Raw genomic sequence first — 72,089 nt, forward strand, 5'->3', positions numbered from 1 at the left:
TTAAAAACAAAATAAAGATTGATTCGAGTGTCTGTGCTATTATATGGCCATGTTTGAGTCTGTCTTTGTATCTGATTGTCTACCAGCAGCAGTCTATCTCTGCTTTCCCGCCGATCAGCTAGTCCCTGTCTGTTTCTGACAGTCACTCTATTTGATTGTACTTGTGAGAGTGTAGGTGTCGAAGAATTTCAGGTTCGTAGTTTTGGGTCGACGAGAGTTGAAGCACGTGCTTACGGTCCCCTTAATGCATTCCTGAAAGCTTGCCAACACGCATTGTTCATTGTTCATGTCACACGTGCCACTTAAAGAAGCAGTGTAACAATTTAACTACCAAATGACAAGTCAAGTCGTTTCGTTTTGTTTCAAAATTATCAACCTGTACTCCTCCTGATTATGAATAACTAATTACTGCGGCTGAAATATACATGCATTTTTGTGCTTTTTTCTAATTAAATCACGTTCGTTATGTGCAATATATATATAGACGTAATAATCATTAAATTACATTATGGCTTTTTTACAATGACATTTACGACACTCAACTTCATCAGCTTATGACTGGTGGCCTCGAGTCGTCAAACGGTTTGTTTGAAGTTGGAATAACTGTATGCAATTAAAATGAAGGTAACTATTTATATATCCGGCTGTAAAGTATTAAAGAACAAAGTCCAAACTTTCTTGAGAGGGGCTATACGTCAGCATGTAACGTGCTTTTCACATTTAGACAATGCTGTCGTTGTACACGAGTTACAACTTTTCAGTAGACTACCTGCTAGACTTTCGGACTTTCTTCCGTAACTACAAGCGACCGAAGGTTGCTTTGCACCTCAAGTTGCTATCGAGGGCTGTCGATTGCATCTTTCTGGTGCAAAGCGACTATAACCTGATAACGTGTTGTGTCGGAAGAAAGCCCGAAGGTGTAACTTTTCAGTAGATAGTGAAGTATATAGATTGAATGACATAAAGGTAGTCTTTACTTACCAACACTGAAGGTGACATTGTCGTAATACATGTTATAATTGCAACGATAATGATAGTCCACGACACCATGGCTGCTTAACGCCTATCTACAGAAATGATGTACACTCACTATGTTCAATACACTGTATGAATAGGATTGTCAGATTGAGTGTAGGATTGTAATTTATGTAGCGTCGGGTCTTGACAAACTTCAGTAACGTATGAGCATGAAGTACTCTCGACTGGGCGTTTCTAGACCTAATACCTGCAAGGAGAGTGTGCTCACTTTTGAAAAAGGTCGGAAATGGGGCCACTGACATGACTGAGGGGAGGCAATGGTGGCATGTGATGATATATTGACTAATATGTTAAAGAATCATATTGTAACACTCAAGAACGTTATAAAACCTGGTTAGATTTCATGCAATCTTGCAAACCAGATTATATTTTTTCAGCCGAGTCGGACGCAAAGTGTTTTTTTACGATGACGCATTTCTGTTATCTGTACTCCCACATCAAGATAGTAAGTCTTTACAATGGTTTGTCCACAGTCATAGAGGGACTGTGGTTTGTACTGCACACGTCACCTGTACACACACTTTTAATTTTAGATGCCATGGTTTTGTCCCACATACGATATTTCATGATACCTTTATTCCAACATCACATTCACAAGGTACATTCTTCACCATGGTTTGTCCTACATACAGCACGATATTCCAATTTATCTGTACCTCCCACATTCAGATGGCACTTTACCATGGCATGCATACCCGTATGCACGTACCTCATCTGTAGTTCACCTGACCAAACAAACTTTGCAACGTGACCCCCCCCACGTCGCTTACTATACATATTCATACGGCGCAACTACGAAATAACTGTTGAGTATGAATGGCATCGAACCAAATCAACATTTACTTTTCATTTTCAATTAAATTAAATGACAAAAGAATCCCCAGATTTTATACGGTGCCTGAAATTAAAAATTCATTACGTTTTTAATACAGCAAAAAAGTCGACAAATAAGTTGCACATCATATAAGGCTGTATCTTAAGAATGCAAACTTCAAATTCCATATAATTAAGTCATATCTTAAGAATGCAAGCTTCAAATTTCATATAATTTGCTACATATATCAATCATAACAATGTTCACATGTCCTATGAAGATTGTCGACACAACTATTCGTTTTAATGAGATATTTGCATAATTAATTATTTTCAGTAATTATGCTTAAGAATGCCCGCCCACGTGGGGGGGGGGGGGGACTAAAAATGAAAAATAATTAAAAGTATCCTATTTCAAAATGGTCAAGTGAAAAAAGTGTGAATGCTTGTTTTTCCAATAATGTCTCTCCAATGTCTACCAAAAATGTATGGTCTAAAAATGAGGCACATTTTGGTCAAAATAGGTCTAAAAGCTAAACATGTGTTTGTACCAATGAACTGTACAACATACAACATCAAAATAGACAATAAAGTTTAAATACACAGTTGTATATCATATATCTTTATTTTCACACAGAACAAGCCTTAACAGAAGACACAACCCCCCTGAAATACTTTACTTCTATATGTGACTGAATGGAGAAATGATTAAAAAGAAATGGCAACAACTAAATACTACAAAGTGTCTGCTAATGAAGGAAATTGCTGAATTTCGATAACTGAACCAGAAGATCAGAGTCAAGGCCAAAGGTCAATGTCTCAAAAGAAAGTTTAAACCTGGCAATATGGGGGTAGACACTTGAATGGAGTCTTTATGTATTAACGTTTTTGAGTTATGTGGTAACATGACTGTTCACTACAAATATGGCTGCCATTGAGTAAAAATTGAAAATAATGCTCATGTATGTTTATGTGGTTCTGCATTATCTATATACATGATCTAAAAGACATTAACCACATATAATTGCTACAAAGTGCCTGCAATATTAATACAAGAAAGATTGCATGTGATTATATGGGGTTAAACACTTAAATAGAATTTATGTATTGAAGTTTTTGAGTTATGTAATTTTTAACTACAAATATGGCTGACATTAAATAAGTGGTATGAGCACCAAATATAATGCTTGTGTATAGTTTTTTCTTTAATATTACTTGTAAATGCAAAATGTAAATACTACAATTATGTGTCTGTGATAGGCAGGAATACATCAAACAATACAAAGTGCTCATGTCCTATAATATTTGTATATTCTGTAGCTTTTAGTTTTAATGAGTATATTACATGTTTTTAGCTCAGAATTTTGCATTACGACAACTTCGTGTAGGAGCAAAATTTTAAAGGCTTTGCCGTTTAATATGAAAGGCATTCAGTTTACATCTAGTTGTTATTAGTTTATGTTGCATCACTTAAGATATTCTTTGGTTCTTTCAGCAGCTGCCATCATCGTAGAAAACGTTGAATTGTGATTGGCAAGTAGAACAGATGGTTTATCAAACTCTACCACCTGCAATGCAAATACGATAAAAAACTTTTATGTTTGATGTCTATTAAATGATTCATAAGGATTATAATTTGAACTTTTTGTTACTAAACTACAGTATTTCTTTTGCAGTTGTGCCAGTATCTCTTTGAGCATATAAATGACTGTGTTTCTACGTGTAAAGGTTGTATATCTGATTATTCATACTAGCCATTCCAACATTCTAGATACAATTCTTATGTATTGCAGATCAGATGACTTTACCTACAGTACCATTCACAGTCACTGAGTACCCACAGATCAGATGACTTTACCTACAGTACCATACACAGTCACTGAGTACCCACAGATCAGATGACTTTACCTACAGTACCATACACACACAGTCACTGAGTACCCACAGATCAGATGACTTTACCTACAGTACCATACACAGTCACTGAGTACCCACAGATCAGATGACTTTACCTACAGTACCATACACAGTCACTGAGTACCCACAGATCAGATGACTTTACCTACAGTACCATACACAGTCACTGAGTACCCACAGATCAGATGACTTTACCTACAGTACCATACACAGTCACTGAGTACCCACAGATCAGATGACTTTACCTACAGTACCATACACAGTCACTGAGTACCCACAGATCAGATGATTTTACCTACAGTACCATACACACACTGTCACTGAGTACCCACAGATCAGATGACTTTACCAACAGTACCATACACACACTGTCACAAAGTACCCACAGATCAGATGACTTTACCTACAGTACCATACACAGTCACTGTCACTGAGTACCCACAGATCAGATGACTTTACCTACAGTACCATACACAGTCACTGAGTACCCACAGATCAGATGACTTTACCTACAGTACCATACATACATTGTCACTGAGTACCCACAGATCAGATGACTTTATCTACAGTACCATACACAGTCACTGAGTACCCACAGATCAGATGACTTTACCTACAGTACCATACACACACTGTCACTGAGTACCCACAGATCAGATGACTTCACATACAGTACCATATACAGTCACTGAGTACCCACAGATCAGATGACTTTACCTACAGTACCATACATACATTGTCACTGAGTACCCACAGATCAGATGACTTTACCTACAGTACCATACATACACTGTCACCAAGTACCCACAGATCAGATGACTTTACCTGCAGTACCATACAGTCACTGAGTACCCACAGATCAGGTGGCTTTACCTACAGTACCATACATACATTGTCACTGAGTACCCACAGATCAGATGACTTTATCTACAGTACCATACACAGTCACTGAGTACCCACAGATCAGATGACTTTACCTACAGTACCATACACACACTGTCACTGAGTACCCACAGATCAGATGACTTTACCTACAGTACCATACACAGTCACTGAGTACCCACAGATCAGGTGGCTTTACCTACAGTACCATACATACATTGTCACTGAGTACCCACAGATCAGATGACTTTACCTACAGTACCATACACACACTGTCACTGAGTACCCACAGATCAGATGACTTTACATACAGTACCATACACACACTGTCACTGAGTACCCTTGCATTTAAAGTCCCAGTTTGGATTAAGGTATTAAAAATGCAGGCATAAAACACAATTGTCTGGTAGTCATAGATGGTCCAGAACAAAAATCTTTACAAACTAATCCATGATTATCCTTTACCTTTCCACTATCCATGACTAGTATCTTATCACAATTAAGAACAGTGTTGAGTCTGTGTGCAATAATCAACATAGTGCAGTCTTTGAAAGCATCTCTGATTGTCTGTTGAATTAGACTGTCTGTTTTGGTATCTATTGAAGCTGTAGCCTCATCCAACATCAGAATCTAACAGAAAATAAAAAGTTGAATTTTTGCATTATGAACTCAAAGTAATTTTATTTCGAATACAACCCCAGTCATGGATTACAGGCATCAGTTGGGTGCAAATCCATGGATTGAAGTTATAAAACAATTTTTTGCATGATAATCTGCTAATTTGGTGTAAATATTACAATATCATATCTTTCTGAGTGAGCACTGTGCACAAACCATTGTCTGGAAAAACAAATTACTAAATTTTAGCTAATGAAATATAAATGCTAATTTATATAAAGTTATAAAGTTTATGCTAATTTATGCAAAGTTCTAGCAAGAGTCCATCATGTGATATGTGATGCAAATGGTTATTAAGCAAGTCACAATATAAATTGTTGTCAATCTATTAAACAATACCTCTCAAAATTTTGATTTCTGTGACACAAACACTGATTTTATCACCTTCTCTGGTTCTCACAACCTGAAATATCCTGTTCTAACCCAAGAAAATTGTCCGTATTAGACTTAGAAATTGTTTTCTTTCAAAATGTTGATATTGACTGTAAGCCTACAACACTATTGTTAAAAAAACATTGACAATGTGAATAAAAATCCATATCATATTTCTTATTCAAGTTGTTTCTAACACCCACCCACCCACGCACCCACCAACCCCCACCCATGCGCGCGCGCTCACACACACACACACACACACACACACACACACACACACACACACGCACGCACGCACGCACGCACATTTAAATAAGTATTTTCATAGCAAATGGTCACAAACTACCTTGCTGTTCCTCAAGAGAGCTCTGGCCATACAAATTAATTGTCTTTCACCCACTGAAAAGTTTTCTCCATTCTCCACTACAGGGGCAGCAAGTCTACCATCCAGCTGTGTAACCTTGGGAACAGTGAAAGTTGGTGACAGAAAGTGTACAGAGGTTCTGTGTTAGCAAGTCAGATTAGTAACTACAATTGGTTATATTTCAAAAGCTGTATGGAATGTTATTGAATGAATGAATTAAATAAAACTTTGAGCTTTCAATTGCTTGATAGAATAACTTGGTGTTCTATTAGTCTAGACTCCAGTATCACATTTGTAAATATATGCATGAAACATACTCTCAAGAGTGTAAAAATAGTGCTGGAAACCCAGCATCGGTGGTTAATCATTCATTCTGTAATGAATGCTGTACATGTTCCATTAATCTCATTGGGTTTTCTTCAAATTCCAACAGACAGTTTGGTTATTGATGCTAAAATGCAAAGTACAAATTCCTTTATAGAGATCATCAAAACTTACCATGTCTTTCAAGTAGCATTTTTCTAAAGCATCCCAAATTATATCATCACTGTAGTGATCAAAAGGATCCAAGTTATACCTGCAAGAGAGACAATATATAGTTACATGGTCATGGTCATGGTTTGATAAGAAGACAAATCATCTTCCATAATTGTGCCTCGGAATAACTTTTGTTTCTACATGTACTCTGTTCAAACCTGCACTTGGAGAAATGATGGTACTATTTTTTTGATCAATTAACAATATAGTCATGAAAAATTGTTAATATACCAATAATTAGACATTGTACATGTCAAATAGGGTTTTATATTAAAAATTAGTATTCAGTGAGTAAGTGTGATTCATTGGGGTGCTGATTTTTGGGTACGGACCCAATAATAAATTTGATTGGATTTATCGTATCATATTATTGCACAGCTACAGCAATATGTTTACCCATTTACTCATTACTGTGCTGGGTGTACAATATTATGAGTAAATCCTTAATGCTAACAAAATCATTTCAAAACACATTCCAGTCACAGTTAGTTCAGCTACTCCAATCCTTTCTCAATTATTTTCTGTCTGTCAGTTGTTTACCTGATTGTTCCTACAAATAGTACTGGATCTTGTGGGATTATAGATAATCTTGATCTTAAATCTTCTAATCCAATAGTACTGATATCAATATCATCTATCCATATTGTCCCAGATGCTGCTTCCATCAGACGGAATATACTCAGGCAAAGTGATGACTTTCCTGGTAAAAACAATGCACACATTTAGATTTATTGATTTGGTGATCAGAAATATAATGAACCCTCAGAAGCTTACATGTTGTCACTAACAACATTGCCTTTTTTTGAATCTTAATTTGCATCCAACATTTCAATTTGACATATATGTACCTTTGGTTTAGTCTATTCAGAGTTGTTCACACAGATAAATGATCGCAGCATTTTCTATTACAAGTGGATCATGTGATGTATGTTTTCGGTTGCATATCTCATTTGAACTCCTCCACACATGGCAACATACTGATTTTAATGACCCAGCCAAACTGATGAAGCTTAATTCTGATATTAATATTTGAATGCAACATGTAGGATAGACACTTAGTCTCTCATACCTGCACCGGTTCTACCCACAATGCCAATCTTCTCCATAGGCTTCACATTGAAGGTGACACCTTTCAAAGCTAAGGGAAGTTTTTCACGGTAACAGATCTTCAACCTCTCCACTTGGACTTTGCCATGTTTTGGCCATTCATCAGGTGGCCTGTGCCCCTTTAAAATGCGTGGTGCTTCTGAAGATAAATTCTATGGGGTGGTCAAAAGTAACAACATTGTCAGTAATGCTCTTGTAATAATAATGACAATACAGTACAATGTTTGCATTTGCATTTGCATAAACCAAAGATTGTCAAAGGAAGTAAAATTGTTAACATAATATTCAAAATTCATGAAATAACAAGATGTCTGTACCATTATATAGTAGTACAACCTCTCCACAGATGTGAATCTTGCCTCCACTTCTGACGCCAATCTGACAGAAAGTTGAAATATTCCACTCATCTGATGAGGGAAACAAATATAAATTACATGTATATCACACACAATAGTTATAATGCAAGTTGATAACTCTGTTTTGTGTCACATTTCTTTGCAACTGCCAACTGTTACATAATTGAGTTTTTATGCCCTCTCAGAAACTGAACTGGAACACTGACATATATATAATGCTTTACTACCAAACCAAAAAAACTATAGAGTCTCAATTAGGCAGCATGATGTTGTTGTTTACATCTTATTCAATGTTCTTTGTTACAAATTAAACAAACAAAATAGAGGCACTGATTGCGCAGACATAAACGACATGTACTAACATTTATATCACTGTGAACATAAATAAGTAGTTCTGTGTTTGCATCTTCATCATTTCACTGACAGTGGTATTTCTTTGTGTTCATTTGCAGTGAAATAAAATGTATAATGTATAATGCTTCTGTGCTATGTGTCTGTATTTTATGTAACTTGTAACAGAAAAGATTGTGTGAGGTATAACAAATATCATGCCACCTAGCTGAAACTCTATAGTCACTCTAGTTTGGTAGCAAGCGTCACTTTTCACATAGTGAAATTACACACAAGTGAGCAGAATGGATGAAAACCTTTCACTCATTGCATGTTGGCAAAAGAGTTGGAAAGTATCTCATTTGACAAGGACATCTAAAAGAAATGGAGAAATTCAAAATACACAATTGAATATTCAGTTACTACAGAAGTTGAGGCCATTTCGCAGGTATCACATACAGCAATGAGCACACTAGATTTGAAAAAGCGAGGGCTAAAAATTGTCATCATGTCCACTGATAGTATGGCATGCACCTGGAGCATTAAGGTAGTGGTTAGGCATGTTTAGATTAGTGGTAGTTACTGAAACAAACAGTTCAATGAGAACAACATAGAAAATGAGTTGTAACTTAATTTGTTTCTCATGACTTTATGCTCCTGTTAGCTAACACTAATATTCCAACACTTCTGCCCCAAAAGCGGCCGGCTGTGAACAGCACTCCTAGTAGCCAAACCATGATATTATGTTTCCTTCTGACAACCAGAAAATAGGTGTATTAGCTGAATTTGAATGAAAGAAACAATACTACTAGTATCCAAAATGTATTTCAGGAAGACTTAATCTCATTACCAGCATGGCAGAAGTCATTGCTACTCCAGAGTATGATGGACTGATCTTTCCATGTGTTAATACAGCAAACAATGCTGTACAGAATGTGGTGAGCGTTGATATAAGATTCAGACGGACAGCATTCCAGCGGATAATAATGTTAAACAGATAGTTGGCAACAGCATTGACATCAACCTGCTCTGTAAATCTGTAACAAATGTCAGCGATAACAAAAAAGTGGTAGAAAGATAACACGTTCTGTTAAATTTGCTTACACTAGTACATTTACTGACAATCTCCCTGTGTAGGAATTTTCAATATTTCAATTTACATGGATCTGAACTTTTGTTAACATTATGCGATTACATGTAAGTGGTGTACTTTTTTTTCACATTTTTACTTTAAAAAGTCAGAATGAACATTTTGACAAATTTTATATCATATCACCATGTGGCAAAGAAGGTCATAGTTCAACTCTTGAGATTTCTGTCAACTTTCTCACGAATAAATTCAGGCAAGTGTGGAAGGATTGTACCTTGGGGACAAATGCATCTTAGCAAAATCAAATATCTCTCCAAGCTTTGTGCATGAAAGTTTGTTTTTGGTCCTTTAGAAATATTGAAAGAAATTTTGGTGTTCACACCTTGTCGTCAAGGAAACCGATGACAACAATCTTGTATTTTTCATATTTGACAAAAAACTGAATTCTAAAATGAAACTTGCTACAGTAACACATCTTCCATACACTAATTATATATCATATATCAACCATAGCAATGCACACATATCCTATAAAGCCAGTTGGCGTAGTTTTTAGTTTTAATGGGTAATTTGCATAAATAACCATTCTTGATAATTAGGCAATGTCTTTAAAATGCAAACACTTAATTTCCGATTATTTAGTGTATGTACTGATGGTAAAGAAGTGGACATCATGATGTGTCCATTAAAGCTAGTTCATTAATTTGCATAATTAATGATTTTCAATAATTGGGCCATATATTAACTATGCAAGCTTCAAATTTCATATAGTTTCATACAATTAACTTACCAATTAAGGGTTACATCATGTATAATACCTGTAGCTCAGAATTTTGCATTCTAACAATGTGTTAGACTAAAAATCTGTCGTTTTGCCTTTGCATTCAGTTTAAATCTGGTATTGTTTATTTCCCAGGTGCAGACTTGATAAATATGATTTTTATGAATGATAGCCACTCTATACTCACAATTTAAAACACTCCTCCTTCTTGTTGTAAGCATGTATTGTAGGCAAACCCTGGACTGTTGCTGTGATTTGTGAAAACCATGGCGACCGACTGACACTCTCTAAACGTTTCATATCACGAAGTGCATGACGAAAGTACTTGCCAGTAAGCACGAAAATAAAACCAAATGGTATAAATGCCACCAAAATCCATGGAAACACAATTATTATGGAAATTGCATAAAACAGTATAGCAATACTTCGGTTGAGTAATAAATCCAAACTTGATGGAAGCTGTACATCAACTGTATTAAGAAAGAAAACAAAAAAATGTGGGTTTTTTTCAAAAAACATCTTGTATTCATTCTTTGTGCTTGTATCACCAAAACATTTTTTAAAACCATAACGAATTAACTGATATATTTAGCAAAACCTACTGAGAACAAAAACGATGATACTTGCAATTATACTAGCAATACCTACAACTTGGATGATGTAATGAAGTAAGTCGTTTTACAGCTTTCCTCACCTTCATCTTGATCTCTTGAAAATCTGTTGAGAATTCGTCCCGATGGAGTCGTATCAAAGAAACTCATTGGACTCTTGAAGACTTGTACAAACACTTTGTCATGCAAATTACTTGCTGCCTTTTGAGTCACCTGAAAAAACGTATACAGTAATTGTATGTTGACCACACATTACATGTAATAATTAAAATATGTACTAAATGCTCCTAGGATTGCAATTGGAGTAAATGTACATTAAAATAAATGTACTTGGCCTAAAAATTTAAAAAAAGATAACGTTTCAGTCATGCTAGTCAGCTCTCTTGTAATCAGTTATTATCAGGTACGGAACCAACAAAATATCACATCACAGACAAGGGATAAGACTACTTTTCCTTTTCACTGTTTTTTGATCATACTGATAAGCAAAGTACTTTCTCACTTTAAGATAATTATGTGCCTTGAAAACTAAAGTCTTAAAACTTATGCTGTAATTTTGTTCAAAGAAAACTCATTCTCATTCCACGTTTAAAATCATATACATCAAGGAAAATGTATTAGTATTGCTGTTGAGAGGGCAAACATTGTGCAAATATTTGACTCCCTATTTCTACCTATCTGAGTAACCAATGTCACTATATTGCATATCTCAAATATTACCTTCCCATCCCGATGCACTATAATAAACATTTTTTTAAATTAAGATAATGACAAATCATCTTATCTTCAGATTTTTGAAATCTTAAAAAAAAGTATGATTTCTTTATTCCGTTTTCTGAGAATTTGTTGTATTATTACTGTTTTAACAGTTGTTAGTGTTCTCATTGTTGTTTGTACCATAATACTGAATGGATGAGAGTTATGTAATAAATAAAAATTGTACACTACTTTTATTTGTAAGTCATTCTGTTGCAGTCTACATAGTACATACATGTGAACATGTCAGATTCTCACCTTCACATACATCAAGCATTTCAAAAACATGAATATGACCATGGCCACCAACAAAATGATAAATGCCATCACAAAATAAGATGCCTCTGTATGTTCAAGTAAATTGACAGTGGCTACTGCATCAGTTGTGTTTGTTCCATTGGTAACTATCTGTAGTAGACAAAATAAATGTTTTGATTTTTTAATAGTGGTACTATTTAAAAGTAACTTTTCTGAATTATATGTGAGGGCAAACTGGTTGGCTCATAGTCTTGGTTATCAGGACTCTCACTGCTGGGGGCTCAGCTACTACAAGACCAACCAGACAAAAGTATGGGGGAAAACATAACCCAAAGTTGTCTGCAGTGGATTTTTCTCCCACAGCTATGCATTCTGGGAATACTTCACAGCCAACATTTCACATTGAACGATTCGGGCTCCTTTGCAACAGGTTTGTATGTTTCAAGCGACCAATTCTTCGTATTCACGTGACGTCACCAATAGATCTTAATTATGAAGAATTGGCCTTGTACACCAATGTGCTGCATGACTTCCGGTGCAGATGATTTTGGATTACATTTCCACAGATTCTTGTCTAGGTGGTCTAGTAGTAGAGCCCTCAGTGGTAGGTCTGGGTAATCGAAAATACTTGCCTCAAAAAATTTAATTCTAACAGGTCCCTAATACATAATGGAGACTTGAATAAATCAAATAACTTAACATTTAACAGCAAACGAATTTATCTCAAATATGACTTTCAGAATGAAGTAGAATTTACCTGGGTTCCTTTGGTGATCCAGTAGCCTAACCACCACATAGAAACAGAATTACTACCAATGGAAAGTAGGAACAGTAGGAGCATGACAAGGGATACCAGATAGCCACCAGCTTGTTGTACATAGCAATGGTATGTTTTCCAACTCACTTCTGTTTCATTCATTTCTTCTGCAGACATTAATTTATCTTTAAAAAGTGAGAAATGTAAGTAAATTGTAACATTAACACGGAAGTAGCAAAGTTTGCTTGTGTGATACTGTAACAGTACAAATTGGTACAAAGTTACATACTTTTAACATAAACATGGTATGAATGTGCATAAATTGGTACAAATTTACATAACTGAGACTTGGCATGAATGTGCATCAGTTTATAGTTAGTACAAATTTACATAATTCAAACATGGTATGAATGTGCATAAATTGGTACAAATTTACATAACTGAGACTTGGTGTGAATGTACATAAGTTTAAGTTAGTACAAATTTACATGATTCAAACAAGGTGTGAATGTGCATAAAAAATTGGTATAAATTTACATAATTCAAACTTGGTGTGAATGTGTATATATTAGTACAAATTTACATAATTCAAACATGGTGTGAATGTGCATAAATTGGCACAAATTAGTCTAGTTCCTATATGTTATCATTACGATTTACACCTCCACGCATAGTATTGTCAAAGTCATTGCTCTAGAAGTCCTGAGATGCATGAGATGCAATTTAAAATTCATCCACAGCCATTAACACCATGTCTTTGTTAATCAGTCACAAAATTCAAACTAATAACACAGTCCCTCATAAAGTTCATGTTTATTGGAGCACTGATGTAATGTCCAAATATGGTATATTTGTCTGATTGAACTACTTATACACTGTTTACGTCACTGGGTTCACTGATTGAATGAACAACTTTTTGTGCTGAATTTGACCAGACGTGGTTTAGTTAGAGACCACATTGGCATCCAGACTAGACAAATTTACATAATTCAAACATGGTATGAATGTGCATAAATTGGTACAAATTTACAAAATGTAAATATGGTATGAATGTACATAGATTTTCATAATTGAAACAAGGTATGAATGTGCATGAATTGGTACAAATGTACATAAAATATATTACACAAATGCACATAAAATTGGGATAAGCTGCGATAGTGTAGTATTATGCAATTCCATACAATTGGTACAAAGTTACATATTATGTAAACATGTTATGAATGTATATAACAACTGGTACATATTGAAACATATACTGCCCACAATCATGGGGTTACAAGTGTAAGCTGTTGAAACACACTACATTACAGGATATCTAAATGTTTTCACTTACCACTAAACAGTTCTGTGTCATTAGTTTCATCACTGGCAATGGTGCACGTTGACAATTGGCTTAATTGTCTTTCGATTGTCTTTGAAACATCACAAGGGTAGTTTATATTACAAGAACTGGCAGCAAGGCAGTTGACCTTGTCTTGCTTTGCCTGATAACCAGTTCCATGAAAAGAGTGGCTTCGAAAACGGAAGTCTGAAGAATTACTCAACATGTGCAACACATTTGCACTGGATTGCTTGGAGTCATCTACTTCACAATGAAAAGTATCCATAACAGAAGCGTACTGGCCTCCTTTCGTCATCAACTGGTCATGAGTTCCATGTTCCCTGATCCTGCCATCACTCATCACAAGGATATAGTCACAACCACTCAAATACTAATGATACAGCAGATACAATGTCATGATTGTTGTAGAAATGTCCATATATAGTATATCTTACTGTACAAATGCACTTTGAATAATTTGTTTAACATTTTGTCATGCTAATACTATTCCTACTTTGCATACGGAGTGCCCACAGAGGTCTGTGTTCAAACTATTTTATATACCGACCTTGACCTTCACTTTCAAGGTCAAAAGTCAATACTATGTTTTTTTCCTATTAAACACAAATGCTTTATGTAAATAAAGATTATTCAATCTGGCTCATGTCCTTTACAAACAATTCAAACATGATACAAAGACAATATGTCAATCATTACTATAAATATTTGGTACTGAATTTTGAAAGTAAAGTGACTGTCCTGGTTAGATATGTGTCTTCTTAAGTTCAATTTTTTAACCTTATAAGACATGAGGATATCAGTATCAATGTTAACAAAATCTGTTTCTCGCTCACCTGTAACTGGTGTGTCACAAAAATGACTGTCTTTTCTTGAAGTGCACCCTTGATATAGTGATTAAATATATGTTTTCCAACTTTTACATCGACAGCACTAAGGGGATCATCCAGGAGATAAATATCACGACTTGCATAGAGGGCCCTAGCTAGACTCACTCTTTGTTTCTGACCACCACTCAAGTTGATACCTCTTTCTCCAATCTGGAATATATTTAGATTATACTCCATATTTTTCAGCAGTCAGCCAAGGAAAATATGAAGGACCTAAGGGGTCTTGTCACTTTGTGCTGAAAGATGAGTAGTGACAAGACCCCTTAGGTCACAAATGCTTTCCCAGGATGGCTGAATGAAGAAAAATTATGGCAATACAATCAGACCTATCTAAGCATAATTTATGAAAAATTAGGAAAAATAATGGCAATTTTGAACAATTTGTGGTGTATACTTGTGCACGATAGAATCAAAGGCACAGACATACGATGTTTTGACAAAGAATGAGTATAATCCCATATTTTTTGTCTAAATGTGATAAACTTGGCTTACATGTACTGTTTTACGTTAGAAGGAAAAGACATTGTAAAGGATTTCTGAATTTGTAAATTAGGACTGGACAACCTGAAATTTACAAGGGGAAATGGGGAAACACAATAAATTACTTTTTCTAAGTTATTTTTTATTCCTAACATTATTTGTTGAATTGTTAATGCAAATTGTGTGTTAGAAATATGGAACTTCAATGTCTTGGTAAAATCTAACTACAAAACACATAACACAACGCATATTTGGCTATCGTGGGGTTACTCAGTACTACTGGCACCTGGGGAGATCACTAGCAGGTGTAAGGAGTATATAGGCTAACTGTGTAAGACAGGTGCTATGTGTGCTCCTGAATGCATAGCATTAGAAAGTAGTCAGAAAAGAGCACCTGGGGAGGTGAGACTGACAGGTGTCTAATTCTCGTCACATACTCACCTCTGTTTCATCACCACTTGGTAAATTGTGTATATCTTCATTCAGACATGCAGCAGACACGACAGTTTCATAAAACTTTTGATCAAAAGTATGTCCAAACAGTATGTTTTCTTTTAGTGTAGCATTGAAAATCCATGCTTGCTGTGAAACATATGCAATAGATCCATCAATAGCCACTTGACCAGATATTAACTGCATTTGTGCCAATATGGCTGAAATCAGTGATGATTTACCACTACCAACACTACCACAAACTCCTACTAGTTGGCCCTGCAAAAAGAAAACAACAGCTAAGTATCGTCAAAGTAGGGATTCCATTGGCAGGCATTAAACCAGACATCAACTGCATTTGTGACAATATGGCTGAAATCAGTGAAGCATTTTCTACCAAGAATCATGTTTTTGACACACATCTTTGGTGTCATCATTTTCATTTGAACAAACTTCTACTACTGGTTTTGAAGAGGAAGGAAAAAACAACTCATCTGTGCAATACAAAGTTGTGGTTATCATGCTTGACTTTTACCCGGTATTATAGCTTAGATTTTACCCAGTATTATAGCTCAGATTTTTCTCGGTATTATAGCTCAGATTTACAATGAGTAACACTGAAGTGAAGCACTTTCTCTATATGCTACACTTGTTTATAGCATTCATATCAAGTGTAAAAGTATACTCTTTCAGTTGGTTTATTTACAAGCCTAGCATATGGCCCTTCTAATGTGGTCAATTAGTAAATGAAAGTATACTTTTACACTTGATATGGATGTTATAAAAGATTGTGGTAAATACAGAAAATGTTTTACTTTGGTGTTATGGATTCTAAAAGTATCAGTTGTCACTTACAATCAATTCAATTCAAAAATGTTATTCAAATTATTGTCTGCATATGACACCACAGAAAATTGTCTTCAGCTTCGTCAACAAACAAGATGAAAATACACTTGACATAACTGATATACATGAAAAACAAAGACAGCACAGTAGTAGGATGGTGACATAAACAAACATTACAATTATAAAATAGCTGTATTCATTCAGAATAGCTACTGCTGATGGCAGGAATGATTTTTTAAACACATTCTTCTTTGCAAATTGAACCCTACAATGATGTCTAGAGGGAAGCTTGTGGAAATGAGTGTGTAATGGATGAGTTTGGCCGTTTACTATGCTTATTTATTTCTTTTTACTGCCAACTGATATAATACAATCATTATCATTCAAATTCAGTGCGTGTGGCCACCCACCACTAAGCTTACATGTAAATCATCACGCAAATTGGACAATTTTGATACAATAGCCCGATCCATATCTGATCAGATCCAGTCTGAATTAAACTGATCCAAATCACTTTAATCTGCATCGAATCCACTTTCTATCTACAATATAAAATTGAACGATGGATTCGATTTGAATTGCATTAGCGTACATGTCCACACACTACCAGCTTCGATGCGGATTACTTATTATCAAAGTAATTCACTTGAGTACACATCTGTCCACCCCAGACCTAACTGATCGCGATCTGATTCGAATTACTTTTTACTTTACTATTTTATGGATTTGTCGAACATATGCTTGGAATTCTGCCCAAACTGGGATTTTCAGGTCCATCTTAACTTTATAAATATACTTCTTAAATAAAAGGGTAATGAAATTACATAAAATTGAAAGATTGCTGTCGCCAAGAATAATATATGTTATATGTTTCAAAAGAGAAGTGTTCATGTGCATGTGCAGCATCATTTCAAACTGCAAATTAACTTCTGAAATAAATCATCATACGCACCTTTTTGAGATTAAAATCAATATTATATAGAGTTTTAACAAAATTTGCACTCTCAGTATTTTCTTCAAAGTCCTGTTCTTTTTTTGACATCAATTCTCTTTCTTCCAGCTTTTCAACATTTGCTATATCCATTCCATCTTGTTCTTGCTTATCCCAAGCAAAACTTGCCATGGATATCTCTATGGCAACATTTTGATCTATTGGTTTCTTTTTGTAAGCCTGGAGTTCTTCCATCAGTAAGAATTTCTGTATATTCAGAAAAGAAAATCTAATACATAATTGAAACACACTAAAAGATTTACGTAAACGACTTATATGAGTCACTGTCTGATGTCTTAACATACATTTATATCAAATACCGGTACACAACTGTAGTTGGCTGTTGCTATGAGCATGGTCTTGTTGCTAGGCATATTTGCATACATTTTTGGAATCTTTATTAATTTGCCAACCCTATCCAGTTTTCATCTTTGCAATATAAACCATCATTTAGCTGTTGCTATGAGCGTGATCCTGTTGCTAGGTATATTTGCATACATTTTTATATATTTATTCAATTACCTACCCATCCCTGTTGTTATCTTTGCAATATACATCATTTCACTGTTGCTAAGGACGTGGTCATGGTTGCTAGGACCAATTGTGTTGAAACGTTTTCAACAATAACTGCAGAATAACACCCCCAGAAGCAACCCATCAAATTTCAACCCCATCCACCATGCAGTTTCAAGATATAAGTGTTTGACCAAAATTGAGATTTTTAGACCTAATTTGCATATCGCTGATCCGATCATCACATTGTGAATCCAGCTTCATCTACACATCCCCAGATGCATCCCTATCAATTTAATTTGCCCAGTCTGCCCAATAGTTTTGAAATTATAGATTGGTGACCAAAAAGACACATTTTTAGACCTAATTGTGCATATCACTTATGGGATCATCATGTTATGCACACCTCTTAATCTAAACATCATTAAGAATGTTCCCATCAAATTTCAACCCAATCTGCTCACTAATTTTTTACTTATAGATTTTTGACGAATAGGACACATTTTGGCCCTAATTTGCATATCACTGATAGGATCATCATGTCGGGAACAATTCTTAATCTTAACACCCATAAGAATCTTCCCACCAAATTTCAGACCAATCTGCCCAGCAGTTTTAGAGTTTAAGATTTTTGGCCAAAAATCACATTTTTTTACCCATGTCACATACCGGTGGTAAGATCATTTTGATTTGAACAATTTCCCAACTAGACACCCAAGGTAATACACCCACCAAATATCATAGCAATCGGTCCTGCAGTTTTTGACTTTAAGTTGTTTACACACATCCACACACATCGAGACATCCAGACAGACAGACACTTTGCCATGCATATACACTACTGAACCTTATCAGTTCAGTTGTGCTAACTAGTATTATGTGATATTAATTAAAATATTATCATATCAATTTTAAATCACTCAGTAAAGTTTCAAAGGTATAGCAGTATACAAGATAAACAGTTGTTAAATTACCAAAAAATCCCAAACAAACCAATTTTTACCATTAATGAATATTGAATTCATTGCATCATACCGTTGAACCATAGATGTTGGCGAGAGATCTCTCTCTGACGTCTATGATTGAACATTCAACAATAGCGCCAATGGCATTGTAGCACAACTGTAATGGCTCATTTACTTTGTATTACTATTTGTATTACCATTACATCAACTTTTGATGAAATCAATCTATTAATATAGTGATATTTGAATCAACTTGCAAGGTGTCAAATAAAGGAGAAAATAAAATGATTTTCAAACTCACTTTTATTCTATGAATACCAACAAAGCACTCAGCAACAGCCTTCAAAGCTCTTGGTCCAGTTTGCAAGGTAAATCTGGCTTGAGAAAACATTGCCACCACAGCATAAGCCTGTGAGTTGGATAGAGTCAGTATTACTTCTTTACACTTAGACGTTATTCCTTATTATATTATAGCATTACCAATTCCAGTGAATTTTGTGACGTCATCGCTGTACATTATTACTGATAATGTACTCCGTTATTGGGCATCGTGGCCCCGGAACGAGCATAACAATACAAGCTTATTTGTTCTGTTTCTTCATACGCCTAGGTATTTTTTCGAAATGCATGATGTTACTTATGATTGTCATTTCAACTGATTAAAAATACAACGCATTCATGAAACAAATTTGTGTTCACAGAAGTTCATTGGAGTGTATGTGTGTGTGTACGTGTACGTACGTGTGTTGCTATGATTAGTATTCAGCTTCCGGGCCGAACATGGCAGACGATGTTCAGTGCTGTGTATATTATACGTTGTTTTGCATTTCTCGGTCTACAAATTCACTGGAATTGGCAAAACTATAAAATAATAACAATAATGTACGTCCTCCCAGTCCATAATGGACTCAAGCAAACTTTGCACTCCATAATGGGCTCGGCTGTCGCCTCGCCCATTATGTCGTTCAAAGTTTGCTTTCGTCCATTATGGGCTGGGAGGGCGTACATTACTGTATAAATATATTTTGTTGTTCAGCCAAGGAAAATACGAGTGACCTATTAAGGGTACAATGTCACTACGAGTCTAGCGACTCGAGTCACTAGATAAGTCACAAGTATTTCCGGCTGAATGAAGAAAAATATTGGAGGATAACATAATTATACCAGCACCAGAACATATGAAAGATCAGTGAAAGTAATGGTAATTTTGAATGTTTTGACAGTTTTGACTGTTTTGACAACACATGTTGTCGTGACAAAGATGTGCATTGTCGTGATGTAGAATGACCAGACTATATATTCCATATTTTTTGTTCAACTTGGCTTGTGCATGTTAGTCTGTAGACTTGCATATTCAGTTGTACACATACAGACACAAGACACATGTACTTATTAGAAGTCTTGTAAACTAAAGTGATCATGTGACATACAGATATGTTGGTATAGGTTAAACCATTACACAGCAGGTGGTATACATGGTAAAAGTGCCTGGTATGACATATGTAATAGCCTACCAGTAGACTTGAAAGACTAAATGCTACTGTACACTATTTCCACTATCCTAACTAACAATCATGCATTTAAAATTTAGAAAAGTGCTAATTTACATAAATTTGCATGTAATTTACATAATATATATTTTAGCATACGCAATACGGCGTATTCCGGTTATCGAACTTCCGGTTGTTTCGCAGGAAAGTATCGTGAGAGGGCGCACCATATCTGACAAAGTGAGGGCCAGAATTTTCGTCATGGCATCTAATAGTATGGCGATGTATGAAGCTGTCAACAAAATGGGCGTAAAAGAACTCCGTGCATTCATAAAAGAGTGGAAAATTACTACTTCTAAATCTACTAGATATCGCCAGAAATGCTGTCAACCTTGGTCTTGAAACACTAGAAAATGATAAATTTCTGAGAGAACGGAAGAGGAGACGAATAGTGGATGTACGTCAAGCATCAAAAGATAGAACTAATCGACAGCGGAAACATTGAAAGTTGGACGGAGGACCTTCGAAATATACCCGATGTAGACATGATAAACATATTTCTTTACCTTACTGGTGTCTGTTGCTTGACAAAAGAACGATTAGAAAATTACAAATCTGACAACAGCTTCCAATCTGATTAAAATCCGATGTAGATGTTGGCTGATCGTTCATTGCTATTTTACCTTCGTTATTTTGCCTGAATTGACCTTCTTGGTACATGTTTACATTTTTTAGCTTGCCTGATCGCCTCCTCTACGATCAGGCTAAAAAATGTAAACATGTACCAAGAAAAATAATATCAGGCAAAATAACGAAGGTAAAATAGCAATGAACGATTAGCCGACATCTACATCGGGTTTTAATCAGATTGAACAGCTTCCAGCTACAGTCATTGCAATATTGAGAGTTCGGTCGACAATTACCAAGCCACATGTTTATATTGTAACTGATGTCGCCGCATACTTAGGCCTTTCTTGTTTATTAGAACAGTGGTGTAGCACCACGGGTGAAATCATAAAACTTTGTCCGGAAAAAAAACATTTCATGTACTGGTTATAAGCTTAAGTTGGCATAAACATATTTGTATTGATATACTCATCTTCACTATCACACTTTTTTTAGCTTGCTATTCTTCATTCAGGACCATCAGTGTATAAAAAACCCCATTGAAGTCGGCAACGAATCATAAATATTGTTATTGATGTACCACACCGCCCACCCCTTCAATGAATCGGCCTTCCATGTAACGTTTACGTGGTTCACTCATCATACCATGTCTTATACCGATCTGATTAAACTCCGATGTAGATGTCGGCTGATCGTTCATTGCTATTTTACCTTCGTTATTTTGCCTGAATTGACCTTCGTGGTACATGTTTACGTTTTTTTGTCCTGATCGGTAGAGGAGGCGATCAAACATGTACCACGAAGGTCAATTCAGGCACAATAACGAAAGTAAAATAGCAATGAACGATTAGCCGACATCTACATCGGATTTTAATCAGATTGGTTTTATACAAGCTGCAATAACTGTAGCGTATATTGTGATTTTGAGGGTTCTTTCCTCTGTTTTTGTACCTTTTTCCGTTCCGATGTTTGACTGGAAGCAATCGCTACAATTTCTCCAACGGTAACGCAAATGGACGAGGTCACACTGAAAACGTGAGTGAGATGTCAGTGTACTACCCGTTTCAAAATGTTGCTACTTTTGGGTTTTCCTCACGGTCGAATTGCAGAGCCAAACTTACGCAAAATATTAGGAGAACAAGAGGTTAATTTGCTATTTCGTTATTTGATGGGCGATAATGCAATATTATAGCGTAAAGTTACGGGGAATGACAGAAAATCTTTAGTCAGTGGTTACGATGCCTATAGACTCTATGCTTTGCAACAATGCTCTACAATTCTGGCCCTCACTTCCGGTTCTAAAACAGCGCCCCTAGTGGCCAAACAATCATATCTTTTATCTTTTCGGGGCTTCTTCGATAACCGGAATACGGCGTATTAAATATCATATGTAAGGTCAGAAAAAAAAATAAAAAAATATGCTGGTCAACGGGTAACCTAACCTATCACATTGGGTAAGTAGGTCAATTTCATTTTTTCACAGTGCTTGACAAGGATAAAACAAACCATATATAATGATATTTCAGGTCAAGTTTAGATAGAACTTATTCAGTCATCTTGATATTATCTCATGCAATTTGTCTGCATAGCTACATTTAGGAGATGTACACAATTTATGGTTAAACAAATGGTGTTACACTAGTAGTTCACTACAGTAGTTCCTCTCACCCTCTCTTCTCAAAAAATGTGAAGCCCTGCCAATTGAAACTCAAGCATTATTTAGCCAACCCTTAGTTAAAGTGAATTTTTTTTGTAAATAAGACAGTGTAGGAGGCCATTTAGAAGCATAAAATATCAAACCATAGACATAATAAAATACCAGAATTGAAACAATTATGCTATGCATTACATATTATCTGGAAGTGTATTTTGTTGTGGCAAAGCTGAAAGATATTATGCAGATGTGCGCATGGTAAATGATTTCTCCTGAAGTTTAATTTGGTTCCAAAAAATCCTGAATAAAGAGCAAAACATTTCAAGACTTTCAGACTTTTGATGGCCCAATGGTCGTAAACTTTTGTTCAATTCTTTTTAGTGCACATTGAATATTTAATCTCAATTCATGCTTGTATGCAACATCAGAGCCAAGTAAACCACTGTATAAGATACTAGTATTATATAATTTGGAATAGACTCAAATGTATATTGTTACATGTACTATTCAGAAAATATAAAGAAATATCCTTAATTTTGAAAAAAAATGTGAAGCCTGTATGAGGATATATTGCCCATCACCAGAAAAAAAAAATATGGGTTAGGTTGAACAGCCTTTTCAATTTTTTCTGGCTTAATGTCGTATCTTTCAAAGTAGTTGCCGAAATGATGTCACATTAAAAGTAAAAAAAATGGATGGTGCTTTCTCAAATAAGTAACACAACAAAATAATCATTTTCTTTACCCAACTCCCAAAACTGTTATGGCCTCGTTTATGTCGGAACCCAAGGTGAACTCAGTGAATTCTCCTTGTCATTATCGTTATAATGGAAATTGAAGTTTGGATTTTGATGTCGAAGGTTCAGCTCTGTTTAAAATTCAGGGCCATTCTTTCCATAGCAAATTGTCGCTTCAAAATGAATTGCGGAATAAGGCTAGTGGGATAATTATATCAAACAACATTTTAACCAAAGACAATGTCGAACACAATTTATTGAGAGTGGATCTTCAAAGAGTGGATCTTAAACTGGGTACCTAGTTTAATAGTTTTTCAGGGCCACCAAATATTCCAAAAAGAGATCTGCCGTTTTATCAGTATAAAATGTTTTAATGTAAGGAACAAGGTGTAAATGAGATCGAGCGCATCTTCGGAGTCACTGCATGCTGCATAGCAGGCGACCTCAAGTTGAATGACTTTTTCCGTCATTTTTTTTTTAGTTTCACTCACTGACATTATAATTGCGACTTGCTATCTTCAAATGAAAGAGACTTTCAAGACTCCTGTTACTCGTGGAAAATGCACAGTGCATGTGCGCACTTCTTTTGTACTTTCCTGCACAAAGAATTCTTAATTTGCTGCAAAAAGTTACAATTTTTAACTGGACACATTTTTATTCAAAGCTAGGCCAGTGTACAATAGCGATATAAGATACATATTAGCCAGGATTCAGTGTACAGTCACTTTAGTGAATTCGAACTATCCATTTAAATCGCGCATACTAGGAATCGTCATGTAAATAACGATTTTAATAGCATCGCTATGTATTCAAAAAGTAGCTTTGTTTCTTTCTTTTTTCCAAAATCTCAGGGGAGGCAGCGGCAGGGGGGGGGGGGGGGGTACTGCATATGTTATGTGTGGCGATGTATGGCATAATACCAGCAGATCTAAGGACTGTTTGTATAAGATAAGATGAGATGGACATGCCAAAATTCAAAAAAATCAAAATGTCAGTTATGGAAGTTAACTCTTTGATAGGTTTTTTAGGATCAATTTGCTCCTGAATCACAATGCTCCTAAAATGTTTCACTTTAAGAGCAAAATGCTCTTAAAACATAAAACTTAGGAGCAAAGTAAAATAATATATATCAAACTTTAATTCTTATCAACATTCATTGTCACAATGCAACATGTACTGTGAAAGTTAAATATCTTACCATAGCTGGTGTGAGTTCACATCCCAAGGCAACATGTACTGTGAAAGTTAAAATTTCTTACCATAGCTGGCGTGAGTTCATATCCCACTGCAACATGCACTGTGAAAGTTAAAATAACAGATAAAACTTGTACCACAGGATTTATAGACTGACTCAATCCTTGCACAAAACCAGTTCTCTGCAAGACTTTCTTCTCACTATTTCTGATATCTAGAAACAATGAACATTGTAAAAGTGATAACTTTTGACAAAAACAGAAATGTATTAGAACAGCAATATCAGGCTGAAAAAAAGATACATTATCATTACTACTTCAAGAGGGTCGGGTCAGATCTGAATGTGTACATGTAAAAATTGCATTTGGTATCTTTAATTGAAACATATGCCATCACTTGTAACTTTGAGAATTGTTACACAGCCTAGGAAGTTTACTCTTTGATAGATTTTTTAGGATCAATTTGCTCCTGAATCACAATGCTCCTAAAATGTTTCACTTTAAGAGCAAAATGCTCTTAAAACATAAAACTTAGGAGCAAAGTAAAATAATATATATCAAACTTTAATTCTTATCAACATTCATTGTCACAAATGCCATGTTTATCTGTTGAGTAAAGATATTCATCAATATTGTTGAATGACAATGTTCACATTAATGCAAATAAAATTATTCCCAGTTTCATGAAAATAGCAAAGTGGGCTTTAATAATTGTTAATTATGACACATAGCCGCTTCAAAAACTAGATTCCAATAAGGTAACTGTACTATACTTCACATTGTTCACATTTTCATACCAAATATTAATATCGAACTGCAACACTTCGAAGTAAAGGTGTCATCTCATTTTGTTTTTGTGGAAATTATACACACACCAAACAGTCTTTAATTTTGACTTGGAGCTTGGCTCTCAAAAAAGTATCAAAAATTCAGACATGCACAGACTTGATAAGAAATTAATAAACAGTGAAATGACCATCAGTGTCTTGAAAATCATCTCTGACATTTGTACAATTATTTAACTGCCAAGTTGGCAATGTATGTATACTTTATTTCAGTGTTGAAATTGTGTTTTAAAGGTAGATATTACGAAAATCAGTTATACATCCAAAGTTTCTTCCTTCACTTACCAGCAACTTTTTCAGCAAATGGTCTTTCCCATGCATACATTTTGATAAGTTTGATACTTGTGATCATTTCATTGATCATACGCACCCTCCTGTCTGTTATTTTGATGGCTTTTACTCTAAATGTGGCTACAGCTTTAGATGCAAGGATCTGGAGAAAGGGAACCAAATAGACTGTTTTTGTTAAGCACTGTACACACAGTATTATTGACAAAATTAATTTCTTATCATGGTATATCTTCCAATCTAAGAGTGAATAACATACTGTACACTTGAAAATGTTTGTTAAAGACTTATTTTCGCTAATTTCGCTGGAAAACAAAAATGCCATCTTGTACATGAACACAACGTACCAGTCTGCTAATTACTATTAATTAGTCTTAGAGAACTAGCTGAAGACTGTAAATATTGCAAAATTTTGTAGGAGTGAAAATATCTAGGTTTACAGTATATAGGGGCAATTTACAGTTCAGGGACGGATGGTATACTACTATAATTTTCATTGCTATCACGATCCTAAGTGGTCTTAAATTACGCATTAAGTAAGTATCTTACAAGGAGCCAGATGTAAACTTAATTCCTCCGATATGATCAAATCAACAGTTGGTTACAAGGAAACAACTATGATTGGACAAACACACAGACACACTAATAAGATTTTTATCAAGTATTACAAATGTACAAACATTGCAAATTAACACCTATATCCACCCCCCCCCCCCCAAAAAAAAAAAAAAAAAAATAGAAAAATTATTTAGAGTAATTTATAATATCAATTCATAATTCAATAGTGTAGATAAGAGCAATTTAAATTTGTAATGCAATCAAAACAAAAAGAGATTATAATGGCTCTTTGTATGTATCTAAAATCATGTAATAATATTTAATCAAGAAAATTGTTTACCTTTTATACTTTAGCCTATTTTACTGTTAATAGTAATATGTAGTCTTCTTGAATAACTTTATTACACTTATGTACCAAAATAGAATTGTCAATTTTCTATATGGTTGTAATAAAGTTAAATCTTATCTTATGTTATCTTATCATATATCATATATACAGCATAAGAACTGTATGTTATGTAAATACAGCTATGAGCTGATAACAAATAGGAAGGGTGATAAGTACTATACCTGCAATGGATAGGCAAGGACAAACAACAAACTGCCAAGCAATGCAGTTGGTCCAAGTATGTATGTTGTGTAAATGATACAAATAAGCACAACTAAAGGACCACCAATCAAAAAGGCTGCATTTGCAGCTGCATCAAAGATTCTCTGTCCATCATTTGTACACAGATTAATAATCTGCAATTCAATTCAAAAACAATAGTTTTAGATCATTCTCATTAAAGCAGTGGGGTTTAAGACATAATTCAAGAAATAAAAAATGTGTAGATTATTGAAAAAACTTATCGTAATTTTATTTACAAGAATGTGTCATGAGTATTTTTGTTGAATTATATATTGCGGAATATACTATTTTCAAGAGATTTATTTTCACCAAAAAGATAAATTAAATCTTTCTTTTTTGGTCTGCACTGTATACTGTTCTCGCACATATATATACCACTTTTATCATCCAAACCTAGTCATCTGTTCCATAGTCTGATTTTATAAATTTTGTAGTGATAACACTTTTTCTGTACTGAAAACTGTTCTGTACACAGGGGATGATCGCACAATGTCACACAAGCTCTGAACTCAATAAACGAACTTAATTCATAGGGGGGGGGGGGGATCAATGTGAATTGCTGAACTTCATTTTTGCACTTTCACAAAATTTCGAAAGCTTGCACACCTTTGATGATAACAGTTTCTGTATTTACTACTAACATTGATAAGTTGATTAAAATTACTGCTAATATGATATACAGAGCTGGATTTCAGGTTGTATTTTAATGTGAAATACCATCATGTTTTTACATTGCACCAATCGTAATGGTGTGACTGCTACAATTTTCATCATGGGCAATTTTCGCATGATGGGTTACATCATATTTAAACATGTTGATGCTGTACTTGTGAACATTCATTTAGGGGGAAGAGGAGGAAGTTTTGTCTGTAAACCAAAAAGTTCATTTATTGATCTTGTGTGACAGTGTCCCTAAGTGCTACAGTACTACTTTCATCACCCTAACTCACCTGTCCCACAGTTTGATCTTGTAAATTCCGTAATGCTAACACTTTTTTGTAAATGGTGGCAAGAACAGCACTGCGAAGTTTCATTCCTACGTGAAACCCAAAAGTCCATTGGCAAGATATTGACAGGCTTTTTATAGTTTGTGTCATCAGAGTGAGGAAGGCGAGTATCAATGCATAGAGTAGGTTAGATTCCGTTCCTTGTATATATTGTAATAGGTCATGGACGATCAACTATACGAGAAAAGGAGTAAGTCATTAGATATATCTAAATTACAGGAAATATTAATTAATATTAATCTATTTTGGATTCTTAATTCTCAGTACCTGCAGAAGAATTCTACCAAAAGGTGTGTCATAAAAATAATGACTATTTGGTTTCTTAGTAGACACCATAACTTCCACTCCATGTGCTACACATACAGTACTATAAACATGCATGAGAATAAGTCGACCTTTCTGTTCTATTTTGAGCCTCTAGCATGAGGTGAAATGTTATTGCAGGTACTGAGAAAAATTCAGCATTCTTGTTCTATTTATTTTGATGTTCTAGCATGACGTAAAATACTATTGTGGGAACTGTGAATTAAAGGGAACAATTTTACTTTCTTTTCCTACTTGGAAAAAACAAAGTGAAACAACATACACAAAGACTAAGGTTGAAAGTAAGACTCACCATTAATCAGCTGTAATCACATGTAAATACAGCCCATAGAAAGCAGTGTTAGTATAATCAAGAAATATAGGATCATAGATTTTTATCAGACCTTGACCATAGGACTGTAAATATTGAGTTATTTATGTTTTCCTTTTTAGCCTGTAATTTGTGTCTTCATTTTTATCACTGTTATTGTAGGTTTTTATCAGTTATTTATTGTAGATTTTTCACAGCAGGCGTTATAATGACCCTTTTAGGGATTTCATAAAGTATAATCTTATCTTATGCTATCTTATCTAAACAAATAAATAGGGCCACCCAAAGCACGATAAAACAAGTGATTGATATTAATAAAATGGCTATAGGTAACTAAAAACAGAAATTCATAGTTTCTGACTCTCTGAGACTAAAAGAAGGTAATTGGGTACTTGCCAATCTGAGTGAATGCATTTATATAAAAGTACTTACTACGTCAAAGAAAGATGCAAAGGCAAAGATAACTTGACTAATAATAGAAAGAGTTAATTCTTTCCAAGAAAATCTCCAAAATACAGCTCTCAAAGAAGCTTTCTCTTCTCCTTGATTCCCAATCTCTTCCTTCCAGAGTTTCTGGAGTCTAGAGAAAATAAAAAATTCAACATTATAAACAGACAGTCAGTTTCTTTCAGGTTTCATGCACAGGAACAAATTGTATTGGAATGACCCAAAGTCCCTACAGAAAGCATGATGTATGAATACCCTTATGACCAGTCAACATATTACTTAACTAAAGATAATAAGTTGCCCTTGCTAGCATGTGTTATTATATTAGAAGTGGGTATGGAGATCAGGGTATGTCAACTTGTCTAACTTAGGAAAGACCAGACATCATCAATATATTGAAACTTCTTTACTGTAGCTACTTTTATTTTATTTTGATGTGTCTTTTAGAATTATACAACTGATGAAGAGCCTGTCTTGGCTTGAACTGTAGTCGAATAAAGAAGTTTTAGTAAAGTGATGATGTCTGGTCTCTAAAATTTATTATATTAGATACTGCTAGTAGCATACTAACCTTATTGAATTAAATTCTGCTGAATCTCTTTCAGGACACAACCACATATCATCCATGGTTAAACCCTCTTTACAAGCTTTTTTCAGTAATGGTGTCAGCCAAGTATACCAAAGGAATGACCATAATCCAACATCTTCCACTGGCAGGTATTTACTTCTGTATGATTTGAAAACAGAAAAGCAAGACAATTACAATGTAAATACACTTAAAAGTGGCAGTTTAAAACTATTTGTTGAATCCCAGAGTTTTGGATTACTTCCAGTGAAGTCACAGGATCAGGACCGGGACCAGGACCAGGACCAGCCTTATATACCTCTACCAGACAACTATTTTCATACCTAAATTTTAATGCTTTTCAGGCATGTGTGGACACTGAACGAACCAAATTCAATCTCTCTTTAGTGATCTGAGATTAAACCTAAATCTGCTGTTGGCTGTTTTAATATATGGCACAACCTCTGTTATTTTTTAAAAATCAACTTAGAGTTTCTTATTTAGATTTAAATTTCATTGCATAGGATTGTGAAAACATATTTAATCTTTTAGAGTTTAAATTTTGTCTTCTTACTTGAATACAAATGTGAGAAAATTTAGCAAAACAGCATCAAAAGGTTACAAAAAGGGCTCTCTTTACATGTAATTATTTCCAAAGTTTAAGAGATTATCTCAAGAAATGTCTTCTTTTAGTTTTATAAAATAAAGAATTTAGAAATATAGGACATGGTAAAAAAATCAGTTAATCAATACCTTTTCTTCCTGCGAATTGGTTTTAGTGTTTTCCATGCATGGTATCTTGTCTTTCTTGCTGGTATTGGCATTTGTAGATTGTATTCTTTCGGTCTAGCTTGAGCTGACATGTCAAAGTCATGACACTGGAGTGCCTCAGCATATGAATATGGCCGGTGGTATAATCCAGTGTATTCCTTGCTCTCATGTTTAGGAATGATTTTATCTTCTTCAGTTTCCTGCTGTATCTCCAAATCATCATTACTTACTCTTAAACGGGTATATTTATCATCAGTTCTTTGATCAATGCCCTTATATTCTGTCATGGTGTTTTTCTGAAATTAAAGAATTTGTATTTACCAATTTATATGATGCAATCACAGCTCCAGGGAACTCTGGCTCAGTTAGTTTTGTTTACGAAAGCAAACAAACAAACCCATAAATAAATAAATAAATAAATAAATAAATAAATAAATAAATAAATAAATAAATAAATAAATAAATAAATACTGACAAACATCAACAATAGAGTAATCACAAATCAGTATCAACAATAATGAATGTTTGACAGTATCAAGAATTAGTATATGTATTATCCTATATGCAAAATACTTGGAATTGTGACTATTCTGCATATAGGAAGACATACACTCACTAATTGATACTGTAAAACATTCATTATTGTTGATACTGATTTGTGATTACTCTATTGTTGATGTTTGTCAATATTCATTTATTAATCTATTTATTCATTTGTTTGTTTGTTTGTTTGTTTGTTTGTTTTCATAAACAAAACTAACTGAGCCTGAAGGCCCTGTGATGCAATGAGTACAAAAAAGCTAAATTGGTGTTAACAATTTTCATCACAGGAAAACAAGTTTTAGTTAGCAGTGCTGTAAATGTTTTGTATATATATATTGGCAATGCACATGATAAACTTCCACTTGTAAAATTCCTTTCTGATAGATGTACATCAAGACACTGACTCTTCAGTAGCTACAATGCCGACACATTATGTGTTGTAAATTTTAATGCTGTCACAGTTTGTCTTTCCATGGCACTGATGTATAAAGGTAATGAATTCTGATGATTCATGAAGTTAGTACAGTGCCCCGTAGCGTATACCTCCAGAGCTAGGGATCACTGGCCCATATTGCATCATGTATGTACAAATTTTATTATTTGTTTATTCAAAGGGTTATTTTCGGCTGCATGAATTGTTAACGATGGCATAAATAATCAGCACGTAAAGGTGTAAGTTTAATCATGGAAGTATTCCATGGTTTAATGATTGTTTTTGTGGCATAAGTAGTGCGATGGAAATATGAGGAACAAGAAATTGAGCAGTGTATGCTGATACCTTGTAATCTTAGAGGACTCGGAGACCTCTCGAATGCGTGAAGAAACTTATACAATATGCCAGTTACTCACCTAAATACGTCGTCTGCTAATGATATTACTCTTGACTATAGACTTTGGTACGGCTACTGACTGATTGCCAACATTATGCTCTGTACTGTTTCTTGTAAATTTGGTTTCCTAAGGCTAAAGTAAATGCTTAGTTAGTATAGCAGACGACTGCAACCCGATCACTTCAAATCATAATCTTGTTGTGGAAATAACTTGTCAAAGGTGACGTGACCCCGGGACGTAACGTACTACAGTACAATGAAGTTGGCTGACCTCAACTTTTCGGACGTGCTGCGGTTGGGTGGAAACGAATAGTGAACTGCAAAAGTCAGTCCTCAAGAATTTTTCCTATGGATTTTTCTGTTTTGCTACTCTGCAACCAACCTAGGGATATAGTACGTAACGAAAGTTGCCAATATTCCCATGAACCTTCACGCGAGTCTGGGGGAAACTCAAACTCGCAGGAAGTAGCTTCTAGAGCAGTGCATGCTGGACTCGAGAATACTTCACCAACATCGGTACGAATACAATGTTCATGCATCCATAGGCTCTGACTGTAGACTAAACGATTTAGGTACTTTCGTGACAAGTTATCACGTCTAAATTACAACAAACATGCCTCGTAAGCCAATGGAAGATATGAATTGTGTGACTCCCGGCTTTGGGTAGTTGAAACGTGGTTTTCCCCATACTGTCGTCTATGTGTCTCATAGAAGAACCCCAGCGGTATAAGAGTCTGGGTAACCGAGACTAGTCAGTCACAGAAAAATAAATCTGAAACATGATACGATCTGCTCTTTCTTAGCAATTGAAATATTAGGCAGTACATGTATGGTATTTTTCAGGTCTCACGTTTTTGTTACATAGTCTGTAAGGTACGCCGTGACGGGGCGCCCTCACACATCGGCCAACCCCTAGCAATATATCAATAAAGTCACACACTTGTTATAGACCTGGAGGGTCTATGCTTAAGGCCAATAATTAATTAATTACTTAATGAATTGATATATTGAGAGGAGGCCGGTGAGGGCGAAACGTCACAACGTATCTTACAGTCTATTTTGTTACAAAGCACATAAAATAAAATCGAGACACTGATAACGCCTAAGTATAGAACATGATGTATTTTATATCACTGTGAACACAAATCAACATCACTGTCAAATGAAACAATGGACATTCAAACACAAAACTGTGTTCAGTGAGACAAAACATAAAATGTAACATTTTGTGTGTGTGTTCTATCAGTGCCTATGTTTTTTTTTTATGTAATTCATACAAAAAAACCCAAACAACAACGTGCTGCCTAATTGAAACAGTATAGTCTCTTTCGTTTGGTTGTAACTGGGAATTGTTTGGAGGGAAAATTTTTGTAATTAGCCATTGGGGATAACCATTTGATTTCAGAGGGAAGGGTTGTGACTGGGGGATAGTCAAAAACAAATATTATTGATGCCCCCCCCCCCCCAATAAAATGAACTGATCTCACTGTATTGAAATCCAATAAGTTATTAGTAGACCTTTTCTTCTTTTTCTTCACATTCTGCTTCAGTACATAAAAGTAAAAATGGGAAAAGTACCCCTTTTCAACTTAATGCTTACTTCAAAATGGTCACGTGAAAAAAAAAATTTGTATACTCTTATTTCCAAATTGTCTCTCCAATGTCTACCAAAAATGTAAGGCCTTAAAAATGAGGTACATCGTTTTAGTCAAGAAAGGTCTAAATATGTGTTTGTACAATGAACAGTGCAACCTACACTATCCAAATAGACAATAAAGTTGAAATATGCAGTTGTTATATCTCATATATCTTTATTTTCACACAGAATAAACATCATATAGATGATACATTATCAAACACATATACAGAATTATGAAATTTACAATACATAGAAATATCGTACTCTGTAAAGAAGTTTCAAAATGTTGAAAAACCCTTTCACTCAATGAATTCAAGCAAGTCAATTAGTAAGTATTTCATAACTGTATCCATGTAAATTTTGTCTTTTTCATTCCATGCTTGGTGCGAATATTATCTTTATCTACAAATGTCAAATTGAACATCAAAATATATTTCCATGGTATTTCCTTTTCAAGATTTAAGACTAATAGTATAAATGTAACTTTGGAATAGTTTAATCTACTGAAATTCAAACTATTTTCTATTGATAGACACATTCAATGAGTAAGTACATTGGACTTAAGTAATAACAAGTGTGTGTCTTTATAGTTGTTGACAATTTACAGTTGATATATTTTACACTTGCAACTGATTTTTTTAAATACAAGCTGGGAAAAAACACCAGTGCATTTGCTTGAATGAAGTGAGGTATTAATGAAAGATTTAATGCACGGACAAAATTAGTCAAAATACAACAATACAATTGACACCAAATCAACAGAGGGTGTCTCTGACGTAGATTCAGGTGGTGTTGTTATCAGTTTGCTTATACCTGTGAAAATTATAATGTGTAATGTATTATCGATATCAGTCATGGGATCCAGGGACTCCTGTGGTGTTTATGCTTTGATAAGGTACCAACACATGTCTTTGCATGCTTACCATGAACAAGCAAAATACACTGGTGTTTTTTCATGGGTTGTATTAGTGAATGACATTCTTCATTTAATAGTGTGGCACAGTTTGTAAATGAGGCCTGTACAGGCTGCAAACAAAATACACACTTTAACTTGCTTAGGACCAAAGCGTCTTCACACACATACATGTATGCACAAACAGGAATGGTAAACTACGACTGCAGTGCACTTAGAATTTTGAAAACATCATACCATATAATGTCATATATGTATTATCTGAAATCACGATATTGCTCAATATTTTTTCAATGAAGTTGGAATAACATAAGGGTATTTACAAAACAAAAGTAATAGTCACCAAGAACTTTGACATTACAGACTATGCCCTCTTTAATAAACTAATGTATTGAGACTTTTTTTGGCTGAAGTACGTTCACACAGAGGGTGAAAATTATTTGTACTCTGCGTAGAATAGACAGTATAAAGATGGACGGCATACTATAAGAGTGACAAAAAAACACACTGTAGAGAGAGACTGACATCTCCAAGGCCAATTACTGACTCTTTAAGAATAGAGCTGCACCAGTTTGCACCCATTGGTTCTTATTACCACCACTGGGTAAATTGAGATGGGTGACTATCTTATCTCTGTCGGCACTGTAGTAGATAGGTAGAGATATACATTCATCTAGTGGGTATGGATCAGGCATATCCTGTTAACACAAAACAAAATATCACATTGTTTAAAACCACCTGAAATACTTCTTTGTTTTTTTGAGAACTTTCCAAACTATTTTGTAGGCTACTAGATTTAAAAAGAAGGTCATGAGTTATTGGCAATACAGTTCATGTCATAAAAGCTTAGCATCTGGGTGTTTGAGGCACACACAATCCTTGTTAAAAAGGCTTAGCATTTGATGGTTTTCTGCAACAATTTACTAAAACAGAACACATCAAACGATGCATCAGTATGAGGTGACAAATGTTTCAAACACCAACTTCTTGAAACCATCCCACTTCCACAATGTTACAATTTTGTGATGTGTTTGAGACCACATAAACTTCAGGTCTGTGGACCCACGTGGACGCATCCTTAGTCTCTTATCACAAGGATTGTGTGTGTGTCAAACAAGCATTGTGTGTGTCTCAAACACCCAAATGCTAAGCCTTTATGACATGGAGTGTAAATATCATAAAAATAACAAATGAACTTGGCCTGGTATTCCTTGGCTAAAATAATAATTACATTATGCATAAAACTAAAATAAACAAGTGGGGAAAATACACTGTAATTCAATGTTACCAGACAAACATTTGACTAATGTGTGAGACGTAAATATTGTGTTAAAATAAACAGAAGAACAGAAAATGTTTAAATCATAGTGGACACTATCACACGGTTATTTCCATACCAAAGTGTGTAATGAATATCACACATGACTACCTATGTCTTCACTTTTAATGCCATGTGAAAATAATTAAGTTGCATAAAAAAAACAGAGCACTGGAATGATTCATGCCACTTTAGAATTCAGATCCTGAAAGTATCCACACTATAAACAGAATCTTTATGTATCTATCTAGATGTAACTGTTGGTCATACCTTCATAATCCATGACACTGTACATGTAGGAATAGCAGACACACTGGATGAGTCCCGTTGGTTCTCAGAGAGATGTCTACCATCAAAAGTGCAACCTTCTAGCTGTAAACCACCGATCTAAAGACATACAACCAAGAAACATGGTATAAATTCGAATCTATAGCCTGTGTGATGTCATTCTTTGTCTCCAGGATTTTGTCTAGTAGTCCACTGAGACTAATGGGTTCAGATACAAAAACAATAATAATAATGTTTACGTAACTCTACAAGTTACTATAGTTACTTCTGAGTATCCCTTTAATGACACTTATTTGTATAAAGAGTTTACATGAACCATGCAATCAAAACAAATTATACTTGTCAACAGACTATTTATTTAGGTCAGATTTGGCAAAAAAAAAATTGTTTCTGGTCAGGACATTTTGTCTAAAGTGGTGCGACGATCCATATTTAAAAAAACAACTTTTATTCTCAACACACCTGTCACTCAATCTACTATTTATGGCAGTTACTGTTTTTTTAATTTAGTACTTTAGAGCAAGTATGTATGTGGGGCAGATGTCATTTGCTTGTTCATGACTGGCTCTGCAGTTGTCTTCACTGAAGTAGAGAGGGTTATTTTTGTGTTTCCCCACAGATCTGCAGACTGCATGGGATGGACAAACACACAAAAAAGACTGACACAAAGGTATTTAAGTGATGCGCATGCTGACCAGAAACAATTCCGTTTATTTTTGCCTGGGAGAACACAATATATTGTGAGTGTAGAGAAACAACTATGAGTTTATCAAGCATCATTATCAGAACTAAAATAGTTTTAACAGTCTTCCTATGCAACTTTCAATATCTTCCCCCTTTCCGCTGTCTAATATTAGACTAAATTACAACCACACACTTAGCAGCCCTTACAGATCATGCATTTGCGTCTATCTAGACAACACTTTACTAGTAGAGGGCTGGGCCTTCCAAATATTCTTTATACTGTGGATGTAATGTTTGGCTGTTTGAGGCACATTTAGTCTGCACATTTGAGGTACATTTAGTCTCCATATTTGACGCACATTTCGTCTATATATTTGAGGTACATTGCATCTGCATATTTGAGGCACATTTCGTCTGAATATTTGACGCACATTGCATCTGCATATTTGAGGCACATTTCGTCTGTATATTTGACGCACATTGCATCTGCATATTTGAGGCACATTTCGTCTGTATATTTGAGGTACATAAGGTTTTATATCTGACAAAACAGCTTGGATAACATATGTGGTTTGTGTTACCTTGACTTGGTATCTGGCACCAGATATACTTCCTTGCCATGTACACGCAAATTTCAAATTATCCATTGAAGTTTGGGTTTCCCTGCAACAGGAGAGAGGAACAACATAGGCAGTATTAACATAAGGTTAGGGGTTAACATGAGGTTAGGGGGGGGCTAACATGAAGTTAGGGGGTTAACATGAGGTTAAGGGGGCTAACAATCTTCATTTGAGTCAATACTGCTTTTTTTTCATAAACAGGAATTTTTTGGTGTTTAAAATCTATTCCATTTCATTCTTGCATCAGAATTGAATGTAATAGAGTTCTCCCCTGTACCAGAGAAGTACTTGCTAGTCACTAATATTCATCAAAATCGACATCAAAAGATACGTCCATTGCAAGTCACAATCAAGTCCATAATATTTACGTATCTGATTTGAAGAATATTGTTGCAGTTATGTATGATGACTGCTTGTTGGTATGACCTGTACCTGTTTTCCAGTACCACCTTATCCTGGGCCGGAAGAACCCCTCATAGAATAGCAAAGTTATGAAGATATAGATAATGAAGGACGATGAATGCAAAGACACCTACCTGGCTGTTTGTTGTCTGAGTGCATTCAGGAAAGTGTCTGGATGGAACAACTCAGACAAATCTAAAGTATCTGATAATATAGTTCTATGTTCAGCTTTCTCTACCCAGTTTTGTATAGCCATGGTTCTAGCCACTAGAGCTCTCAGATATTGAATGGGGTCTTCAGGACCGTCCCATCGACTCAGCCATGACATTGGTGTCTGTCAACAAACAATGATACCACATTAGATTTTCATGATGTGCTGGGTTTTTTTTCATTGTCAAGGAGCCATACTTGATTTACATGTCAAAACTAAATCAACTTCAACTAAAGCTAGTGAGATACTGTTCTAAAATATCAATCAGTACACTAATACATTGGATTAATGGCAACATGCAAACGGACGTGCAAACTTGGCAAAATCAGTATGCACAAATTTACAAGCAAAAATATTCAGATCTCTGTATTCTTTCTCTCATATTAAAATATAGACAAACTTGTTGATATCATGACCATATTATTCACATTACTTCCTAAATAATATTACACAATTTCATCTTCTGAAAAAAAAAACTTTTACAAACTTTTTAAAAAGTCATCTACAATTTTAACAATGTGTTTTGTGCATGACTGTTCAATTGCTCGTTTTGGTACAAACCTTATTTTCAGTTTACATGTAATATATATCCCATACTTGATCTCATCAACTTTTGAATCAACAGATCAAGATTCAGACTTTGTGTTCCAGTTTTGTAGATTACTTACCTCCTGTTTAAGTAAAGATGTTGCCATACCCTGCACATCAGAGTTTAGAAGCATAGTTCCACGGATGACTTTACTCAAGGCAGCTAATGTAGAGTGTACAAACTGGACTAGTTTGACTGCATTGTACTTTTCTAGTAATATAAATGATGTAATAGGTCCTTGGGAGACTGATTTATCACTGGGTGCTTCTACTTTCATCTGTATGATCTGAGATCCCTGTAGTAGAATGTAACATAACAATATTTGTGTTATTGATTTGGGTATAATGCTGATGTATGATATATTTAAAGATTTCACAACTGTGGACACAGTCAAAAATTCAAATTTATTTTGACTGAGCCACACAACAGACGTAGACAGATAGTCACAGAGACTTGTATATGGTTAACAGATAGACAGGCAGAGACAGCTGGATAGACAGACATACAAACAGAAAGAAACAGACAGACAGACAGACAGACAGACAGACAGACAGACAGACAGACAGACGGCTAGGCAGAAATGACAAGCAGGCAGTCAGCCAACCAGCCAGACAGCCAGAGAGAGATATTATATATATACAAGCCAGACAGCCAGAGAGATATTATAAATACAGAGACAGAAAGTCCAACAGACAGACAGACTGACAGAGATAGACAGACAGACAGACAGACAGACAGACAGACAGACAGACAAACAGACAGTGAGAGATCTTGTATATACCGAGAGATAGAAAGTCATACAGACAGACAGAGAGACCAACTGGCAGAGAGATAGAGGCAGACAGCAAGCCAGCCAGAAAGACAAACAGACAGAGATTGATGACCAACCAGACAGCCAGCAAGCAAGCAAGCAAGCCAGACAGACAGACAGACAGACAGACAGACAGACAGACAGACAGACTGATAGGCAACCAGTCAGTCAGCCAGCCAGCCAGCCAGTCAGATGGAATGAAATTCAAACTTTACCTGGTTGAGCTTCTTCCATAGATTCAGTATAGGACTTAGCTCAGCAGCCCACTTCTCTTTATCAAATTTACCCTCTGCTGCATCAGATCTCATCAACACCTTCAACTGGGAGATAACTTGTAAACTGACAGTACGCTGTGCTGATCTCTCAATGTTGGCTGGTAAACCAAAATATTGGGGTTTGTCTTCCTCAGGTAATGACTCAATCAGATCTACAAAATCCTAATATGTGAATGGAAAGAGATCTTTTTAATCAAATTCTATTTCAACATTCTTGGATATGGGGAGATTTTGGGACGACACTGACAGAAATACATGAATCAATTCACATGTTGATATCAACTTGGATATGAGCAATGTTACATCAGGACCAGTTTGTGTTCTACATCACACATTATTGAAGTAAATGATGACAGTGTCATTTTGCACAATTTTCTGACATTCTATTGTTACAGTCAGGAAAACTGTCGGTACTACTCACCCTGTGATGGCTACTGCCAGGAAGTGTGATATTGGACACCAATTTTTTACCACGTCCACGGGATCCGCTACCACTTAGTACATCATCATTGAAATATTGCTCTAAGTAGGATTTCAACACTCTCACATCAAAAACATTATCAACTCTTCCACCATAGATGGCGCTCTCATATAAACCATGTACAAACTTCCAAGGATCTTCCTTGCCTGTTGAGTATAACAGTGAGAACAATTTCAATGGCAGTCTAGGTAAAAGATGATAATTAGTAGATCTGGTCTAAACTGGAGGATCAAATACTTGCTATATGACTATGAGGCCAACGTATAGGTTTCTATAGGCCAGCCTATAGGTTTCTATAGGCCAGCCTATAGGTTTCTAGAGGCCAGCCTATAGGTTTCTATAGGCCAGCCTATAGGTTTCTATAGGCCAACATATAGGTTTCTATAGGCCAGCCTATAGGTTTCTATAGGCCAGCCTATAGGTTTCTATAGGCCAACCTATAGGTTTCTATATGCCAGCCTATAGGTTTCTATAGGCCAACCTTCCAGCCTATAGATCTCTGTAAGCCAGCCTATAGATGCCGATAATGATAAACTTCACCTTGCAAATTCCTTTCTGATAATTGTAAATCACAATACATCTATTCAGTAGCCACAGGTAGTGTGTTGTTATATTTTGTCTATGTATTTACTATACCATGCTTCCATAAAATTTTGTAAAGTGATAAAAGAGTATTATTATTTCTCCCAGGTAAGACATTCCAGTGTCTACAATCACAACAAACTTACCCAGAGTTCTTCCCAATCTATCGATGATATCAGCTCCAGCACGTAGATCAGAGGTGGCAAATTCATAGAATTTAGTCCAACCCTGTGGGATATAGTTTCTTCTTTCTTGTAGGACAGCATGAAACCATGCCAACGCAAACAATGCCTGTGATCTGACTGCATTGTTACCCTTGGCAACAAATTCGGGTGACCATGATTCATAGGTTCTAAGTAAATTCTTCTTGACTCCAGGAGGTGCCTACAAATCAAAACATAATTTATATCATGAGAACCAGAGAATTATATCATGCACAAGCCAAGTTGAACATGGTCAAACTGAAAATACAGAATTTATACCCTGGTTGTTCTATTTGTGGCATGATAGTTTTGTCACTATAAGTTGAACAAGGCCCCTTATGTTATTCATACTTTCCTCGGCCGAACTAAGAAAAATAGAGGAATAATATATAGTACCTGATCAGATAATGCACAACAGTGACAATATGATAACAAATGATAAGACAGCATACCTCATAGGTGACCTTCAAACTTGACTGTAGTAGTATGGTAGGGAACTTGGGATGAACTTCTGCTGTTAACCATAGACGGAATTCTTCATGTGGTTCCAATGAATTTAATTCCTGAAATATAACAAATCACAGACTTTGTCAATGTTGTTTTCTTTTGGATGGTCAATTTTATATGAGTTGGTTTTATAAATAAAAATAGACAGACAAGGTTACACATTGGGTCAAAGATCAAAATAGAAACAGACAGACAAACAGAGTGAGAGAGAATCTGAGATAGAGAGGGAGATAGACAGACAGACAGACAGACAGACAGACAGACAGACAGACAGACAGACAGAGAAGTGAGTGAGTGAGTGAGTGAGTGAGTGAGCGAGCGAGCGAGAGTGAATAATCTTACCTTTTCTAGAGCTGGTAACCAAGCAGTCACCAAATGTAAATTCTTCAAACATAACCAGTCACCATTGCGGGAACATTCATGCAGTAACTGCATGGCAATGTCAGCTTGACCTTGACCCATAGCAACCTGAAGACAAAAGATAACATCATCAGCAAAAAATAACAGACATATACCATGGAATTTGTCACCCAAAAATTATTGGCACCCATTTTTTTCGACCAAAAACACCTTCAAAGGGGAAAAACTGAATACAAATGTATATTGGTAGTATAGGAAATGGTTATGCTTGACAATATACCAACATTAACTTGTCCCCCCCACTCCCCCCAAAAAAAATGTTGACAGATACAGAATGCCTATAAAGTGATAATTTTCCAATGAATTCTATACAACACTCAACAATCATTCATCCCTGAATTATGTATAAATGCCATGATTTGCTCTTTTGAGTATTCAATTCTGACTCACAGTGTGCCCTCTAATGATAACCAAATTTTGTTGTTGTGAGTCAAAATGAGAAAAACTGGGATTTCTTGTGAGTCACCACATAGTAAGAGATAGGGGACAACAAATTTTGATACGTCCCTAGAAATCGTGTGCGTCAGTGGTGCATCAAATTGGCTTAGAGGGCACACTGGTCACCACATAGTAAGAGATAGGGGACACCAGATTTTGATGTGTCACTAGAAATCGTGTGCGTCCGTGGTGCGTCAAATTTGCTTAGAGGGCACACTACTTCTGAGCAGCTTTTCACACTTTACTCCTAAAAATACATTTGATTTGATTGGTCATCATACCTGGTGATACCGTTCAGGTCCAACCTTCTCACTAGCTAAATCTTGTAACTCCTGTGATGGATCAGCACCTGGTGATATGACTATTAAGACAGGTTCAGTGCCAACTGTCTCTTTTAGTAACCGCTTCAAGTTCAAGGTTGGTGGTGACAATTCTTTCATTCCTGTCGATGTAAAAATAATCATGAATTAGGCTTTATCTGGGATCATAACTGATGTAGTTTTAGTGGGGGACTTTTTTTTTTAATGTTATTAGGTCAATATAGAAAGTCCAAAAACTGGCAACTGTCGCTTTCAATAATCTCTTCATGTTGAAGGTGGGTGGTGAGTCATGGTGACAATTTTTTTCATTCCTGTCAAAATACTTAAATTATCACCGAGTGCAGGGCTCAAAGTTAGCAGTTACTGTAGGCCACTACTGCTAAATATCGTATCTCAACTACCAAACTTATAAGGTGTTTGGAAATCATAGAAGATCATCAGTGAAACTATTCACTATCTGACTACCAAGCATAGATGTTAAATTCAAGCCCTGGGGTTAGGCTATAGCTGTGACCATGGCTGATGCACTATCTCTGTTTTTGTGTGGGTATATTATTAGGTCTTTTGAAAAAGTTTGTTAAAGAATGTGGTTTCTATTTATTTACACGGCTCTAGTAGTGTTACTTTGCTGATTTCAACCTTTTTAAATACTTTGAGAAAAATATTATGAAAATGGCATGAAACTAAAACTAAAAATATCTCACCAAGTGCTCTAGATGCAAACAAAGTCATTGCACTTTGAAGTCTGTCTGGACGGATTGCTTGTACAACCAAAACCTGTAACAACATAGAAGAAGCAAAGGAAATTAATATTCTTCAAAGGCGATTTTTATTTTACTGTATGTCAAAATTCAAAGCTATATGAAAATAATCGATCTGAATGAAATTTGACATCTTCCATCTTCTAAGACAGAATGATATATTATTAAGGTGTACTATTTGACTCTCTAGCATAAGGTAAAATGTTATTGCAGGTACTGAGAATAAGTCAACCTTCTTGTTCTATTTTGACTCTCTAGCATGAGGTAAAATGGTGAACAGTTACTGAGATTTGTGGATTCTGCAGTTGTCAATTTAGTCCAACTAAAAGTGGAGGGCGTCTGATCCTATGGTAAGACTAGATGATAGAGGGCGCACTTACCTGTTGGAATTGTGAAACCTTCTTCAACAATGGAGATGGGAAATCTTGTTCACAATGAGAACTTCTAGAGAACGATAACCACATATCACTATCTTCCAGGCACAGTGTTTGATAGAAATTGGGGAATGTGCTCTGATAAAAAAGAAAATGCAATTTAAAATTGTTAAACATCAAAATTTCACTTCTTGAGCTTACAGAATATTTTAAGACCTTCAGTTATCAGATTTTGAAATACAACATCAATATATATTGTGAAATACTAGATAAAACACTTTGATGGTAACAATGGAATACAAGTAGTTCTGATCATACCACTATTTATCTTGTCATACAGACTACACATTAGAGAATGCTATATTACCTTGAGAAGTGAGACAGCAGCATGCCTCTCTTGGTCAATCCAAGATGGTATATCTCTGGAATGCTTGCCAGAATCAGTTTTCACATCCGATACTATCAACCCTAGCAATGCTTCCCATTCCTACAAAACAAAACAACGTCATCCATGTTTAAATTCCACACAGAAATATAAAATCTGATCATTTGAAAGTTAGTGAATGTTTGGACTATATGCACTACTAACATTTGATCTCAAAACAAACATTGTGTATCAATGAATTCAATTTTATACATATACTGAAAATGAAAGAAAAATCTTCATCATGTATGACTCTAATATGAGTCAAATGAGATATAGTTTGTTTTGCAGTTACCAAAGTTGGGCATTCTCAACAAGTCCAAAAAATTCTTCTGATATTGTTTCAGAACACATATTTAAGGAATGGACAGAGTTCTTTAGACACATTTTGTATGTACTGTACTGTACTGTACTGTACTGTACTGTACTGTACTGTACTGTACTGTACTGCACTGTACTGTACTGTACTGTACTGTACTGTACTGTACTGTACTGTACTGCACTGCACTGCACTGTACTGCCATGTGATTTTAGCCCTCATTTTTCCATATATGAGATACTTTCTTATGACATATCTTTCCAAAAACAACTGAAGAGTGGGTAATTGGAATATGGTATATTCATTATATATACTTACATTATCTTCAAACATCTTAGGATGTGTACCATGTACTAGATGCAAAGCAAACATAAGTCTATCAGCTTTAAAGAGAGATCTACACACATACTCATAGACTAGATTCTGTAGTGAACTAATTAATGTCTTGATTCTCATCTCTGTACTGCTACCTTCCTGTAGAACAAACCAAATAACACAGTATTATGTTCATGTCTTGCTAACTGAACAAGTACTGGTACATTATATAGGGCATTTAGGGGAGTCAAATCATATATATCTCAATTGTCTTATGCTAAACGTTGCCAGCCATCAATGTGTGATATTAATCTTATGCTAAAAGTAAAGTTACCAGCCATCAATGTGTGATGCCAGTATTAAAATCAAGTGATGCAAAACAACATGGAACTGACAAATCTATGTCAGTTGAGGATCAAGAGTTGAACTTAGAAGCACAGATAAGAGGTTGTGTTCAGCAATAACATATAAGGTATCATTATAGGCATTAAAAGATAATAACGTTATTGACATTGTCATGCTGTACACCACCATGATTAAAGTACATGTATACACTACCTGTACCTTCAAATAAATGTTTTGTTATGAAATGAGATGGAAGACACTATACATGTACAACAATGCAAGAGTTTACATACACACAAGCACGCACATGCATGCACATACACACACACACACACATATAGACACACAACATAAAAGTATATTATCCTGGTAAATACACATGCCTGCCTCAGTTTCAGCATATTATTGCTTCATGGCATGTAAACTATATTTTTTTTGTCAATTTTTAACCTACAGATGAATTGCTATCAGTAACATCAAATTGCTAGTCATAAAAAACTATATCCACTTTTGTATTAATTATATTTTTGATTTCAATTTATGTTCGTTTTGATAAGTTCAGGTAATTGTGTACTTACTGTTTTGTTCTGTAGTGCTCTCTGGAAGAGTCTTAAGAAAGCTCCAAGACTAAACCTGTACATGTTATTAAGTTTAGTAAGATCACTAATCACAAAGAACAGAGTACTGCCACTCTCTGCTAGTGGAAGGTATGTGTTTCTTTCCTGAAATGAAAAGTGACAGAAAAAAAACATGATTTCTGCTCATTCAAAACATTTATGTATGAGTGTGGAAGCTGTAATTTCATACTCAAATAGAGTGAAAAGAAGTTAGTTCAAAACGAGAAAAGATTTGGGCCTAAATGTAAGCGTTCTTAAAATCTGTATTTGGACCGTGAGTTTTAAAAGGCTTTGTTTCAATCCCAGGTCATCGCATTTATTTTCCGCACCAACTTTTTCTATAGCTCTTACCTGATCTAAAGAAGACTGTAGTCGTACCGACTCTGTTAAGGATTCAGCAATTGTCATACTACTGGCTTTTGTCTTGTTAAGTGATTCTATCAAATCTTTATTGGCCAGAATGTTACCCTCAGCTTGAGCTAGTTCCTAGAAAAAAATAAAAAGACACATAAAATTGAACTTCTGCTAACTCCACAGAAATATAAACATAAACATGAAATGTAATATTGTCAACATAATCGATCAGAAGATGTCTTGAGTTTGTTTTGGTGAATATTTTTATACATTGTTTTTGTCCTTTCAAATTTATACTTTCAAGACCTTTTTGAAACAATCTTTATTTTTTTGAGCTGTCACAATATGAATCAGAAAATACAATGATCCATAAGGGACAATATTGGAGATTTTGAATGATGTGCTCATTTGCATATCTGTTGGCATATTAATTCTTACCTCCAGTAATGACTCTTCAAGCTGAGCTAACTGAATCTTGAGTTCTTCTTCTTGTCTCAGTAACTCTGTCTTTCGTACTTCTAATTCAGGTTTCTCATGTTGGATGGTGGTAGCTAAAAGCTGCATCACAGAAAATATGAAAAAAAAGAATGTATCACTATATTGACTTTCTCAGTGCAAAAGGAATCCAATACTTTGGTGTGTCATATCATAAGGGTTCTATTATGCGTACTAGGTACATACAAATTGTTATTTGCATACTCCTGCTACTTCCTAGCGAGTAAAATTGTAATTTCAGATAAGGAGAATTCTGATGTCTCTATAAAATTCTTGACTCCTTGGAAAACTGCTGAAGGTAAATCAAATATAGACTAAGTCTTTGTCAGCCATTGTTGATGAGGATAAGGGTTGTTATCACCTGTCCAGTAAGACCAGCTCTGGTTGTTGTAAAGTTGACTTCTGTTACGATAGAGCCAGCATCTGGTGGTATTTCTGGACTTGGATTACGTGTTGTCATAAAGAGTCTGAAATCTTCATTGTAATCGATCACTTTTTCACCGATCTGAACCACAAATCTAGGACCTAATAAAAAAATTCCATCATGAGTGACAATGTTTTTGACTATTTTTTAAAAATTATTTAGCAACTTGCTAAAGTGTGAAAGTTTTGAATTGAAACAAAACAATTAAAGTTAACACATAAATACATGAAGTAAATTTTTGATTGGAGAATTGTATACATGTAATATCGTAACTTGTAAATGCAGATATTTCAATTTGGAAAGTCGCAATATCTGCACTTGGTGTGCCAATCTGGTTAGTCCTGTTTTTCCCAACGTGTAGTTTTTAGTGTACAAACAAATACCCTGGTAGAAAGAGGAGGTTTAATTCACTGTATTTCATGTCTGCTGTACATGTACTTGTTCTTAATGTTCTCATTTGCTTATCTGTCTGGTGACCACTTCCATGACATAACTGCATAGTTTATGAAAATACCTTTATTTTCCTGGAGTGGCGTTCCCCTTTAAAATTCAGTTATTAATATGAGTTTACCTTGGCTGACTAGATCACCTCTGAGTATAGGGTAAAGTATGGGCTCAATACCATCCATTTCTTGTACTATCAAAGTTTTACCAAACCTTACTGCTAATTCTAATGAAGTGGTGAAGTTGGAATCCTGTAACAAAGCAATATTTCTATTACTATACATAGGAGAAAGTCTTACTAACTGAATTAATGTAAACATAACTTTCTCCTCACAAGTGATGTGTTCAGTAGTAAAGAATGCTGTTATCTAGCAAGTGAAACAATACCCTTAACTTGCTGGACCAGAAATGTTGGTGTCATTCAAGTTATGTGTAAGAAGTCATCTAAGGTTTGAACAGCTGAATGAACTGTTTCAGTGATTTACAATATTTTGGGGGGAATATCAACATCGAAACTAAATGTGCCTGCATCCGAAAACTAAAAAACTTCTAGTACTGTTACATAGACTGCTGGAAGATTGGCCACTGAGGGCAGTCTTCTCATCCCTTCCGATATAAAGGATGCTATAGACCTTGTGATGTGTTTCAAAGTCTAACTATTACAGTGCATAGGATTATGTGAGTGAATGAACATTAAAATGTGTTCTTGGAAAGGTTAAAGTTCACATCCTGACCTGTTGGTTGACGACCTCTAGCCTGGATTCTCTGAGATGTGCTTTCAGCCATTCAGTTGCCCTTGACGATGGATCAATGAGGAACGGTCGTAGCGAACTCTGAAATAGATAAAAGTCTACAATTCATGCATATTCTTTGAAATCAATTATTAATAGAGGAACATAAACATATACCGGGTAGATACAGCGGAGTGGAAGACATAAACATTAATTGACAAGTATTAGGTTTATTTGGTGAGGACAAAATTAGTTGGAAACAAAAATACTATTTTATAAACTTGTAATAGTTGGATTGTTTTAGGTTTAAAAGTATTTATAATGATAAATAAACATTTACAATTAATATCATTTTTAACTATGATGTGGAAGAACTTATTCAAACAACGAATAGGAACACAACTTTATTATTACATTTCATTACCGTAACGGTAAAATGAAAGTTTCTGGCTAAGACATTTTAAGCAAACTCTACTGAGCTGTCTCCATTGATCAAACTTTTATTGTAACTCTAAAAGCAGCATAGCAGAGTCTGCCTAAAATGGTATAGCTACAAATACTTCTTGTGAGGAACAATTTTGAACAGTCACATTCCGTGTCTATTACAGACAAAATCATTTAACCTTACCATCACCTAATATATAATCTGTATTGGGAATAAATACATGACCACTGAAGGAGCTACTTGTCAAGTTAATGGAAGTGTGTTGAAAGATAAACAAATCAAACTGGCAGGCAGACTGGAGATTTAATTAAGCTGTCTATGGTTTTGGTTCATTTCTTGAATGAATGCAGAGACTGACATGATTACAAATTGCCCAATAAGCTGCCACATTCATTTCTTAAATGAATGCAGAGACTGACATGATTACAAATTGCCCAATAAGCTGCCACGTTCATTTCTTAAATGAATGCAGAGACTGACATGATTAAAATTGCCCAACAACCTGCTGTCACATGTACTAAGAATGCATTGCTATAACTTATAAGTCATAGTTTACTAGGCATTATTTGAATCCATCTTTGAGAGTTGCAGTTGTACTAAGAAAAAAGAGTTGTTCATGTTTGACAAAACTGTCTTGACTTGTCATCATGCCAATAACCATGTTGAATCATGAAACGTTTGTACATATATATGAGTGACAAATTTACACTTCTACATTGTAGTTTGTTGACTTAGAAGTCTTTCCTTTTCAAAGTGAAATCAACCGCTTGTCCAATGAACATACTCCATTTACTTTCCTTTTGGAAATAAAATAATTGTTACCAAATTTTCATTATGCTTCAATAGAATGATGTGAGACATAACATACAATGTGTTTTCAACTATAATCCATAAAGTGCTTAGTTGTGTGCAGCATGTCAATATTTTCAAAGTTACACAACACAATGCTAAAACATATGGTACAGTTTCATTCAGTCTTCTTCTCAATTTTAAAGGCCAAGTTTTCAGTCCAAAGTTCTTACATTAGTATTATCTTATCAATCAAGGCTTTGTCAGACAACACTTTTCTCCATCAATTTTAATTCTTATCCAAACTCGGCCTTTAACTCTTATTATACTATGCACAAGCCAAGTTGAACAAAAAATATGGAATATATACTCTGGTCGTTCTATGTCATGACAACACATGCGTCTGTGTCATGACAACGTGTGTCTACGTGACTGATTCTGCTGTTTTCGAAATATGAGTCAAAACATTCAAAATTATCATTACTTTCCCAATTTTTCTTTGATATTACTGGCACTGGTATAATTATGTTATTCTCCAATGTTTTTCTTCATTCAGTTGGAATATACACGTGACCCAAGGGCTGTCACTACTTGTCTAGTGGCTCATAGTGACAAAGGCCCCTTAGGTCACTCGTATTTTCCTTGGTTGAACAAAGAAACATATTGGAGAATAACATCTAAGAATGTCATACTAGTGTAGACACTATCAGGGCATGTTTGGCCATCTATGGGTTTGTACTTTGATTCACCAAACTACTAAAAACCACTACATGTACGACCCACAGGATATCAAAGCATATACTGTACATCTGTACGTCATACATCAATTCTCACAATGGCATTCTATTGAAGTACAATTAAAATTTCCAATAACAATTACACACAACTACATGTTTGTCTGCCAGCCGGGATTTCACACACAAAAAAACTTGGTTTTCACTTTACCATAAATATGAGCTATACCAAATGTGTTAGATTATTATAACAAAAGAAAGCTTGCAGTGCACAGTATAAACACAGTGAGACACAAGAGATAGAGATAGAGAGAGATGTTACAAATTTGATGAAAGGAGAGAAGGAAGCCCTTTAATGCGCACATCTAGATATGGTCGGATCAAGTGATTATCGTCTTACCCCAACTTGAAGATCATTGACCTGCATGTCATGGAATCATCATGTAAAAATGATCACATGCAATGATTTCAATCCATTGTATTTAAACAATGAGAATGAAAAAAAATGGAGAAAAGGAAATAATAGGGGGAACTCTGAGATTAGTATGTCTGCTATAGGCAGCCATTATGTCAAATGCAAGATATAGCCAATACAGCTACTGAATGCGATAACTTAAAACAAACAAGCAGCTAAGATCTTAAAATGCAACAAAATAGCTAAATACTACCATCAAATGAGCAAAATTAACATTCATATACACAGTGTAAAACAATTATTTCTATGGCATGCAAAAACATTTATTACAGTAGGGTTTGTACTTCGTAGTATATGTGCTGTGTGTGTGTGCTGATTACCATTACTTTGCACTTACTAAAACTAAACCAAGACTCACACCAAATTATGGAACACATTTCTTAAAATGACGCTGTTATATTACATCATGCTACATTCAAATATCATGCATTGTAAAGCATCTGTGTATCTTATTTTACTTTACTAGTACTGCTTTTTTTGTTAAAATATCGATAACAGAAACTCATGATGTGACTAGTGCAAGCCATGTCATGCATTCAATGTTAAAAATGATTCATGATGACGATTTAAAACAAATGACATTTCCCACCACCCAGCCATCAATTCATAGTAATCTTATGCAAGTTATTAGCATTACTATTCTCAATAAACTGATTGTAAATTCAAATCATATTTTCCTAAAATGAAAAAACTTTCTATATACTTTATTAAATCAAATTCAAGAACTGAATGAGGCATTGTGTATACATTTGCACATGAATTATATTATTCTAATTTTTTGTCTTCTAACAGAGTTCAACTTTGACCCCTGACCCCACCTTCCACTTATGACCTTCCATTTTCACTATCTTGAGCTTGATACTGCCAACAGACTATATTATAATGCATACAATGCCATATGCCAGACAAAGTGTTCACTATAGGCTACTTTTAAAAGTGACTGTATAGACTAGGTTCTAGCTAGGATTTAAATGCAAAGGCATTGTGATGTGTGATTTATATCAAAATTCTGAAGTCCATCTTATATTTAGATATTTACCAAAGTTTATTCAAATTCAGATTTGGAATTGGAACTCATTACAACAAAATACTTTATTTTTTTCCTTTAAATTTCAACCCCATTATTGTTCTAGTCTAATGTGTAACAATTTGGCTTGGAGCAAAGCTTGTCTCTCAGATGTAATGAAAATTGTACACTGAATAAAACTTATGTAGTTTAAATTTTGATATCTATCACTGTCATTTCCTTCCCACCATATATCCAAGAAAACTAAAATCTCTCTTCTTCACATTACATCTATCACTATTATCTTTATTTACCTTTCTCTGTTATTTCCTAGACAGCTATCTATTTATTTCACACACACATAATGAAAATGATGTTTAGAATTAATGTTTGTCACTCCTATCACCAACACCAGAGGGAGTAAACTCCTTAAGATGGCAAAACCGAATCCTTACCTGTAGGATAACCATGGCATTTTGCATGGATAACTCATCACCTGGCAACCCTTCACCTTTCCAGGTAAGTTGCTCAGACTCGGTACTTAGGAACCTCCTTAATTCAAACTGTGAAAGTTGTGTATATTCCATCCACTGTAGTAGTTTGTTACGTCTGATGTCTTCAGACTCTGATGACAAGTAGGTGATGAACCCTGATGCTAGCAGTGCTCGTTTTGGTAGCGTCGTCAGTTCCTCTGTCAGTTCTTTCACCTATTTATAACAAAATAAGTGATCTGCATTAATCATTTTCTATCTCAAAACTTATGTTATTTAGTAAATTTCGAAACCAGAAAAAAGTGCTAATTTCACACATTATGTTAGTACACTGTTGTTTCAAGTTTGTGAATACACGAAGACTCCCAGGAAAGCCTCATTCACACTAAACCCAACATATGCACCTTGAACTCAAAACTATGAATAATATGGAATAATTGCAATCTATCTTAAATACTTGACTGCCTGTATCTATCCTACATGATTTCAAAAGTGTGAGTAACTTGGGCTCTTTGAAGCATTTATCCTGAAATGTCAGCTGTTTTCATCTTCCCCAAGGACATTTTATTTGAACACTTTTTTACTTAATAACTTACTGTTTGAATGACAATGTATGACGAACTTGAACTTATTTCAAAATATGTAATTCATACTTGGGGAAATGGTTCAAAATGAAAGCTACAGTCACTGTGGAATTGGTTTGGGGATGTTAAACTGTTTCTGAAATCTCCAGCCTACCTGTTCATTCCATCTTTGATGTTCACCTTCTAGTTTACCCACTAAGTTTTCAGCAGCTTGTATAGTCTCGTTAGCCTTGTCTAGATCTAATTTCAGTGTAGCAGCTTCAGTGGTACGTTTCTCAAACTTAGTCCTCAATTCGGACACTTTCTTGTCCACTTCATCTAAACCTTTCTGTAACTTCTCCATCCTGGACACGGCTTTCTGTAAATTCCTGAATTTGAGATCAGAGAGAAGATTAACAGATGAAGAAACAATCAATCAATCAATCAATCAGTCAATCAATCAATCTATCAATCAATCAATCAATCAATCAATAAGAAAATTTCTAGCGCCCTGTATCCTATACAAGGTAAAGTTCAGAGGCACTGTACAGTTATATGTTGAAAGCTGTTGGTTCTTCCTGAAGGCACTAAGTGTGGGTATCCATAGAAGCTCTAGTGGCAATATGTTCCAAAGACACAGTGTGGCACATTAGAAAGCTTGGTCACCAAAACTTACTTTCTAAGATGGGCTTGTTCTGTCTCTAATGGTTCAATCTTTTCCAACACATAGGAAAACTTCACATTAGCTCTAACCCAGCTGGCTAAAGGTGCAGCAGCAGCACTGGCACGTTTGGCATTCTGTTGAAAGAAAATATCATATTTTATAAACTGTCCTGTATAATTTCATACAAACCTGTATCTGCACTAAATATTCTTATTGAATATGTTGATAGCAGTAACCAATACAAATGTACTAAAGGCAGAAATAAGTCTGACTGGACTTTTCCTTTAAGTTGATAGCAGTAATCAATACAAATGTACTGAAGGCAGATATAAGTCTGACTGGACTTTTACTTTAAGTTGATAGCAGTAATCAATACAAGTGTACTAAAGACAGAAATAAGTCTGACTGGACTTTTCCTTTAAGTTGATAGCAGTAATCAATACAAATGTACTAACGGCAGAAATAAGTCTGACTGGACTTTTTCAATACAAGTGTACTAAATGCAGAAATAAGCCTGACTGGACTTTTCTTTTAAAGTGTATTAATTAGCTTAGTTAGTTTTAAATAGCTGAAATATTCACCTTATCTTCAAAGGACGCACCATTCTTGCGTAACAATTCTTCTACTCCTTCCCTTATATCACGTGTAACTTTACGAGCGTCAAACGATGAGATTTCTTCTTTCACTCCTCTCTTTGCCAAGAAACTAGACAAGATAAGACAAGACAAGATAAGATAAGAAATGAATAACTTAGCACTCTGGCATGTGTGTAGGTCATCAATTTCTTTGTACACTACTTTGATGTGAATGTTATGTTTATAATGAAAATATAAAGTGACCTTTTGCTGACCTCATATTTCTCCGATTTTAACTAGTAATAACAAAGTCCACAAACAAACAAACAAACCTACCTTCTCATACTATTCCATGATGTATCTAATATTCCCATTAGTCTGAGAACACCTTCCAGAATATCCCGGATAACATCTGGAGGAGCTCGTAAAGCACGGATTTCACTGAGACTTTCTGATTTGATGTTGCCCACAGCCTGTTTAGCTTCTTTCACCAGAGGTTCAATTTCAGACAGTTCAATGTCAATGGCTTTCTTTCGTTTTTCAAGTTTGACATTTTCTTCAGCTGTCTTGCCTTTTAGAGCTTCTATTTCAGTTTTCTGTTCACTGGCATTCTGTAAAAAAGGTGATGAAAGAAGTACATTATACTATTTCTGATGTAAAGTTATAACAAAATCTACTACCTGTAGGAAAATTATACATGAACTGTATGTCAATCCTCAGAAAAAACTAGAAGACAGACAGACAGACAGACAGACAGACAGACAGACAGAGAATGAGAGAGAGAGAGAGAGAGAGAGAGAGAGAGAGAGAGAGAGAGAGAGAGAGAGAGAGAGAGAGAGAGACAGACAGACAGACAGAAAGAGACAGAGAGAACAATGAATGAAACTTCAGAAAACATGAAACGAAATGACTTCCTACATTTATCTAGACTGTAGGATATGTCGTGTTGTTCAGCCCTATCTCAGTATCTGGATGATAGCATGGCACAAATGTAGTATCTTACAGACTAACATTTACCTACCTGCATACTAATAGTAATCTCTCTCAAGGCAGTGTCAGCTTCCTCCTGTTTTTGTGCTAACAATGCAGATTGTGTTGCTGCTTTACCCTTCAGTTCTTCTACAAGAGCTGATGCCTCATTCAGCTTGGACAAACCAGCCTACAAGATAACCACATGATTATAAAGATGTCACAATCTATATAAAGATCTGTCACGACAAATACAGAGTGTCAATACAAAGAAATTTATAGTGTCAAAGTAATGTCATCACTACAGAATTTCCCATAAACCATTGCAGGAAATCCACAACATGCCCAAACACATGTCAATGCAGTTGGCCTTCTATACAAGTCTCAAATTTGAGTAAGTGACTGAGTTAAGAGGTCAATGTGTCAGTTCATCATCCCAAATCATATATAAGTTGATAGCAGTATAATACAAATGTACTAAAGGCAGATATAAGTCTGATTGGACTATAATACAATATCAAATCTGTTGACTCACTTGTAAATGACTTTGTCTCTTCTCCACATCTCTCTTCTTATGGCCATAGACTGATAGATAGGTATGTAGGAATGTCATGTATCGTCTAGGTGTGGCCATAGCTTTACCACAAGACTCATGAATTTGTAGGAAGTTCTTTAGAATTTCTTCCCCTCCTTCTAGTTTCCGTCTTTGTTGTTTGTCTTTGCTTGCCAATGATGCACCTTCTATTTTTGGTGGGCGGGTCAGCAGGATCTTGGGAATCTGATGGTAAACCAGAATGAAAAGTTAATAGAAAAATCCAGTCACAATCAGTTAATACCCACTAACCCTTGCAGGAAATCCCCAAGATCGCAATACATGTGTCATGTGCAGTAGGAATTCTTTACAAGATTTCAAAGTTGAGTAAGTTACCGATGTGTGATTTTATCACCCACAATCATTATCTAAGTTGATAGCAGTAATCAATACATATGGCAAAAATTACACTTTTCTTTTAAAACAAAACACAACACTTATAATAGTTTCAGTACCTCAATACAATTGATAAAATGTGTTATTCTGCACATCTTAGACTTATAATAGACAAGCTTAGAATACATATCAATCAAAGTCAAAGATTCGAAAGTAAATACTTGAAAAAATGCACTGTATGACACATTCTTTATTCTTTATATGTTGTATGTAAGAGAAATGCCGTATCATTGACAAAAGCATAGAGGGATGAACACACTACTAATTTGCATATTGCATGTATGATTGATGAATACATTACTTACCCTTAGCATACTTTCCCGACTCCATCCATCCATCCACTGTACAGCACATTTCTTATAAAATGATGGATTACTTTCACAGTTGACTGAAAACAGAGGGTTGGTGCTGTCCATCACCAGAACTACATGCAGGTTTCTCTGTACACCTGGAACATACAACAAAATGCAAAGATAGTTGATGTGATTCAAAACACATAACTTCATAGGCAGGTGACAATGTAATACCAACGTACAATCTTCATTGACGTATAAGATGTATCACAGCTACATATGGGTTGTCAGTGGCTGCGCAGTTAGCTAATATGCCTATTACTTCTGCAGCCTGGATTTGACTAAAATATAACCAGGTCTGTATGTAAGACGGGTGATGCTCAGTTTGACCCGGCTGAATAACACAGGTTTTCCCTGGGTACTCCAGTTTCCTCCTGCTCCTTTAAAACTAGAGCACTACTCTTGTGGCGACCATTCAACAAAATTTCCAAATTTATTTGGAAAATAGATTATAACAAGGTAGAGTACATTTTGAAGGAGATATTGACCCTTCTTAGAACACTTTATCTTTCTCAAATCACAATATCATAATCAGAAATGGTCATTTACTTTGAGACATATAAAGATGTACAGCCTAATTACATGTAATTAGGTCAGAATCTACATAATGGGAAGAGAATGTTGCATGATCAACTGAAAAGGCAAATGTACAAAACATAGATTTTATTCAGTATGTGGGGACAAGTCCTGATTTTGGCTTTGGGATAACTTTACTTTGAACTTTGTGTTTTAAGTCAGACATAGAATGAAGTAATGAAATATTGGTTTGAAATTAAAGCTGTCATTCCCTTCAAAACAGGTAGATTTGTTTTGATGAATAAAACAATACATTAATGATATTTATAGTAATCTGGATGGTATGCCTAATACAAAACATTAACTTGTTGGATTAGCCAATCAGATCAGAGTATACATGTTATTCAAATAACTTAGTACTGGAATAGCCAATGAGAAAGGCTTACGTGATGCAAAGTAGTTGAAAAGAGTTCCTCTAAATCCAGCTTCTGAGGCTTGATCTCTGAGTGGTGTTAGGATTGGTTCTAATTCTTCTGGTGTGTACAAACCAGGCACTTCACCAGCAGCTAACAAACTATTGATCAATTCTAAGAACTGTGGCAGTAGGAACTGATGGTCTTCTAGTAGTAGTACAACTTGTTCTGCATCCACACCAGTTATCTGCATCACCTGTTGGCATGACAGCATATTGATGGTTTTGACTAAAAGCTCATAGTGCTTATTGGCTGAATAGCTGTATTAATCTTAAAAGACAAACACTTGCAATCAACATTCATCACACATAAAATCCATCTACACCTAATAAAGTATAAGAAAGCCCCTTAACTATGGATGATTAGATATTCCTCAATATGATTATATCCTTCTTTAGCCAAGGAAAACACGGGTAACATAGAGGGCCTTGTTACTGTGAGCTGAAGATGAGAAATGACAAAACCCTTATGATAGGAGTATTCTTAAGTTGATTGAAGGAAATATTGGGAATAATGAATTTATACCTGCACTGGTTTAATGTATGAATATTCAGGAAAATAATGGCGATGTTGAACATTTTGAACACTACCAAACTGATGACAGTGAAGTGTGTTGTGATGTGGAACAACCAGAAAATAAATCCAGGATACTGTAATGTATTTTTTGTTTGAATGAGTACAATTCAACTTGTGCATGGTTTAATGCCCTTAATCTGATAACAATACTCACATGTTTGAGATCATTTTTGAAGTGTTTCAGTCCATATCCCCTGCCTGTCTTTGGAGAGACCATGTCCATGTGATGCATATGGGATATAATAGTTACAGCAGTTCTTCTTCCAACACCACTCCTACCGGCCATTAATAATGAACCTCCAGGCTGGGTTAGAACTCTGTCAACTCTAGCCATGAACTCTAGAGTCTCTCTGAACAAAAGTAGATCTAGTTCTCTGTTATCACGAGCTGAATTAGAATGTACACAAAATATGTTAATTAGATGACCTGACACAAAAGGTGTTAATTAGATGACCTGACATGACCTCCAGGCTGGGTTAAAACTCTGTCAAATCTGTCAAATGGAATTTCTTAAATAATTCAAATATATATTCTGTTCAACTTTCTCACCATAATTACCAAGTAATTCCTAACACAAATCTACAGATACAAACAGGCTCCAGACAGATAGACACAGACACAGACACAGACAGACAGACAGACAGACAGACAGTCATGGACATGCACACACACACACACACACACACACACACACACACACACACACACACACTTCTTACCATATACTTTAACACCCTTGTTAATGACTTCTCTCAAATCATCTTTATTCAGTCTACCAAGTGGTTTGCCATTGGGTGGTAGAGGGGCTCCTGGTGCACTGATGGGGGCTCCAGCTTCTGATCTTGCTCCCCATGTTACATAGTATGCATCTAATGAAGAGAAAGCAAAGACTGAGTAACTTTACAACTCCAATAACTCCACCAGTAAAATATTTCTGTTATCAAATTACCCCATTCTCCATATGATTTTTTCATGAGAGGTTGCAAGGACTAGAGACCACTCTAATATCAATCACTCAATCAATCAAAACATTTCGAAATAGCGCTATTACAGGGGCTTTTCTGGGGAGAACACAGAAATTACAACTCGTCGAGTACCAGTATATATTCACATTGATGCTGTCAATGGTTGACTTACCTTGCAGTCTGTCAAAGATATGACTAGCATTCCACTCTGACTGTAGTATGCCCATCAGAATGTTATCAAACTTAGCCAACCCATCATCTCCAACCAGTCTATCTCTAAACAGTCTCCTGGCTTCATATGCCCATACTTCTAATACATGGTCACTGCTACTCTCTGATGTTGAGGCATTCAGATCATACCTGAGAAGTCCTAGTACCCAGTTTGTCAGATCACGTGGTGTGAAGAGATAGTGACTATACTCATCCACTGAGAAACGACCTCTAGTCTAGGTGTCAAAAAAAATTTACTAAGAGTTAAAAAGGTATTATTTACAAGCATGTATAGTGTAATTATAGAAGTTGTTTCCTGTATGCTCTCCAACACATTTCACATCTTGTCAACTCTGAAGAGGAAACACAAAATCATAATCAAGGACTCAAAGAAATGAGATCTGATATCACAAGACCTTGTATTCCTATCTGCTACAATCACATGGTAATGACATAAATTTAAGTTACAAACTAGATGTGTACATTTTACATCAATTTGGTGGACAGTTTGATAAACTGGAAGTATAATATAAACTGCTAATTTCTCATCAATTTTAGTTCCTTCAAATACACCTATTACAAATCATAGACATACTGCAGTCAGTGATCCCAGTACTAATATGCATTCATAGACCGAGGTAGTTAAATGGTCCAAAATTGAACAGTTGTGGGGCAAAGTGCTAGATCTAGCACTTCGCCACTTTTTGACAAAGTGCTAGATCTAGCACTTTGTCAGTTTTCGCCGAAGTGCTAGATCTAGCACTTTGTCAAAAAGTGGTGAAGTGCTAGATCTAGCACTTTGCCCTGCAACTGTTCAATTTTGAATTCTTTGTTACATGATAGACCTGTACAAAGTACTAGTAATATAGTACTTACTTGTTCATAGACTTGTACCATAGAGCCAGCTAAGTGGTGAACTTTAGCTGATGATGCCCACACTGGGTGGGATTGTAAACTTCTATGTAAGACAGGTGTCAGGTACGCACCATAGATAGATTGTAGTTGGTCAATATCTGTGTATCTGTATAATGGTAATAACAGAGAGACTGACGTTAGCATTATTGTCTGGCTAGTAGAATGACTATGGGGATATGTGGATATCTGAGTGTGTAGCTATATGGCACAAGTAACTGTATGATGTATCATGTTAGCTTTCTGTCTAGCTGGTAGGAAGAATATGGGGGTTTATAAGGAGAGAGGGTGAGATAAACACAGTACATTACGGGTGTCTGTGTACTGAATCATTGAGTTTTGTGGAAAATTATTGTGATGTTGGATGGGATGGGTAAGACAGGAAGTTGTAATAATAGAACTAACACTGCATGGTGTCAAATTTACATCATCTTGTAGTGTGTAGCATCATCTTTGATAAAAACCTTATAACAGTTTCTTTACCTTTGATCACTGATGTTAACCATAATAGTATGAAACACAATATTAAATAAAAGTTTGGAATGATGAAGTGTACATACTTACCCAATACAACATATACGTACAACGGATGTAAATCTGGTTGTCAATTGATGTCTACCCAGAGAGTTACCAGCATTCATACTGGCTACTATCTGTACACCTTCCAGTCCAACCCACTCTAAGTTACTGTCATAGAACCCTTTGTATGTCAACACCTATGGAGAAATGTTAAATAGTGATACATGAAATCAACAATTACAACATAGATCAGCCTACATAGTGGCATTCCATCATTCCATATAATTTACAGCATATTTACAAGCAAACTCTGTGGTTACACAAGGTGAAATTGACCTAGATGTATAATTCTCCACTGTTTGTTTTGTTCATATGTTTTGCTAACTACAGTACAACATTACCAATAATTATATTGATAAGAGGGAGTGCTTTACCCTATCATTACATCCAACACACTTGTGAACATAATGTGAACTTCATTGAACTTTAAAGGTCCACACTTCAATCCCACATTCTCACATTATTGCTGAGTTACTGGAGCTGTAAGGTCTTAATAGGATCATGCTTTTGTTCTGGACCAACTTTTTCTGCAGCTCGTATAGAAAATTGTCATTCTCACGTCCACCCAGATTTTATTCCTAACCTGGGGCCTTTCAGGACTACTTTTTCAAAACACTGACAAATTGACTGACAAAATGGTTCTCATCATCACATGACACTTCTACTCCGTCAGGTGTCACCATGCAACCACCTGTCATTAGATCATCAAGCAACCTGAGGAAGTGTCCAGGATAGGACATAAAACTGTTGCCATTCAAAACAACAAGTCCAGTAGAATAGATTGTAATCATTTTGTTATTAACTGACACATTGCACATACATACCTGCTGAAGGAATGCAATAAGTTGACTGGTTCCCCATTTATCAGGTTTAGGTAGGTTGATATCTTTGAGATACAGTACAAGTCGCTCACTATCTTTAGGTCTGTATACTCTACCAGTGTTTGTACTGATCACCATACAGGTCTGGGCTAGTTTCTGTAGTATATGGGTTGGTGAAGTCTGGGCACTGCAGTGGATCATGGCTACCTGGGTAGATCTCAGCTGTTCAAAGCAATGTTTTAGGATCATTCTATAAAAAAAATAGTATGATGTTTGGAATTAGTCAGTGTGTATTACTTGATGATAACACGGTGTCGATATAAAGCACGTGTAAGGTTCACCAATGGAATGATATTATGACTTACCCCTTTCCACAACCATCAGGTCCTACAAGGATAAACGGTTGTTTATGTTCTGCTTGTAACCATGGTTTCAGATAATCAAGACACCGTTGTACATCAGTGGTTCTGATAACTGGCAGTGATTTACTGGTAGTAAAATCATCAGCTGATAGATTCTCAGTCATGTCAAACTGATAAGACATCAAGCGACCACTCTTTTCATCATAGTATGTATCTAATAGATGTCTTTGGTCAGGTGCCATCTCATGAGACCAGTGAAATACCTATGAAGGGAAAATATATTCAGCATAAAATATCAACGTTGTATGATTTGTGGACTGAGTTTATCGAGTCAGTAAAATAATCAACATTTTTTTAGTCAGTTTAAACTGTGTACATCTGTGTGTATACTCATTAGTATATGGCTCTACATTTAACTTATCTGTCCATTCGATTCATAGTATGAGATGTGTGAAAGAATTCAGATGAGACTTTAGTGTTCACAAAATGAGAACATTATGTTATAACAATGATGGTAGTGGTGGTGATTGTGGTGGTGGTGGTGATTGTGGTGGTGGTGGTGGTGGTGGAGATGACGGTGGTGGTGGTAGTGGTGATGATGATGGTGGTGGTAGTGGTGGTGATGATGGTGGTGATGATGGTGGTGGTGGTAGTGGTGATGGTGGTGGTAGTGATGGTGGTGGTGGAGATGGTGGTGGTGGTGGTGGAGATGGTGATGATGGTGGTGGTAGTGGTGATGGTGGTGGTGATGATGATGGTGGTGATGATGGTGAGAATGATGGTGGTGGTGGTGGTGATAATGGTGGTGATGATGGTGGTGGTAGTGGTGATGATGGTGGTGATGATGGTGAGAATGATGGTGGTGGTGGTGGTGGTGATGATGATGGTGGTGGTGGTGGTGGTGATGATAATGGTGGTGGTGGTGGTGGTGGTGGTGGTGATGATCATGATGATGATGACGATGATGACGATGATGATATCTGTAGAATGATTCAGACCATTGATAATCATTTAATTCAAAACATAATAATACATATAACTGTTTTTCTTACCTCTTTAGCGAATGCCTGTCTACTATTTTCATTGAGATCTCCACCAAGTCCTCTGATGAGGGCTACAACAAACTGAGCCTTGGTACAGCAACCATGTAAGTGAGATAATCCATTCATCACCATGCCTACCAAACTAGTTTCTACCACCATATCATTCTGTTTCATCACCCACTCTAGACCTTTGTAGAAGTAATCCTCTATCCAGCTCTGCAGTCTAGACTGAGTTTCTTCAGGTTCCTTGACAAGCCATGATGTCACCAAGGCTTTCACATCAGTATCTTCATCACTGGAATATAAAATTCATACAAAATGTATGACACCATCTTTAGAATATTCACATCAATTGTATGATATAGTTGTTGAGGAGTACCGGTAGTTTATGTTGTTAGAAAAATACTGTAAACATAGATATTTTCCCCACTAGAAAATTTTGCAATTTTCAGTCTTCAGGTTACACAGGTAGTTCTCAAAGACTAACTTTTATTGATTATCAGCGTGGTGCATTGTGCTCATGTTCAAGAATACACTTTATTCACTACCTATTTTAATATTTTTGTTTTCCAGCAATACAAGCGAAAATAAGTCTTTAGCAAAAATGTCCAGGTTTACAATACTTTCATTTCCAGTCATTACGAATTTATGCTATGATTAAAGCCAAGGTACTAGTAGTAGTAGCTGTTTTTTTATCATAAGTTATGTTCTTACATTTGACTAATTAGTGTTGTTGTACATACTGCAGCATAAATTAACAAATTATTGACATACAGTTAGGTGACATGGGTCATTTCTATAGCCCCCCTCTACGCTATACCTTTTTGAGGCTAACAAATAGGTCAATAGGGAACTTGCAACCCAGACTGAGCATGCTCAGACGCAAAGGACTGTGAGATTATCTGTGGTTATCGTAATATCTACTCTGGAGCTATCAATAGAATAAAGCTCCCATAAAGGTGAGGCTAACCATGAATTGATTAGTTGTGGTTACAAACTATGTAACAATATAGTTTTAAAAAATGATAGATTGATATTTATTATATTTCCCATGATGCAACATTCAAGATGGCAGGTTTGCATGTTCCCTATTCAAATGAACTGTTGCTTCTGTATATAGCGGCCTACAGATTTGGTCACTGTTAATGTGACTAAAGCATTCTGGTGTTTGTTCATGAGATGTCTGTAAACAATGGAGAAAGTTTCACTAACTTGACACACATACATACCTGAGGAAAATCATACCCATCCTAGAAATAGTAGCTGGTGAAGCACAGCTTAAATCATGGGTCTCAAAGACAAAGTTGACATTAGGACCAAACTGTATACGTTCACCAGACGGCATAGTTAGTAGTCTGTTGTCATCTAGTACAGAATTGAGGGATTCGATCCATTCTGGGTCAATGTCACCATCACAGATAATCCAGGAATGAATTTCTAAGAGAAACAACAAAAGATATGTATACAAGGTGTACATGAAAGCCAGCAATTGCACAAAATCATTTTTATGAAAATTTGCTACTTTGGATAAACACATGTATTGATAACTGACCCTCACTCCACGCAAGTTTCAGTGTAGGTACTCAGGGGTATTTGCACTTATGCTTGCAGTGTTTTCTGCCACACTTTCACTCACTATGCATGTGACAGTTTGGCCACAGAGAACTCTACAAGCACTAGTGCAAATACCCCGAGTATACTGCACTTGCACTAGCACATCATGGGGTTCTGTCATAATATGCACAGAGGCTTGCAAAATGTGTGACCTCTGCTGTTTTTAAAATTTATTCATGAAATAATTATGTCATTATTTCATATTTTATACCTTATTCAAAATTTTGAGAGTTGTACAATTGCACTCATTTAACAATATGTCATTGGGAGACTGTAAATACCAATTTATACACAGTTATTAAGTAAGGTATATCTCACTCATTGGGAGACTGTAAATACCTTGTGGTTCTCTGACTACTTGTCTGGCACTGTTGGTTAGTACACCATCAGACCATTCACGAGTATCCATATCAATGTGACCCAGCAACTACAAATAAATAGACAAAAACAGTGTTACTTTGAATTTCTAAGAGGAACAAGGAAAGAGAACTTACAAGTTGGTGTGAAAATGTTTTCTTGATAATCAGTAATGAAAACACAGAAAAAATACAATATAAGAATTTGGCGAGTATATAATATTATATTATTTTTTATTGCATTTAATCACTTTGTTGTATTTTGAAATAAGTTTTTCAGCTTTGGCCAAAAAGGGGCAATCTTCCAAATATTTGCGAGATAGAATTCTAGAAAGAGAATCAGTAACAATACAACTAAGTTCAAAATACTGAGAACTGACAGTACCGGTATATGTAGGATTGCAAGTGATACAAGATAGGGTATTAGTAGCTAAGACAACTATAGGAAGGATAATATTTGTGATGTATGATGAACTCCTAATTGTAAGAACACTTTTGAGTTTTTAAGCCATGTCCACAGAAGTCAAATGAAACTTTGGTTTTTTTTTACCTGTGTTCTTGGCATAGCCTTGGGATTCATGGTGTATTGTTTGACAACTTGTCCAACCTTGGCAAGTCCTTGTCTTAGTATCTGCCATAGCGTAGATTTACCAGATCCACTAGGACCTACAACAACTACACCCATACGTTGTCGTAACTGTTCATATAACTCCAATGATTTCTTGATCTGTGACAGGAAAAAGATAACAGTGTGAAATAGAAAGTTAGAATTACAGCATCATTAACATAAAGTCATATATCATATTGTATGATAAATTTTGTAAACCAATGAAGCAACAAGTGTCCTCTGGAGATGGTGCAGAAGATGGTGAAAGACATGCAACTGTCCCATCCTACTCTGTTATGCACTACCCTATAATCATTTAGTAAATATCTTCAACACTGGTACTTTATAAATTGTTGTAACAGGCAGACATAAAATGCATAGCCTATCATGTATTACGCAACTCTTGCCACTTGAGGGCAGTATTCCGTAGAAAGGTCTATTACACATGAAAACCACCTCTGTAAGCATCACTAGATACAAGAAATGTCTATGCCATTCATCTATCAACAACTATTTGCCACTAGAGGGCAGTATTACCTAGAAAGGTTTGTTTCATATGAACACCATTTCTGAAAACATTACCACTCTCAAATGTCTTGACACAGACTACTGACCTGTCCCTCTGCAACTACAAGGTGCAGTTCTTTGCAGACTTCTCTCAGAGCTGCAGCTAATGTTTCGTACTCAATGTCCTTGAGTTCAACACCAGGGAATACATCACTGACTAAAGCATCAAATCTTTTAGCATCAGAGAAAGTCAACTTTGACAGTGTGTTCACACGCATTGCCTGTACTACCAGTTTGCTTTCCTCAATTTTGTCTGCAGAAAAAAAAATGTGATTTCAGTAAACAGGTTCATAACGTTGCAACAGCAAATAATGATGTTCACTGATACACAACCAAATTGCTTTATTTTTGTCATATCTACATTTCAGCAATATAATCCTATAGGACAAAATGAGGATGGCTACTGTTCACCACTAGATGGCGCTGTGCTGAACAAATTGTCCCTGATGTCATTGAGATGAACCCCTTGATCAAAAGATAATTTAGAGGAAACCAACTTCTGATCATTACGTTCATTCACCGGCAGGACATCACAATAGTCATGCTCTTATCCTGATGAAGGCTCAAGTGTGAAGCCAAAATGCTGAAAAACAAATCTTAACAGTAGAAGTTGTTTCTTGTTTACTTACAAATCCAACTTCTTACATTCAATACTACCAAACAAGGAGTAACATATTTCTTACCAGTTTTATTTTTCTTTGCCGATTGAAGTAAGTTACCAGATCCTCTGAGTACAGTCTTCAAAGCACGTAGACCCCAGTCATAGTGTTGTTGTGGTGTTAGTAATTCCCTAGGTTGTAAAAAGTCTCATAATTGTTAATAACGATAACTAATTCATAGCAACTACAAAACAATCTCATTTTCATAGGAAAGAAAGAGATCTTAAAATAGGGTTAAGATGTACAATTTCAGGTGTACCTGAAGAACACTGGGCATAGCCTTTACTGTGATAAAGTGTCTAACAATCATTGCATTAACTTGATCCTGTTTTCTAGCATCACAGTCTATGTTAATTTGTCCAAGTTCAAAAAGAGGCTATGGTGTTCATCACATACATTGTACATTGAGATGAGCGTTCTCCAGCGTTTCACACAAATTTCACAACTTACCTTTAGTTGAGCAAAAATATGGCAGGGAGGAGAAAAGAGAAACCGCTAACTTTCTCATACAACACAATGTTCGTTTTTTTTTCTTGATCCAAACACATGTCATTATCATACAAAATTGATTATTCATCCTTTACCCTGTGATCATACATTGAATGATAGGAATTTTACAATTTACAAATTATGTAATGAAACTAGGTATAGCAATGCTATATTTTCCTATTCATATGTATTTGGTCAAATTTAAACATTTGAATACGGTATGGTCCATACATGGAATGATGACAATTATAGATCAGAAATGATTTCAATGATTCATTGAGTTAGGAATAAAAAGTCAAGTTAGAATACACACAATAGTATAATAGAAGAGTTGTATCACAACCCACGCATTGAAAGTTCCATAAAATGACAAGCTCATTTGAACAAAAATAGATGAAAAATGAAGTAACATAGACCCTTATATCGAGAAACTTTATACCAGGTAGCAATCTCTGAACATCTCAGAGCAAGACCAACACATGCATTATTATAAGGTATGTAGTTACAGGTTATGACAGAACAGAAAGCCAGAAAAACAGAATTCCTTGTATGACACACCTCAACCTCTCCCCCCCCCCCCCATCCCATCCTCCCATTCCCCACTAACAAAAGTAGAAAGAAAACCACACATTAAAAACATAATATTGAAATTAGATACCTGTCCTTTGCATGTTTGTGCTCATAATAATGTAATTATTTTTCTTGACTTTTGTGGGCATGACTATTCACAGACTCTGGGTTCATACATGTAGTTACAGATTAACATTTCTACTGCCAGAGTCAAAAAAAGGTTTTTGGAACCCACCAGCATATCTCAATTTGTACTGATGTCTCATCAGCATCGCCATGGATTTTTCTTGATATGACAGAGGTAGAGAATTGACATCAGATGGGCTATATTAATATTTTGAATAAAATGTCTTTACTTGATGACATGGAATTTTTTGTTTGATTTGTAAACTTTTAGCCAAATTTCTCTTTAATAATGACTATCACATGGAAAGTAAAATCATATTGAAACAACAACATGAATGCAAGAAAGGAGTAGGAGTTTCTGTGTTTCTGGCCAACAGAAGACAGACATATATTGAACACTGAGATGTGTTGAACTCACTTTGAAAGGTTAAATATTGCCACTAATTTACGACCAATACTTTTGGCTTCTTTGAAACCTTCAGAAAATAGAATGACTTCAGCAATTTGTTCATTGTCTGGTCTAGACATTGCAACAGGTCGGAACAACTGCTTCAAGTTGTCGGGTAGTTTCTGTCGACCTCCGTAACCTTTACCAGCTGGGTTCATGGTGATGAAAATACCAGAATTTGGATCTAGGTCAATCTATAAAGTTAGAAAAAAAATAAAAATAGTGAAAGATTATACTCAACATTCAAAAGGTGTGGGGTGGGGGGGGGGGGGCAGAGTTGGGGGGGGGGGTGTAATTAAGGACATTTGTTATAACAAAATATTCACCACAACAAAGTTCATCATAAAGAGATACAGACATACAGACATATATGTTGAATGGTTCAAAGCTGTGGCCCATGTTTGACTTGTAAGATGTTTGAGATTTTTAGTACGTTAAATTTGTGCATCAGTCACTTACAGTTCTTTCCAGTAATTCCATGTGTGATTTCTTGTTTTTGATGGCATCTTGGATAGTCTGGATCTGCATGGAGACAGCAGACAAGACGGCTTCCTCCAATCTGTTGAACTCATCAAAACATCCCCATGCTCCACACTTGACTAGACCAATGAAGATACGACCCATAGACTTCACGTCAATACCCTGTATGGTGGTATACAATAGACTCGATTTGAATATTCTATTCTCTATCACTTTACTCCTCACTATCCCTAACTGTGTGTGCTGTCACATGCAATGATCATTCATTTCAAAAATCAAAAAGTTGGTAACTGGAATATGTGATATGTTATATCATGCACAAGCCAAGCTGTATGTCACATAAGGGTTTTGTCACAATTTGTCTTTGAATTGTAGTGACAGGGCCCCATATCTCAATCATTTTTTCAGGTGAATGAATTAAAATGTTGGGGAATAATAATCCTAATTACATTGGCATGTAAGTTATTACACACAGAGTCAATTTATACAACCCATAACACCAAAGTAAAACATTTTATGTAATATCGTTTATAGCATCCATATCAAGTGTAAAAGTGTAAACGTATACTGTTTCATTTGTTAATTGACCACAATACAAAGACCACATGTTAGGCTTGTAAATGAACCAATTGAAAGAGTATACTTTTACACTTGATATGAATGCTATAAATGAGTGTAGCATATAGAGAAAGTGTTTTACTTCAGTGTTACCCATTGTAACTGTATTCTACCCCATAGTTCTTGACTCACCTCATCACAGTTGAATACAAGTACCTGTCTACCAAACAGTCCACCAAGTGCTTTCACTGACTCTGTTTTACCAGTACCAGCTGGTCCATAGGGGTTACCACCTAAACCCATATGCATACCCTGGGTAAGTGTCAGATAACACTTGTCTGTCAATGGAGTATGTACCAGCTTACCAGCATTACCTGTATGTGCATAATAGGTGTATGGTTAATTTTGAGTCACAGACTGTCAAGTTTGAAAACTGTGATGAAGCCAGCATTGAAGTCAAAGTCCTGATCAATGCACTACTTTAAGCCAAGATAAATACAGTATTAATAGCAAAACAGTAGTATGTCCTGTCGAGTGTGTTCTCTGTTAAATGACAAATTTAGGTCAAAATGATAGAAACTGGGTTCTCTTGTTAGTGACCATGGGATATATGGGATTGAGAACACCATATTTTGGTTGGTCACAAAGAAATGTTATGACACAGTGGTCCAACACCAATCACATATTTCATCATATTTTACCTAAACCTGCACTACCCCCGGTAGCTGCAACTAGGTTATTTTTATTATCAAATAATCAAAGATACATTCACTACATAATTCTTAGTAAAATCATTGTGATTATCAAACTTCTCATTTTTTCCAAGAGTACACATACAGAACACTATATATAACAAATAGAGGTATCAGAGATTCTCATTTCTAATATATTTTGTTTGATACTTATATTTTTTCTGGTCAAATTACTGTACAGTACATGGATTTTAATTCTCTAACTTCTCCTATGGCTATAGACAAGAAATGTAGGTGATGCTTACCTTGATATTCATAGGTATATTCAAACTCTGCATCTACCATTCTCATCATACCGTTACCATCACCTCTCATGTAATACCTTAGTTGTTTCTGCCACTGCCAATCTTGTATACTGTGTACATTGTTTTCTTGCAACTGCTGCACTACATCAATAGCATGAATCACGTCAAGAATCAAAGCCTGTCAGAGAGATATAGTTTATTATAATAAGTCTATCATAAACATTGCGTTCAAGTATGCAAGTTTTAATATCAGATTCAGTCAGACAGACAGACAGACAGACAGACAGACAGACAGACAGACAAACAGAGAGAGAGGCAAAGACAGAGACAGACAGACAGAGACAGAGACAAGTAGGTAGACAGACAGACAGACAGACAGACAGAGACAGACAGACAGACAGACAGACAGACAGACAGACAGACAGACAAACAAACAAACAAACAGACAGACAGACAGACAGACAGACAGACAGACAGACAGACAGACAGACAGACAGACAGGTAGACAGGTAGACAGGTAGACAGACAGTACCACAACAACAGTTCTTTTTTTTGGCTCATAGCCGATAAGTATACCCACTACCATACATTGTAGTGCAAAAATTACCAACCTTCAGTTTGAGTTCCAGTACATGAGTGTTGACATCAGAGTCAGTGATATCAACACTAGTGTAAGACTCTAGTTGAGATTCCATCTCTATCATAAACTCTGGTAAAGAACCCTCTTTGATGGCTGCCTCACATCTCTCAGTGAACTGAATCTGTTCAGCCAGACACAGAATCTAATGCAAACATAATGATACATAAATTTAGTAATCATAATATATAAAGTATTAAAAGTGAAAATTTTGACTCAAATCTCTCTGACTGAGTGTACTTTATTAAAATCAATGATCTTGTCCACTTTCTCTTCTCTCTCTATGTTCTAGAGCACCCTCTCGCAGAATGACACAAGGGATATTTGAAATAGTATTATACTATATTCAACTGCAAAAATGAAACAAGCAGGAAACTTGCTTGCAAGTGGTTTACATAAATACAATATTCATCATGGTGTTATTTGTGGGTGAAGTCTAAACATAATGGTTTATGATTTTCACAAATAACTGCAGTTTAATAAAGAGTTTCTTCTAACCTGTGATGGGAACTGATTGGGATCAACTCCAGCACTGTTGTTACCTTTACCAGCTCTAAGACATTCAATAAGGAGAGACTTCAGTGTTTCCTTCATCTCATCAGATAGCCTACTCAGCCAGTTCTGTGAAGTAATGAGAAAACATTAAATGTACTATTTGCACAATATTGAACAGTAACTCTCATGCTCTGAATGAGTTTTTCATTCTAAATAGCAGCTGAGTAAAGTTTAACGCTTGTATTGTTACTGTCAATTTCATCTACATTGTAAACTGTGTTTCACACACACCTACTATATTGTAGACAAAGTCAAAACTTCAGACAGACTGGCTCCTTACAAATGACAACGAAATGTCTAGCATGAATACATGCACAGAGTTTAAACATGTCATACCTGACTTCAAAGACTTTTATGGTAAAAAAGTGTTACAGTTAATAACATTTATCATATTTTGTAATTTCATTTTTAATGAGTCAGCTACTTGGGAGATAGAACAAGAAGTAATTCAGATCCATGATTGATATACCAGACTTTTTTTATGTCTCACCTCAACTTCAGGAGTTATAGTGACTGGTTTCTTAAGTGGTACAACTTCTCCTTCTAGTGATTTCATAGCCATGATTCTTTTACAACCTTCATCAAATTCCACACTGTGTATGCCAGCAAACAATTTCTTGAGATGGGTCTGAATCACAGCTGGATTGGTAGCTTGACCCAGGATTTCCAACAAGTCGTCATCTCC

The 72,089-nt window shown here is 35.5% G+C and overlaps 2 protein-coding genes across 2 annotated transcripts in view; both read right to left on the reverse strand.

Annotated features, from left to right (window-relative positions):
• Positions 1 to 3,189: 3,189 nt before the first annotated feature.
• Positions 3,190 to 30,842, reverse strand: LOC144439275 (ATP-binding cassette sub-family C member 5-like). Its single transcript, XM_078128551.1, has 23 exons — positions 30,538 to 30,842; positions 29,791 to 29,946; positions 29,205 to 29,352; positions 28,082 to 28,312; positions 27,071 to 27,244; positions 25,940 to 26,087; positions 24,876 to 25,024; positions 19,411 to 19,518; positions 17,593 to 17,838; positions 15,804 to 16,073; positions 14,829 to 15,032; positions 14,123 to 14,365; positions 11,894 to 12,043; positions 10,963 to 11,092; positions 10,456 to 10,738; positions 9,248 to 9,434; positions 8,029 to 8,118; positions 7,674 to 7,863; positions 7,145 to 7,304; positions 6,566 to 6,644; positions 6,050 to 6,163; positions 5,116 to 5,280; positions 3,190 to 3,419 (listed from the first exon to the last, which is right to left on the reverse strand). Exons 1-23 carry the CDS (start codon positions 30,840 to 30,842, stop codon positions 3,318 to 3,320), a joined length of 4,032 nt encoding a protein of 1,343 aa, XP_077984677.1. The 3' UTR covers positions 3,190 to 3,317.
• Positions 30,843 to 33,733: 2,891 nt separating this feature from the next.
• The window catches only part of LOC144439479 (cytoplasmic dynein 2 heavy chain 1-like), a 58,410-nt gene continuing 20,054 nt past the window's right edge, over positions 33,734 to 72,089 (reverse strand). The window contains exons 26-76 of the mRNA XM_078128767.1: positions 71,895 to 72,089; positions 71,348 to 71,470; positions 70,824 to 70,994; positions 70,213 to 70,390; positions 69,408 to 69,589; positions 68,637 to 68,819; positions 68,148 to 68,371; positions 66,569 to 66,675; positions 65,933 to 66,138; positions 65,262 to 65,438; positions 64,695 to 64,782; positions 63,971 to 64,178; positions 62,751 to 63,036; positions 61,702 to 61,961; positions 61,340 to 61,586; positions 60,501 to 60,652; positions 59,901 to 60,045; positions 58,987 to 59,260; positions 58,569 to 58,718; positions 58,004 to 58,236; positions 57,247 to 57,469; positions 56,237 to 56,379; positions 55,479 to 55,721; positions 54,996 to 55,133; positions 54,311 to 54,585; positions 53,981 to 54,104; positions 53,412 to 53,533; positions 52,911 to 53,124; positions 52,137 to 52,388; positions 50,601 to 50,621; positions 48,236 to 48,334; positions 47,629 to 47,752; positions 46,995 to 47,158; positions 46,577 to 46,696; positions 46,136 to 46,270; positions 45,746 to 45,889; positions 44,826 to 44,981; positions 44,132 to 44,251; positions 43,771 to 43,902; positions 43,334 to 43,406; positions 42,591 to 42,751; positions 41,794 to 41,919; positions 41,397 to 41,507; positions 40,888 to 41,125; positions 40,100 to 40,305; positions 39,619 to 39,840; positions 38,672 to 38,887; positions 37,927 to 38,126; positions 37,352 to 37,433; positions 36,069 to 36,185; positions 33,734 to 35,178 (exon numbers count right to left, since the gene is read on the reverse strand). The exon at positions 71,895 to 72,089 is cut by the window's right edge and continues 36 nt beyond it. Coding sequence (XP_077984893.1) covers positions 35,020 to 35,178; positions 36,069 to 36,185; positions 37,352 to 37,433; positions 37,927 to 38,126; positions 38,672 to 38,887; positions 39,619 to 39,840; positions 40,100 to 40,305; positions 40,888 to 41,125; positions 41,397 to 41,507; positions 41,794 to 41,919; positions 42,591 to 42,751; positions 43,334 to 43,406; positions 43,771 to 43,902; positions 44,132 to 44,251; positions 44,826 to 44,981; positions 45,746 to 45,889; positions 46,136 to 46,270; positions 46,577 to 46,696; positions 46,995 to 47,158; positions 47,629 to 47,752; positions 48,236 to 48,334; positions 50,601 to 50,621; positions 52,137 to 52,388; positions 52,911 to 53,124; positions 53,412 to 53,533; positions 53,981 to 54,104; positions 54,311 to 54,585; positions 54,996 to 55,133; positions 55,479 to 55,721; positions 56,237 to 56,379; positions 57,247 to 57,469; positions 58,004 to 58,236; positions 58,569 to 58,718; positions 58,987 to 59,260; positions 59,901 to 60,045; positions 60,501 to 60,652; positions 61,340 to 61,586; positions 61,702 to 61,961; positions 62,751 to 63,036; positions 63,971 to 64,178; positions 64,695 to 64,782; positions 65,262 to 65,438; positions 65,933 to 66,138; positions 66,569 to 66,675; positions 68,148 to 68,371; positions 68,637 to 68,819; positions 69,408 to 69,589; positions 70,213 to 70,390; positions 70,824 to 70,994; positions 71,348 to 71,470; positions 71,895 to 72,089 — 8,649 coding nt within the window. The 3' untranslated portion in view covers positions 33,734 to 35,019. The remainder of the gene's footprint in view (positions 35,179 to 36,068; positions 36,186 to 37,351; positions 37,434 to 37,926; positions 38,127 to 38,671; positions 38,888 to 39,618; positions 39,841 to 40,099; positions 40,306 to 40,887; positions 41,126 to 41,396; positions 41,508 to 41,793; positions 41,920 to 42,590; positions 42,752 to 43,333; positions 43,407 to 43,770; positions 43,903 to 44,131; positions 44,252 to 44,825; positions 44,982 to 45,745; positions 45,890 to 46,135; positions 46,271 to 46,576; positions 46,697 to 46,994; positions 47,159 to 47,628; positions 47,753 to 48,235; positions 48,335 to 50,600; positions 50,622 to 52,136; positions 52,389 to 52,910; positions 53,125 to 53,411; positions 53,534 to 53,980; positions 54,105 to 54,310; positions 54,586 to 54,995; positions 55,134 to 55,478; positions 55,722 to 56,236; positions 56,380 to 57,246; positions 57,470 to 58,003; positions 58,237 to 58,568; positions 58,719 to 58,986; positions 59,261 to 59,900; positions 60,046 to 60,500; positions 60,653 to 61,339; positions 61,587 to 61,701; positions 61,962 to 62,750; positions 63,037 to 63,970; positions 64,179 to 64,694; positions 64,783 to 65,261; positions 65,439 to 65,932; positions 66,139 to 66,568; positions 66,676 to 68,147; positions 68,372 to 68,636; positions 68,820 to 69,407; positions 69,590 to 70,212; positions 70,391 to 70,823; positions 70,995 to 71,347; positions 71,471 to 71,894) is intronic.

This window comes from Glandiceps talaboti, chromosome 8, assembly GCF_964340395.1.
Source record: "Glandiceps talaboti chromosome 8, keGlaTala1.1, whole genome shotgun sequence".
Taxonomy (NCBI): Eukaryota; Metazoa; Hemichordata; class Enteropneusta; family Spengelidae; genus Glandiceps; species Glandiceps talaboti.

Excerpts from the sequence above, each read along its gene's own strand:
- LOC144439275 (XM_078128551.1), bottom strand. The coding sequence starts at position 30,842 with ATGACAGAATATAAGGGCATTGATCAAAGAACTGATGATAAATATACC. Across the intron at positions 29,353-29,790 it reads GCAGAATTTAATTCAATAAG|ACTCCAGAAACTCTGGAAGG; the intron begins GTTAGTATGCTA and ends TATTTTCTCTAG. Across the intron at positions 19,519-24,875 it reads ATGAACTCACGCCAGCTATG|GCTTATGCTGTGGTGGCAAT; the intron begins GTAAGAAATTTT and ends TCCAACTCACAG.